The 71,828-nt window shown below is 41.1% G+C and overlaps 2 protein-coding genes across 4 annotated transcripts in view; both read left to right on the top strand.

Moving 5' to 3' along the window:
• LGALSL (galectin like) overlaps positions 1-8,641 on the top strand; it is a 9,758-nt gene extending 1,117 nt beyond the window's left edge. The window contains exons 4-5 of the mRNA XM_063152318.1: positions 62-239; positions 2,953-8,641. Of these exons, the coding sequence (XP_063008388.1) occupies positions 62-239; positions 2,953-3,096 (322 nt within the window). The 3' untranslated portion in view covers positions 3,097-8,641. The remainder of the gene's footprint in view (positions 1-61; positions 240-2,952) is intronic.
• Positions 8,642-28,802: 20,161 nt separating this feature from the next.
• AFTPH (aftiphilin) lies at positions 28,803-71,154 on the top strand. Of its 3 annotated transcripts, XM_063152316.1 has the most exons (10): positions 28,804-28,901; positions 37,740-39,519; positions 49,137-49,288; positions 49,793-49,919; positions 50,252-50,308; positions 51,861-51,983; positions 58,410-58,470; positions 60,093-60,176; positions 64,087-64,210; positions 69,940-71,154. In XM_063152316.1, the coding sequence occupies exons 2-10, from the start codon at positions 37,750-37,752 to the stop codon at positions 70,082-70,084; spliced, it is 2,643 nt and encodes an 880-aa protein (XP_063008386.1). In that variant the 5' UTR covers positions 28,804-28,901; positions 37,740-37,749; the 3' UTR covers positions 70,085-71,154. The 3 variants fall into 3 exon arrangements, 2 of the variants coding, with proteins under 2 accessions (XP_063008386.1, XP_063008387.1); XM_063152317.1 differs by lacking the exon at positions 60,093-60,176; XR_010027180.1 differs by lacking the exons at positions 58,410-58,470; positions 60,093-60,176 and having other exon boundaries at positions 28,803-28,901; positions 69,940-70,080.
• The last annotated feature ends 674 nt before the right edge of the window (positions 71,155-71,828 follow it).

Below are 71,828 nucleotides of genomic sequence, written 5' to 3'. Positions count from 1 at the left end.
GCATTGGGGGCTTATTTGCTTTTTTGCTGGCTGAATGAGAGCTGTTCTGTTTGTGTTGCAGCTTTGGCATCAGTCTGACTTGTGGGGAGTCAGAAGATCCTCCTGCGGATGTAGCCATAGAACTGAAAGCTGTGTTTACAGAGAGACAGTTTGTCAGAAACTCTTGTGTAGCCGGAGAATGGGGGGAAGAGCAGTCGTCTATTCCTTACTTTCCATTTATACCGGACCAGCCTTTTAGGGTGAGTACCAGGATGGCAGTGGCTTACACCATGTCTGATAAAGTGTCATTTGATACGAGTTGCAGCAGAACCTGACGTGCCTTTCGTGAAATCACAGTGCAGCCCGCACTGCTTGAGTTGAGACACCAGTTGCTGGTTTGTTTGTATCCATCGAGTTGCATGGAGATCCTGCTGCTACGTGCAGCTGCAGGCAGTTTGGATGGGGCTGTGGACGCCTCACCTGGGCGCTATGACAAGTCGGAGGTTGTAATACTGTGTCATGAAGCGCAACTTCCTGAGCTTAGTTTTATAACCATAAATTAAGAGGTACCTCTATGTTATTAGTGCATTACAAGTTATTACTGGAGAATGTTAATATTCAGTGGGGCTGCTGTATATATTGATGGTTTTTTTAATGGACATACTGTTCGCAATTTAGCGCAGCTAATAAGGATCACGTTCATCCTTTGTCCCCAGGGATGTTACGTTAAGGTTGACCGTAGCTCTTCGTAGCTCTTCGTGTTAGCAGATTAAACAGCTAAGCAATAGAGGTATTCTTTTCTGAACCCTGGGATTAAACCTTCTGACAAATTTAAATCTGTAGTCACTTGACAGCAGTGTACATGGAAGTGCTGTGGTGCTGTGGATGGACTGGGTTGACCTAGAAGCAGAGTCCCATCTGTAGTGTTTATGGTTATGTGAAGATGTCTTTGCAAATCAGGACTAACAAAGTATGTGGCTGCAGAGGGCTGCTTCCCTCTCACTACATTGAGGAAAAAAGGCTGCATGCCTTTTCCATGCAGCTGACCCAGAAACCCCTCCTCCTCCCCGTCCCTCTTACAAAACCTCACTGGCCCCTCTGCTAAATGCCAGTGCTATGACCAGCTGCCAAACTCTCTTAATCCTTCTTGCCCCCAAGATAATCTTCCCCAACCCCAAAAGCTCACCATCTCCCCAGATGCTTGCTGTTAAGAGGGTGTTTATATGACTGGTTTTGCTGCAAATTGGTTGCGCTCTACTTGTTTCTACAAACTCACCCTCCCATCAGAACTGGCAACACCCTTTGGTGGTGTGGGAAATGTACTTGAAAAGGCTTGGAGGCTGGGTCCTGCTCCATCTGAAAGGGTTCCACTGCCTAGACAAATTACCCAGAGCAAGTTTTGTGCATGTCCCACTAATGAGAGATGATGTTACAGGACAGCAAAATTGCACATCTAGCATGGGAGACTGTACAAGGAGAGTTATTTTGCCTTTTTTTTCCTCCTATTTTTCCCAAATGCCTAAACAGAATTGAGGCTCCCAATTGACTTTGTACCTTTGATGGTCTCCATCTCAGTGAATAAATTAAGACTATTAAGTGTTCTTGCCAATTACTTGTGATCCAGTCCAATTAGCACTGTGGCGTGGCCACAGGTGATGTGAAAAGCGGACCGTGAGCAGTGTTAACCATATCTTTTACATAACAAGGCCTCAGGCAGGCGCTGCTGCAGTGACACAGGAGCTCCATGGCGGCACAGCCTCTTCTTGGTACCTGGTGCACTACCAGAGATCCAGGGGTTCCAGCTCTCCTGGACTGCCTGCTGCCACTTCTCCTGGTGCAACGTGCTCTAAGCCACTTGGGCTTTGGCACAGTCAGTCTGTCATGGGCGCTGTTCCCATTTTTATACACTGGAATAGCAGCAGAGTCAAGTGTTTGGTAGCAGCACTTCACTCTGGATTTCCAGCTTCTGGAAATGACCCAGGATTTACATGTGGCTTCCCTGAAGATTTTCTTCTTAGTGTGTCCAGACCTGGAGGTCTCCAAGAGCCTGTAAAAGTGTACATTTTGTGCCCTCATTTCCCAGCATCCTGCTGGGGCAGTTCCAAGCAAAGCTTAACAACAGGGCACCCTCTCAAGCCACCCCAAACATCAGGAATCCCCCAACGTGTCCAAGCTTGTTCAGCTCCAGGTTTGTTGCTTTTCCAGAGCATTTCTGCAGGTCTCTCAGGAAGAGGGATGAGCTATGTCCCTCCCTGATCCTGTTTGTGCCTCCTGAGAACTGTCTAGCTGAATTCCCAGCAATCCTGCACTGCATTTCCTTCACTGCAGCCCCAGGATGGAGTCTAGTCTGACAGGGACTGTCTGCAGCCACAGGAGTGAAAGGGTTTTAGTTCTGCTGCAGCTGTGTATGTGTGGGAGGGGAGACCAAAGTTATATCCCCTTTCCTTGTTTACTCCCTTCCAGTAAATTAAAAGTAGTGTGGAAAGCATTGCAGAGGGAGCTGCCTCCTTATGCAGGAAAAAAAAAAAAAACCTCAACAAACCACCACCAAAACCAACAACTCTGTAGTCTTTTCTGCCCAGTTAGAGCTGAAACTGTCACACAAGGAATGCAAGGTTTGGGTTGGAGGCTAAATTTCCTCCTGCTGTGATTAGCAGTTTGAGTCTGTTTCTGGCATAATTCCAAGACACAAAACCTCCCAGTAGCCAGTGGACTGGGTTGCAGCATGCTTACTGCTAGGACAAGGTGAGATTTGAGATTGGATTAATGTCCTTGTGCAGCAAGAGCAGATCCATCATAGTGTAACTGGTGTCAAGGGGGCAAACTGGTCTCACCTTTGTCTCTTGCGTGGCACATAAATAGCACAATGTGCAGCTGCACAAAGGCTCTTTGAAGTGCCCCCCATTTGTGTGCTGTGAAACAACTTCCCAGTTACACTGTGAACAACATGCTTCAACATTTTGTCTTTTGCAGGTTGAGATACTTTGCGAGCATCCCCGTTTTAGAATATTTGTGGATGGACATCAGCTCTTTGATTTTTACCACCGTATTGAAACACTGTCAGCAATTGACACAATAAAGATAAATGGAGATCTTCAGCTTACAAAACTGGGCTGAGCTTGTTAGGACTGCAGATTCCAGACCAGCTCAGGTGCCATCGTCCGTTGGGAGCAGTGACAGCCGGCTCTGGACACAGCTATGGTAGGAAGGCTGCCCTCTTCCTTTTCCGCATGCAGTTCTTCACTCCTGTGCCGATGAACCGGGCTGTGTTTTATCCTAACGAAGAGCACTCTTGGTTTATAGACATTGAGCTGTTTTTCTTGGATCAAAACAGCCCACCTGTGCTGGATAATCAAATTGGAATGGATTCAGAAAGACTTGCAGTCTCATTTCAAATCTCACAGAAAAGGCAATCTCTGAAATGCAGCGCTAAAACCGGTTACTGAACAGTAGTGACGACAAAACCAAGTTTTTCTTTTGCAAATATTGTTTCTGCACTGAAGTGGAGTAGTGTAGCACAACATAGGGCCATGTGCTGACGTCCTTACCCAGGGCCTGAGCCTGGTTCCATGGAAATCAATGGCAAAACTCCCACTCACTTTAATGGGGTACAATCAAACTGTCTAGTCCTTAGTCAAGCACAATTCCCACTGATTTCTATGGCATTTTTGCACAAACCTTGGGGCCTGCCCTGCTGGTGTAAATCAGCATTACTTCCATAGCTTGTCATGGAATTTTGCTGATTGCCCTCAGCCACTGGTTTGGCCCATGGACTGTGCAAAAACTGACCGAGGGTGTGTGGACACAGCCTGTGTATTTTAGTCAGGGTATTTGCATAGAATGTAGATTGTTATGAGTTTTTGCACAATGTATTGTTAATACAATTTTTAAAACTTATCTGTAGTTTATTTATTTATACTCATTGTATGTATTATTAGTAAAAATGAACAATCTTAAGATTAAGAACAGCAAAGTGTAAACATTTTGAATGTACAAAATGTCTTAGGTTCTTCGGGTAAACTTTACATATCGTTCTTGAAAAACCATGTTTCCTGTCGCACATTTAGTTACATTTTAATGGAGCCCTCTAGGCCCTGGGAAAATGTGGGCATGGTAGTTGGTGGGGGGGAACTCTGCATATTCACTAGAATCTGTTTTTCAGGGCTTACTAACTTTGCTGCACAGGATAGGTTTGAGTTAAAGTTGATCCATTTTAAAAACTTAAACAGCAAATTTGTGGGTTTTACTGTGCTTTCATAACCTGAGAAAAAGTTAAATTTGGCAATCTCTTCATTCAGAAAGAGAACTAGCCTCTTTCCAAGGGAGATGGGAGATTCTTTCCACTTGTTTGAGAACATATTTGGCCTTTGATATGACAATTAAAACTTGTCTAGACAGCCAAGTTATTAATGCTTGAAAATCAGCTACGGCACATGAATAATAACTTTTCAAGTAGCTTTTTAAATAGTAGGTATAGCTGTATAAACACAGTCATTGTGCTACACTATAAATGAACACAGCCACTTTTCTTGACTTCTTTAGAACTAAATACACTTTTTTCCTTGGCTGCTCACAGTGGACTTTAGTGGGTCTTTCTGAGTAGTTGTAATCATGATATAAACATACATTTAGGCAATTTTGAAAACACATAATATAGGGACTAAAAAACAGACTATAAAAACATTCTCTGTAGCACAGTATTTAAGAAAAAACAAAAAAAGTATCTCACAAACAGAACTACGTTAAACCTGCAATAAAAGTGTGGTTTAAAGCAACCAGAACTGGAATATTCAAAGTTAAGGGTAGACTGCCAATGCAAAGCCTCATTTTGTGCTAATTTGGCCTGCAGTTAAGAAGCCTTAGACTTGCAAGCTGAAATTCCAACTGTGGCTCTAGTCCAAAGCCTGTTGAGGTCAATCAGAGTCCTCAAAGCATAGAAGCCTGATTCTTATTTCTTGCAAGTGCAAATCTGTTTGCAAAGTGGGGGGGAGTTGTTGCTTCTACTGCAGATGAATTAAGAATCAGGCTACCACCTGTAAAATACATGTTAAAATTTTAATTTTTAGCCTTAACATTTGACGTTCCCTGACTTTTCTTCCTACTTCCAAAATAAAAGAACCTGTTGTTTTCCAGATGAACTTTTTATCTGGTGTGTGGCTTTTTAGCTGTACATCAGATTCTATTTGTACTCCAGAATGAACTGAAATGTTCCTGTCTTGCTCTGTTTTTACTCTTTTACATGATACATGATGACTGTGTCATTTTCCATTGTATAAAGAATGCTGACAGTGTTTCGATACAAAATATATTCTTTAAAATTATTATAATAAAAATCCAAGGGAAAGGTGCTTCTACATGAGGTATTTTGGATTTTTCTCCAGCTTGGAAATTCCCCGTGGTTCCAAAGCTGATGCAGGCAGCAGAGGAATTCTGTTTGGAGAGAAATGTAGCACCCTTTGTGCCTAGTGCTTTCTCCAGCTGGCCATCCAAAGCCAGGTTTGCTGATGCAGGGCCGGTGCCCGGGCCAGTGGCAAGTGTGAGTGGCACCACGACCCTGCAGTAGCACAAACCCAAAGGGAATCTCCCTGACAGCCCACCAGCAGAGATTCCCCCTCCATGCCTTTACTGTATCCTGGAAAAAGCATTTTGGCTGCCTTGGATTTTCACAGCCCCCACGCATTCGCTCTCCCGCGGGGGCCTGGCGCAGCGCAGTGCCTACACCAGGGATGCCAAGGTGAGCTCAGTGCAGTGTCAGGGGCATCTCTGGTGAGAGCCAGGGCCTGGTGCTCCTGCCTTGCTCCTGTTCCCACCTGCTGTGCTGGACACTCCCATTTGTTCCTGCTCCAGGAGTTTGCTGTCTGGGGAAAATGCTCTTTTGACCCTAATTCTGATTTTGCCTTTGGATAACTGCACCACCTGATCCTGCCCTGTTGTGGTTTCTGAGCCAGGCTTCGAGGCAAGAATGACTGTGAATCCTCTTCTGATGGGTTATGGCTTGGCTGAGAGCTCAAGAAAGGGCAGAAAGTCACAGTTAAAGAAAGCTTACACATCTATCACCTGATTAGAAGTTTCTTTATTTTTTTTTTGCTTTTGGCACTACCAGACGATGGCAGGAGAAAAAAGGATGATATCTGTGTAACCAAGGGCTGTTCCACTCGTGCTTGACTTACACTGGCTGATCATGTTAAAATGCAACTGCAGAACACTTGCACATGCAGTGTAAGTCAGAGAAAACTGAGGCCTTAATTGTTTCTACTTAGTTGGACTTTGGGTCAAATCCAGACGTTTCAAATGGGAGACTGCACTGCAAAATTTATGCCTGAATTTTTCACTCTGCACAATTTAGGGATTATTCACATCTTGGTTTTGGATGTAAGCCCTAATAGACATGAAATAACTACTGTTTCCAAATTAGGCCAGGTTTATAAAATGCTTTTCAGTAGGGAGAAGTAGTCTGTGAGCCTCTTGGAAGCTGCAATTCTTCAGGACTTCAGGAGTGAATGAACCAGCCTTTGAAATCTTTTGCTGAAATTTATTAGCTGAATATTTCTGTGGTTTCCTCTGAATGAGGAAGTTGATTCTGCAATGAAAGAAGTCTTGAATGGGTAAAACCCATGTGAAGTGGAAACACTCAGCATAGCTTTATTTTTCCAAAGAGGAAAAAAAAAATACAACTAACCAAAAAAATCACAACCAAATTATTTAATTATGTTTGGGATTGGCTGTGATAAAGCTGATTTGATTTACAAAAAAACAAAACTAGGTTATTGCCTGCTCAGAAAGAGCCTTGAAATATTTCAGTGTCATGTGAGGTAGTCTGTCTAAACATATTTCACACAAACGCTTTTTCACAGGCAACTTGTTAAAACTGTTACAAAATACCTTCTTTTTTGTGTCACAATTAGAAATGTTTGCCCCACCTTGCAAGAACATTTTGTACTAAATATTAATATGTTGTCTATGAGAACCTGAACTAACATATTATACTGTCCCTCCCCTCCCTGGCTAGTTTGAGCAGAAACCTGCGTAATATTGCTAAACCTGTTTAATGTGACATGTGCTTGAGGCCTAGCATCTTTCTCAAGGGCTGCTTTGAGTAAACAGCCTGAAAACCAAAGGGAGAGCCTTAATCACCACTCTGCTGTGACAGCTTTCCACCCTTGTCACTCTCCTGCTGTGAGACTGAGACTGAAGCCCGGAGATTTTCCACACAGGGAACAGCACAGAGATTTTTATCTTCGGCTTTGAAACTGTGGCTGAGGAGGAAACAAGGCCAGAGTGGCCACAGCACCCTTCAGCTTGGTGGTGGTAGCATCATGTGCTCTAGTCCTAAGGGAGCAGGAGTTCAGGGGACATTAGTGAGCACTTCAGGGCCAGACAAGATCACAGGCTATGGAGATGCAGGGCAGCTTCCCTTGGGAAGCTTCCCTTGTGGGTTTTCCCCACATTTTTAGCTGCCACCTTCTGCAGCTCCCTACCAGGACTTGTGGCAAAAACCCCAGCATTGCTTACAAGCTTGGACAGCATGGATTGGTTCATGTTCCTACTCGCCTGATGTGAAAGAAGCTCCCAAATAAATAACAGGAGAATGTAGGAGTAGCCACACCACTAAGGTATTTTTCCCCACAGACATGCAAGTAGGATATCTGATGTGGGGCTTTTTTGGCCTCCTATCCACAGGAAATGCTCCCCATAGAGAACTCCAGCACTATTTTCTGCACTGAGGCTGCACAGAGACCTTTCCATGCAGAAAACTGCAGAACAACAATTCTGCTGAGCCACTTAGCAACCTCCCAGCAGCCCTGGAGTTGACCTGACAATGTAAGGGACAAGAGTCAGGGGCTGAAGGCAGCCTCAAATGTCTGCTGTGATAAGCACAGAAGTAAGGAAGAAAAGCATACTCCAGTGTAGGAACAGTAAGTGACCTGCTGAGGGTTTTTGTAACATGGTATTGTTCTGATTTTCTCACATGGATCAGGAAGCACACAGGTGAAAGTCACTTTGCAATGAATGGTGTGCAGTTTAGAACCACGGCCAACCCAAACAGGGAGAAAAAAAATGAGCTGCAGACGCCCTATCTGGCTTTGATACACCCTCCCAGCTCCTCCCAGCAATCAGTGCTGCAATGAACATAGACAATTACTACAACAAGGAGAATCAGCAGCATGTGCAAGATCAAAATAATAAACTCCTATTTGCCACAGGTCCTCCCTAGCTCCTGTTGCTAGGCCTCTAAATCTGTCTGTCAACAAACAGCTATGTCCTTCTGCCTTTAAAATCCATGTCAAAAATCCCTTTGACTTTCATGGAAATAGGTCCCTAAGAAAAGAGTTATTTCTAGCTCTCACTCTCCAGTTATTTTCAGCTGGGGCATACTCTAAAACTGAGTTTATTTTTAAGTGTGAATAGAGGACTATTTCTGACTGCATTATACATTGGCTAGAGTCAACAGGAAGCACAGCCTCTCTGCTGCAGGAGCGCTGGTTTCACAGTTTGCTGGTGAAATGTCTTGTATTCATTACCTTCTGATTTTAAAAAGTGAGAGTGTGCACAAAATGACTGGGCAATAACAGTAATATGTATCATTCACCACAGATCTATTTTTATGTGTTGTGCTGATTTCATAATGAACTTTTAATAATAATAAAACATGAAATCTTCACTAGTTTGTTCTGTCTTTTATCTGAACTATCAATGCTCATTACATACCCTCTTGACTTCTTTAACTTCTGGCTTTTTTATCTCCTGACTGTTTTTCAGACTCTTCTCGTTAGACTGTAGTGTGGAACTTTAGAATGAGATGTGCAGCTTTGGTAGCAGCTTGTGCAAAACTGCTTTACAGTTTAAATGCACCATGCAGAACAATCAAATAACTTCATTAGAGGGAAAAACAGCCTGCTGACTCTTGCAAGACTCCTGGTGACATCACTGGGCAGTGTAATCCTGAGGAGTTAACAGGCACAACTCAGAGCCAGAGGCACAGGTCACTGACACTTCTGCACAGGGTGAAACAGCAGTGAAACTCGCACATGTGTTCCATCTCACCCTGGTGGGGCTGGATTCATGGGTGAGGGATACAGGGTGAGTAAAACCACCAGATCAGCTCCAGAGGCACAGTATTTTTAGATCCAGTGTTTTGCTTTTTGACGTCACCTCAAGTAATGTTCACATTGGCCTGACTGAGTGCAAGAGGAAACTTTTAGGTTTCAGCTTCTCTCAGTTAAAGTTATTGGAAAATTCTGCATGACCCAAGTGGGTAAAGGGTAATGACCTACAGCCTTTTGTGGCTGTAAAACACAGGGGAGGTTTTCTGAGGGAAACCTCAAAATTCAAACAGTAGTAAAGCAGCAGATGAACAGGATTTGCATACAGCCAGTTCTGTGGTTATTCTGCCAATAAAACGACTGATTCAGATGCTGCACAGGAAGTTCATCCTAGCTCTAAGCCATAAGTATTTATCTGTGACCATCCCTGCTCACAGCCAGATAGAAACTCACCCTTTGCTTACTGCACACAACCCTAAGAAGGAATATGTTGACATCTGGACATTCTGAGATAAAGCATGGCATTTGGTAACCTCAATGCAAACCAGAAATGGCTGGGAATGGTGCAAAAGCATCATCTAGTCCCCACCAGACAGCAGAAGCACAGCACCTGCAGAGGTGCCTAGGGGGATATACTTAAATTTTACCACTTGCACGGGCTAACTCCTACAGAGGCCCTTAGAAGGCTCTGGTTTGACCAGTAATACTAAAGTGAACTACAGGAATGTTTTGGGGGAAGAGAAGGGGTGAGGAGGACACCTGATGTGGCAAGAGCCATGTGTACTTCTGTCCTGTTCAGATCAGTACCACAGACACCTCACAGCTGGGCCTTATTTTGGTGGAGTGTTGCTGATCTTCAAGTGAAGCCAATTCATGTTGAGGGACTTACTCACAGGAATACCCCAATGTGACTCTTTGCTAGCACTGCACTTGATTTTATTTTTAAATTATGACTTTCACCATTTTTTAAAGAATAGAAGCTGGCTCTGAAACATCATGTTGGCTCCAGCATGCTTCAGAAGTTACGCATTTCTTATCCCGTTGAAGTTTTGAGGCTTCAGTTTCCTCACTGGTGCCTTGCTAGACCAGGGCTGTGATGCCAGGAGGGGTCATTCTGTGAAAGACCCCAGGAAGGAGGTGTCTTTCAGCAGCTCTCTTCCCAGCAGAGAGAAGGCTGCTCTCTCTCTCTCTCTCAGGGGTAAGAAATGACAGCAAACCAGAGCTGTGCTGACTGCTGGTTGGCAGAGCAGGGCTTCCTTGTGACTCTGAAAGGCAGGAACAAAAGCCTGGTTAATCAGAAAAACTCCACTGAAGCTGAACAGTAGATCTAAGCCGCAGAGAAAAGCAGGATTTCAGGACTAAGCAATCTGACACTAACAGCAGAGCCATGGGCAGGAGCTGTTTCAATGAAGCAGAGAAGTAAAGCTCCATTCTTGTGGAGCAGCCTCTTGCCAAGCATGGATGGAGATGCTGGAGGTTTCTGACAGTGCCCAGTGGCTCTGCCTTTGCCTGGCTCCAAAAACCCCTTTGATGGGTGAAAAGCCAGTGCTGACAGTGCTGTAATGCATGACCAGCTCCAGTAGCAGCTCCAGCACTGCATGCTCCAAGAGGCAGAGATGATTCTTTCCTGGCTGCTCTCTAAGAAGTTTTCTGCTCAGTGGGAAAGATAATGGCTGTCTAAGAGAGATCTAGGAGAGACCAGAACTAAGGACAGAATGTGGCTCTAGGTAGGAAAAAAACACTCTTGGGAAAGTAACAGATTACAACCAGACTACAACCTCTAGGGGAAAACAAAGTATTTTAATTTAAAAGTAAAAAGCCTGTAGCAAGGATAGAGGGGTTCCTTTTACACCCAGTTTTTGGAAGAAAGATACAAGGAGCTACAGGGGTTATTAAACATACTCTGAAGGGCAAAACTGGGAGCAGCTTTGGATTGCTGTGTGAATGCAGAACACAGCTTCCACATGCATTGCCCTCTATTTCCATGGCCTTTTCTCAAGGATGGCCACTCCTCTCCCTGCAGGAGAACCATGGCTGGAAACCCCACTGCCAGAAGAACTCTCCTGTGGCTTCAGACCTTTATGTGCCTTCTAGCAGACACTGACCAAGGTGTACTTTATGTAGCACAGTTGTTCAGTGAGCTACACTTTATGTAGCTCACTGAAAAACTTCAAAGCACTGACAAAATCTAAAATTAGCATTAATTCATGAATGCCCCTTGCCATTTCTAACACTATTGCTCTTATTCTATGGGCAGGGAGAGGGAAAAACAGAGATGCAGCTGCCAGACACAGCAGTCAGTGCTGTAATTTGGAATACACTGATTTCCATACAATGTCTCATCACTCTGACTTTTGGCTACAACATTGAAGTTCAGGCTCGCAAACCCCCTCCTTTCCTCACCAGGCAGACATTATTTGGACAAAATATACAATGGTAAGGTTGAGTAAGGCTATACACTGAGTAGCTCCTCTGGAATCAGAGGCACTATTTGTAATGCAAAATCCTTCCAAAACACAGCTTTTTATAATAGTAAAATGAATGGCATTCCATCAATTTTTTTCACAGCCTCCACTGACTCACAGTGCTTTCAACTGCCATTTAAATAATGCAGAAGAGGAGATACAACAAGATCAGGGAGTTTTCTGCACCTTAAATTTAAAAGATGGTGTGCACATGTGTTTCTCTAGACAAAATACAGCAATCACAAGCTGAGTGATGCAAAATCTCTCCCAATTTTGGTGGAAGTACACTAATAGCAACAGACTACCTGCTGGAGTAGGAGCTGGTTTAAGGTTCCCATAATAAACCTTACCAGTTTGAGTTACTCCAAAGATGCTCTCAAGCAGAATAACAGGATTTTATCTAGCAAAGGGAAGCCCATTATTGTTTTAATGCACTGTAAAGCTGAAGCTGTGATAATGCAGGCTGGAAGATGATGTTTTTAAGTGAAAGGGAAATTAGTTCTAATTACAATTTTTGTAGTCTTTCTGTATTGCCAGCTCTATTGATTTCCTTCTTCCTGTGTGTGACTGGCAACTGGGGAACATGATCCATTACCTCATGCTTGTGTTGGAGAGCAGCAGAGATTGGTGTATTTTTAGAAACAAGATTCCCACAGTGTAATTGTAGCAACTGGGTGATCATACACATGCATATTAAAATACCAACAGATGAATTCCTGGACAGTACCAACAAACATTTAACTGCTTGGGGTAGGAGGAAAGGGCGAGAATGCACAGCTCAGAAATTCAACAACTGCAAGCACAGGGGTTTTACCTCTGAGAGTGTCCTCTGAGGGAAGCTGTGAAAAGGCTGAATCTTTTCCCTTTCCTGTCTAGGATGAAAGGATTTGAGGTCAGAGGGCCTATATGTCTCCTGTCTTATCTGATCCCATCATACATGAAATTATCTCTGTTCCAGTGGAGAGAACTGATGGCCATCCCTAGGCATCCTTCAAGAGCTCAGTCCTGGGTCTCAGCTGCCAATGGGCAGTGTTTGGGGTGCCCATGCTGCACAGCCAAGCACGGTGCAGAGCTCCCTGGCTCTCTAAGCCTCACCAGGACTGCAAAAGGCTTATTCCTGGGAAGAAAACTGTACAGATGTGGGCACACAGCTGGGAGGGCCAAGTTGACTGTAAGCAAAGCTGGTAGTGAGGCAAGCAGGAGCTGCCTGTGCAGGGCAAAAGTGTAGCAGCATCTGTCAGCGACTTCCAGGTCTCATAAACCATTTATATTTCTCATGTTAGAGAAGCTGTTTCAGACTCTCTGGGAATTATATCAGCCAGATTAACAGTCCTGCCATTGTGCTGGTTTAGACAGGACTTGTACAGGACCAGAAGAAGTCTGAAAGTTTCCACAAAGAGCCGACACAAGCATCTGTAAGTAGAGCAGAATATGAGTTCACTTGTGGAAGAAATAACTGAAGAACACTTAAAGCATTCAGCAGTCACTCAGGTAGTGCCAGAATCCCAGCAGATTGTTATTGTATCCAGTATAAACGAAGTGATGGTCACAGACCATCCCAGGAGCATGGTGACTGATACACTTGATAAAAGGGGCGGAGCAAATAGCTCCCAGGCTTCGGGTGTGTTAACTGGAACGTGTTTTGGAGATCAGGACATGGAATGCTGTGACAGACAGCTACAGCATAGCTGACCTCAGAAGCCCATTCAATAATCTTGAAATTGATATTTTTATCACTGCTATTGCAATTGGTGTTGGAGGCTATTTAATCCCTGACCTTTTGCAGGATCCTGTTACGTTTATGCATGTGGATATTGTTCAGGAATGGCAACACACCACATGCAAAGAAAATGGCTGTCTGCCTTCAATGTACCACTCTTCTGTCTCATTATATGCCCTTTCATCCTCTAATAGGTGAATGAATAAAGAGAAGACCATAACCTAACTTCTTAGTATCACTGAGCTTTCTTTACACTTTCATCATGTTTATTATCACCTTTTTAAAGGCACACAGACCTTTTCAACTTAATGACCAAATAACAAACTGGAAACTTTTCTAAAAGAAGTCTTCAATCCACACTGTAAGAATTAACAGTCACCAGAATCAAAGTAAATTGCAAGTGGTGGTGAATTGCCTAACATCCTGATGTAAAGGTAAGATAAAGGCCAAATCTGGGGGTGTAGCGCAACACGAAATCCAAATGTACAGACTTTGCATATCAAGTTTTATCTTCATGTCAGAAAAGCCTCTAATTATGCTGAAATGTGTGCTTTCAAGCTTTCCTACGCCTGGCCTTGAGAAAACTCCCTCCACCCCAAACTGACTGCAGCCAATGACTCCTACCATGTCTTTCTCTCCCCACAAGGGATTTTAGACAGTGAATCTACATAGCTGTGTCACCAGACCAAACAGACCTCCACCTTCTCAGCCTGTTCCCACCTGCCTCTGGCCAGCCTCCAGATCATTTTTGTGTCTTCCTTTATGTTAAAGCCATCTTCTTCTACCTGCAGTGCTGGAAGGGAGCAGCCAGACCTGGCCTTTCAGAGCATACTGCTCCACAGAGAACATCTTGTTCTGGAGAGGGCATGGCAGGAAGAACCATCCTTCACAACATCTGGGGTGATGTGAGCCAGGTTTCAAACAGGAGGTCACAGCTTTCACTGCCAGGGACTGCCATCCATCTCAGGCATGGAGCAGCTCCATTTGCCATCTTCTAGGGTGCTTAGATTAGACCTCAAAGAGATTCAGAGGGAGATCATGGTTGCCTTCACAGGTGAAATGCCATATAGGGCCATGAAGCCACCTGCTGTGCTGGTTGGCTTGCAGGTCTGGATCAGCATGCCAACACCTCCACAGCAACGTATAACCAAACAAATGCAATTACAGACGCATTTCTTGGGAGAAGGTGGTAGAGTGACTCCAACATGTGTCAACAGCTTCCTGGGGAGAGGATTTAAAAGTGCTGTTTGGTGCAATAAAGACTGGTGCTTAATACACAATTTTCTGCAAAGATGCACTTTTACAAAATTTTTTGCTTAGGTGAGCAGAGTGACTACATTAATGGGAAAACTGGAAGCCTTTCAAGCCTTTCAGTGGGTGAATAGTAGCTCACACTGCAGGGGTATTTATGCCACCTTCTACAGCATCTTATTTCAGCTGTGGTAATTCACTCTGGTCTCTGTGGGTTCCCTATACAGGCAGTGGAAAGAGAGATGCTTCTCCAGAGGATGATTTAGCAGGGATGATTTTGATGTCCTGAATGGTTTTCTAGAGGCCTTAGCTCCAGTGTTTATAAAAGAACCTGGAAGACACTCACTTCCAACCAAGCACCTAAATGTAGATGCCTTATCTCCTTTTCACACACATGCACACATCCTGTGTTTGAAGTTAAAAAAATAAATAAACCAGATATGGAAACAGTAGACCAGAGATAGGTGACTCCAGGTGTTTCTTTAAGTACCTATTAAGAAAGAAACCACAACCCTAAGAAAGTGAAAACCAGCAAAAGCTTTCAGTGCTGAAGGCAGAGGGAAGGTTATGCATAAATAACAAAATAAAGAAGACACTTCCAATTTTGCTTCCACAGAGGTTCACCTATCCTGCCAGGCTTGGAAAAAGATCTGAATAAAAGGTTCTTGAAGAAGCCAAGGCACTTAGGGAGTGCCTGCACAACATTCCACAGGCAGTGCAAGCATCTTCTACACATGGGAGTAAGAAACAATACACTCTTATCAACCAGAAATTCTAATGATGTGGGAAGGGCTCTGTAAGCATGTGGCCTTTATTTACTTTCAATTATTTTCCATATTGCTGAGAGCAGAGTTTCTTATTAGCAAGATCCAAAGGAATTATTGGTTATGGGAACTTTGGGTGGCTTACAAGCAGGGCCTGCATTGCCAGAAACAGGTGGCAATAGGAAAGCAGTGTGTCTCCCCTTCCACTGAAAATAAAGCCAGATAAAGCAGAACTGTGTTTCAAGAGATTTATCACTTTTCTTAGACTGAACAGGGTAACTTTTTTTCACTGTCCTTTTTGAACTGTTCAGCACTGGCACGTGTAAGAAGACACGGAACATTGCCTTCTTGGAATTCAAAACATGAAATAGCTCTTGGCTGAGGAGTTTATATACAAACAGCACCAGAAATGACAAATGTCTCAGTACTGAGCCTTCATTCCTTAATGGTCTCCTACACTTGAATGTAGAAGAAACAATGCTGGTGCTCCATAGATATTGAGGAGGTTACAGCAGCAAACAAATCTGAGCTGATCTGATCTGCTTTGGGTTGCCAGTTTTGTGTGTCGCTTACCATTTTTTCATAGAACCATAGAATCATAGAATCTGCTGAGTTGGAAGGGACACATCTGGATCATCAAGTCCAACTCCTGGCCCTGGAAAGGTCATCCCAAGAGTCACACCCTGTGCTTGAGAGCATTGTACAAATACTTCTTGAACTCTGTCAGGCTTGGTGCTATGACACCAGTGCCCTGGGGAGCCTGCTCAGTGCCCAAGCACTCTCTGGAACAAGAACCTTTTCCTGATATCCAACCTATACCACTTCAAACCCAGCTTCACACCTTTTCCTCAAGTCACTGGTCACGAGAGTGAAGAGATCAGTGCTTGTCCTTCCACTTCCCCTTGTGAGGATGTAGAAGACCCCAGTAGGGTCTCCCCTCAGTCTCCTCCAGGCTGAACAGACCAGATTACCTCAGCCATTCCTCATATGGCTTCCCCTCCAGGCCCTTCATCACCTTCACAGCCCTCCTCTGGACACACTGTAATAGATTAATGTCTTTTTTATATTGTGGTGCCCCAAACTGCACAGGGCTTGAGGTGAGGCCACACCAGTGCAGGGCAGAGCTGGACAATCCTTCCCTTGATTCCAAAAGAGCTGAATGCCAGGGATGGGTGAATGATCACTACCCCCACAAAGCCTGATTCAGCCTGATGGGTGTTTCAGAGTGCTTTGCCAGAATATACATATGTCAAAGATTAAGTGACCAGCTCTGGGGGAGTGGGACAGAAAGCACTTGTTGGGCTCAGTCTCAGGTCACACCAATGTTATGTGTGAGCGTGCTCACCCCCCTGTAAGGCTGGAGCCTTTACAAAGGACAGGGAATGGGCAGAGTGCCTGCAAACAGAAAGGGACAGGCCTGTGGCTCTGCAGAGACAACACCCCTCCAGCTGCTTGTTTAGCCATAGTCAGAATGCATCCTATTTTGTGAACCTGCCAGCACACAGAAAAAAAACATGGGTTTGAAACCCCTTGCTCAGCAGATGCAGGACGCAGCCTTTTTACTTTCTAAGACAATATTATTTTTATATGCACTCTTAGCTAGACTCAGGAGTCCTGATGTGTTCTAACCCACTCACTCTAAGTTCCTTGTCTACTTCATGCAGGTAAAGACTAAGAAAAGATTTGGGACTATGGACCCTCAACAGAGGCACAATGACAGTTCGATAAACCTGAAGACTTCAGACCTGTAACCTCCTCAATATCTGTGGAGCACCACCATTGTGTAGGAGACCATTAAGGAACATTTTGCCTCTTCAAATATTTTTTATTGCTAATGGAGCTCTGGATGGTGAGGTCTTTGGCACACAGAGAATCAGTGCTTGAATTTATTTTATTATTTTTTTAACCTATTTTATAGTCTCCATATCAGGATAATTTGTTATATATATATATATATATAAAATTATATATATATAACAAATATATATATATTTGTTATATATATATAACAAATTATATTATATAAATTATATTATATAAATTATATATAATTTGTTTTATAGTCTCCATATCAGGATAATCACTCCCAAGTGAAATGAGGAGAAAACCCTCAGGTTTCTAATCAGGTTAGGGCTGTAGTAAACCATGGGCAAGAGTGATCCTACTCTGACAGAGTGGCAGCACTAAAGATGTAATTTAAAGATAATGGAAGTCAAAGAATTGGAAGTCAAAGGACTTGGAGACACTGTCTTCTCAGTTTTAATTGCAGCTGGCTGCTCTGCAGTATCCTCTGGAAGAATCTTACATGGGAGCAGACCAGTAGCTGTAAAAGACCATGCATCAAAGCCTCAGAGTAAGCAATCTTCATGCAGACAAACAATATTACTCATAAAAAAACAAAAAAAAAAAACAAAAAAAAAAAAAAAAGAAAAAAAGCCAAAATAGGCATCTCTTTCCTTTTTGTCCTTTGCAAGAAAAGACAATCACACACATCATTATTCCTGATCTTCAAAATTGTTTTAACACCAAAGAGTCCAAAGCCTATATGTGTGTTAGGTAGATATCAACACAGCTTGTTGCTTTCTACCGATAGAGTAACTTACCACCTACAATCCCTTGGGAGACCCCTCTCATCTAGCAACCATTTTCTTGTTAAAAGCAGTGATTCTGGTTTTTCATAGCTGAGCAATACCAGTGCAATGGGAAGCACAATGACCATCTTTGTGCACCAGTGAAAGTCCTGTGGTGGTCATGCTTGCTCCTGGGACATGAGATGGTTGAATTCAACCTAGATCAGCCTAAGAGAATTCACAGGAATACTCAACAGCTCACACAATGCAGCATGTTTCCCATACGCTGCCTGCCACAACTGCAGAGATAATTTCCTGTTCTTCATGAAACTTACTCATTCAATATTATAATTTTTGACTTCCAAGAGAAACTTGGAGACTGCTGCAGAGGCTTACCCAGGCCCAGTGTTAGACTGGGGTCCAATACAGCTCTGACTTTGTCCCATCTGCTCCCTCCTCCAGGGTCTAGTGCAGAAAAAGGAATGGAGAGATGCAGCTTGGGGTGTAACAGCCCACTCCATCCCACAAGGGACCTGACACTTTTCACACATGAAGCTTTTCCACCGGCCTGAATGAGCTTTGAAAACTATAGAGATGAGTTTATAACGCAGTGATGACTCCTTCCATACAACCAAGAGAGCAAAACACACACAGACACTTCACTGCACCAGGCCCTGGGGCACGCTTGCAGCTGTGAGATGCAACCAGAACACTTTAGAAAGCAAAGACATAACCAGGTAATAATTGTGAAAGGGGAAGAAACCTTCTTAAAATGAATTAAAGGCACTACAATAGTGTGCATATAACAGGATCTGACTCAGAAGAAACTGGTCTGGCTCTGTAAAAGCAAACCAGCTCCAAGGCAAACCCGAGCATGCAGTGACTCTGTCATGTTTTGTAGGGGTCATCACCCTGGTTTTCTTCTATATAGTGCAGGGTTGTAGCTCTGTCTGCCTGCATCTCTGTCAGATCAAGAAACAGGGACTCTCCAGAGAAGTGGCCTAGCTAAGGAGGGTGTATAAATTGTCAGTCAAACCCAGAGATGTGTAACTAACCCAGGCCTCTCTGAAGACATGGCCTCTAGGATAATTTAAGCATGTCTTGATAGTGTAGAACTGCAGAGTGGAAAAATCTTCTGAGTGCAACCTGCTGACAAATTGCATCTGAAGACATTTATACAGAAAAAAGATCAAAGACTCGTGGCTCAGCAGCCACAAAGTGGATAATACACCAACCATCCCTGACTGGCTGGCCACAAGCATGAGAAGAATAGGCCAGTTTGTGACAGCTACCCCAGCACGTTCAGTCCACATCTCCCTCACCTCTGAAGCAACTCTGCAAAGGGCCATCTGATGGCAACTGGGTTCCATCAGCACAATTCAGACAAAATGATCCCAGAAGGTACAAGAGGACATGTTGGGGGCTGTCATGTGCTAAAATGCTGATGTTGTTTTTGAACAAAAGCTGGCTCATATTCAAAGAGGTGGTGACCTCTTTGAGTAAGAGGAACAAGCATTTGACTGGTGGGAGATCTCTGCAGTGCTCCTGAAACTCTTTCCTGCTTCACATGAGGATATGCACAGGAGCCTTTGCTCCTTGAAAACCTCAATACAGGTTTTGTACCAAGATTTAATTGCTGCTCAAAGGTCTGTGAGTGATCCCATAAAGAGCAGCATCAGAGACAGGCTGCCAAAGGAGCCTGATTCTGGGACACAGCTGCATGCCCAGCAAGGGTCGTGAGTCTTGGCCTCTCCACAGAGGAGAACTTGTTGGAAACTCCACCCAGCATGGAACATGGTATATACCCAGTATAAGAACAGTGAGTCACTAAGGATATGTTCTCTGCCCACGGGATATCTTGCCAAAGAAGACAAGGCCATTTGCAGCAAAATACGGATAAATATGGATATAATATGGATTGTGGCCAAATTTGGAAATAATTATGTCTCCTTTGCTCCTACAATATTCCACAACTGGGCAATTGGCCCAATGCCATTTCCATGGAAACCAACTGGAGGTTGCTATCAGTCATTTATTTGAATCCATTGAACTGCTGACCTACATCAGACCAAACAGACAGAAAAGACCCTGTGGCCTACATTGTAAACAATTCGATAAATGCAGGGAAATTGAGACAAAAGAGTCTCCTTCAGAACATCAGCTTGGGGATCAGCCTGTGCTGGGAATCAAGGCTCCTTGCAAGAAGCACCCAACCCTATAAATTAAAAGATTTATTATGTGTATTGCACTTTTTTCCAGCTCAGTAGTGAAAAACTGAAAACTGTGAGCCAAACTCCCTTGAGCTCAGTAACTTTAGAGATGGCGGTGACTGCAGCTTACTGCTCCCTTGTAGTGCCACAGGCTGCCCTCAGATTGCATGTTTGGTGCAGAGATGCAGAGAATGGTGAGGAAACAAGGCAAGGGCTCCTGCAGACCACAGCAGTGACTCCAAGTAAGCTTGATAAGATTACATTTGCTTCCCAGAACCAAGAAGCTGACTCAGAGACAGCATCCTTTTCCCACTGCGGAAACCCACTTAGCCATGATTTAGAAAGAGGAGCCTAATGACCTTAAACAGATTGCTGAGGTGCTTGGATTTACCTAATCTCATCTTTGCTAGCTCTTTTCATGGACACAGAGCTGGTTCAGCTGTTCTCCAGAGATCTCTGACTGGTCCTGGATATAGAAGGGGTGGAGGTTGGACTTTTCATCTCCTTGTCTGCCCACTGTCTGTGCTTCTCTTTGCCACCCTGCTGTTTCCCTCCCTGTTCTCCACACCCCTCTCTGCCTGCTCCTTCTCCCACTCAGCCTGTTCTTGATACAAATGTCAGGTGTTCACTCTCTCTTCTTTCTGCTTGTGAGACAACAATGGGATGACACAGAGACCAACAGATCCCTCCATCTGAAGGTCTCATCCTGACTGCTGGTGCAGCCAAAGGTTGTTGCATGCAGGACTCTGGCAGCTGGGGCTGACATTCTGTTAGCATTCAAACACATCTTATCTACTTGGAGCATGGCATTTCCTCTCCTGATTCTGTCTTCTTGTTCATGACAACAGCCTTGTCAGGTAGTTTAGGGTCAGGTACAGCCAATCTCACACATTTCTTGTGTAAGAGCTTTCAAGGAAGAAATGCTCTTTTTTCTGAGATTTAGCCTTCTCCTGTGCCTACATCCCAGATGCTTTGCATCTCAATGAATGTAGATCAAGAAAGCAAACCTATTACAGAAAAATATGACAGAGGATAAAATTGGAACATATGGCTCTGAAACAAGGCATCAAATATGAGCCTGAAAGAAAACAAGAAGGATTTTGACAAATAAACAAGGCAACAGATATGAGTCTGAAAGACAATGAGAAGGATTTTGACAAACACCTATGAAAGAAAGCACTTTCCTTGCATAGCAGTTGCATGTGAGACATAAGTTGTATTAACCCAGAAAAACCTGGAACTGAATGCTACTATGTGTTTAATGGCCATTTTGTCATTCACTGTAGAAAACGACATGACCTTTGCAAAAAAACATCTCAAATTATTTTTATTGATAAGAATCACTGCCAGGCACACAACATTAGTTTATTAGGAAAACTTAATCAAAACATCTGAACCTGACACCTGAATTTCAGTGACTGTGTTGACATACAGAAGTGAGATGAACTTGTGTGATTAAAATAGGATATTGCAGGTCTTCTTTAATATATGGGGGGGAAAAACAGTGGTAGAGGTAAGTTTCAGTGATCCTAAACCTCTAAAAGACCCAACCATACAAAATATCCCCAAACTCCAAAATGCCTTAGAAATGAAAATGTCTTCAAATAGACATAAATGGAGAATACAGGAATGTATACTACTACCCTGCACAGGCTGGTATGCAAGGGACTGCTGTCATTGTGCCTATTACACACATATTTATTACACACGTAGAGTGAATAGTTTGTACCTTGGAATTTCCTATCAGCTGATCTTCAAGGGTGTTGGAGGCTCTTGACTCCTCCCTCACACAAAGGAACTGATGCAGCAGGGAGGAGGATGACTCTGAAAATCAGCTCACCTTTGCCCAATAAATCAATGAGACCATTAAAACAGAATAATGGTCTTAACCTCTTTTAAACAGTTTTCATCTTAAATGTAAAAAGCTCACAAGCCATACCTCTTAAAGCCAAGGCACTGTCATGAAATGAATTGTTTTGATTTCTTTCCTTATGGGCTTTCTGCATTTAGAGCCTGCACTAAAAAAACCCCAAAACTAAAACCAACAAGAACCAAACCAAAACAATTAGTTACTGGAATGTTTTGCTGCTGTGGGCATGAGAAATCTTGCTTTCCTGCTGACAGCTGAGGTACTCAATATCATCTTCTAGGAGAAGGAAGTATTGTCAGACCTGGGTTTGGTTACAGACTCTGCTGACAAGCCTCATCACCATTAATATGTACATACACTAAAGTACACTTTGCACACCTTGCTGATGAGTTATGTATGCAAATATGTTGAGGCCAGGTGCACACGTAGCATTGCCACACTGAAGTCATTAACTTGTGCCACTTGGAGGATGTGGTCTAGGCCACAGCAGGTAAAGTGCGGCTCTTTAGACATTCATGATCTGGTTAATCCACTGGGTAAGCCCTCATATGGCAAGAATGTGACTCTTCATCTTCATTAGATGCTCCAAGTCAGGTGCAAACATGGTCAAGACTCAGAAAGAACCTCTTTAAAAGAAACATACCACCAAACCAAGCCAAACCAAAGAGCCAACCCAAACCAAAACACACACACAGACACACAGACACACAGACACACACACAAAGCACCACATCACAAACCCCCCCACCACAAAACCCTCAACCCTCCTAACAAACACTGTTGAGTGTCAACAATTGTGTTCTTGCCCAAATAAGCCTGAGCTAAACCCCAAAGAACCTACATTCAGATGTAAGAGACTTCTAAAATAACTGTTATTTCTGTTCTCTGTAACTACACTGGGTTCTTTGTAGTTAATACATTCAGGCCTGGTTAGGGACAATTCTGAAAATTGTAATGTTTTGTTAATCACAAGAGAATGAGCTGCTGACATAGTAATGCATTCTCACTTTTGTATTAGGACTCCAGCAAAGATATCCAGGGAGACTTGTGAAAAGTTGTAACAAACTTACACTGCACCAAACAGAATACTTACATGTTGCATCTGTAACATATGGAACAATGTTTTATATTTTATGCCATTGCAACTGGAACAAAATGGAAACAGTCCCTTGCCTGGGGAGCTGGGAAAAGCTAAAGCACCTTTGCTGGATCCCCAAAACCAGAGAAACCAGTGCCTGGTCATTCTGCATGCCCAGAGGTCAGTGCCAAAGGGAGTAGCAGTGATGCAGAAGATGTGGGGAAGTTTGCACACCCGGATGGGCTCTTCACAAGGGTCTCTGATGCTTCTGGGTGGTGCCCTGCAGCCAAGAGAGGCACTCTTGGCTCCCCCAACTCTGACACAGGTGAGAGCCCAGCGCTGCCCTGGGGAGGAGCCAGGCAGTGTGCACTGATTCGGGGTGGAGCTCAAAGCCCCAGCCACTCCCCAAAGAAACACTGCTCATAAATCTGTCTTATCACCTTGCCATGCCAAAGGACAGTGGGGTTCAGCAACAGGCTGCTTTAGCAACAGTTCATTCTCTGCTCAGCTGCAGCTTTGTTTAACTCAGCTAGCAGCGACTGCAGAGTTTTTCTTTTATTGACTGATGCCCATTTAGAAGCTAGCAGAAAGCACATATTATTCATTCAACTAGCTTTCATAATGCCCACCTCATGAAACCACAGCCACAAAAAACCTTCATATAAAGCTTTTGATTCTGATTGGTGAATTCAGTCAGGAAAGACCTTTCTGCTTGATAATGCAGTTGTAGGTTTATTTCAGCTATAAGGGTCTAAAATAAATGCAGTTTTACTGAATTTAAAACATTTCAGAGAAATGTGCCAATTCAGTTTCATGTCGGAATGAGAAAAAGTCAAAACACTCTGGGAAGATGAATTGCAATGATTTCACAGAATATTAGAATCATAGAATATACTGAGTTGGAAGGGACACATCAGGATGGTTGAGTTCCAGCTCCTGGCCCTGCACATGACATCCCAATAATCACACAATGTGCCTGAGAGTCTTGTTCAAATCTTTCTTGAACTCTTCCAGGCTTGGTGCTGTGACCACTTTCCTGGGGAGCTGTTCCAGTGCCAGCCATCCTCTGGGTGAAGAACCTTTTCCTAATATCCAACCTAAATCTCCCCCAGTTCAGCCTTAGGCTGCTTCCTCAACTCCTATCACTGGTCACCGGTAGAGATTTGTGCTGCCCCTCTGCTGCCCCCACTGAGGATGTCAAAACCCCCACTGAGGTCTCCCCTCAGTCTCCTCCAGGCTGGACAGACCAAGTGATCTCAGCCACTCCTCACAGCTTCCCCTCCAGACCCTTCACCATCCCTGTGCCCTCCCTTGGACACTCTCTAACACCTTAATGTCTTTTTTATACTATGGCACCCAAAGCTGCCCCCGGCACGCGAGGTGAGGCTGCCCCAGTGCAGAGCAGAGTGGGACAATCCCCTCCCTTGCCTGGCTAGGGATGCTGTCCCCGATGTCCCCCAGGACACAGGTCACCCTCCTGGCTGCCAGGGCACTGCTGGCTCATGTTCACCTTGCCATGGACCAGGATCCCCAGGTCCCTTTCCATGGCACTGCTCTCCAGCCTCTCATTCCCCAGGCTGTACATCCAGGGCTGCTCCATCCCAGGTGCAGAATCCATCACTTGCCCTTGTTAAACTTCACATGGTTGGTGATTGCCCAGCTTTCTAATTCCTCAAGGTCTCTCTGCAGGGCCTCTCTGGCCTTAAGGGAGTCAACAGCTCATCCCAATTTAGTGAAAGCAGCAAACTTAGTATTCCTTTGAGCCCTGCACCTAAGGTTTTAAAATAGATGGTGAAGAGCACTTGGCCGAGGACGGAGCCAATAGCAGAAATGTATGCATAAGGCATTAATGAAATTAAACTATTTGGTATCTTAAAAGACTATTTAAAATTCATTCTATGGATAATATAAAATCTTTAAATGTCTGATTGGATTGTGAATTAAAAAAATAATAATCAGGAAAACCAAGGATGATAATTTCTCAGGACACTGGCTACCTAGTTTCTGATGAGCAGCATTGCCAGACACAGCAGAGAGGGAAGCACACTGCCTGAATTTTGGAGACTTATCTAGCCTTTGATTACAGCAAATTTCTTCCTCACTCAGTGGGGAAGCCAAAAATGTTTGCAGTGGCATGAGCCATGTCGCACTGTATGCAATTTTGAAATTAAAGAGAAAAAAAGAACCGCACTATCCACTACCAGCAGTATAAGATCTTTTAGAAGATTTTCTGCATCACACTACACAATATATGGTACAGCTTATGTAAAACTAAAATTTACTAAACTAAAATTCAAGAGCCATGTTGTAGTCTTCAAAATGAGAAATAAACCCTAAATTTCTTCTCTGTAAATACTACATACTCCATTTTTTTGAGAATTTTGAATGACTAAGCTTTATGAAGGACATGCACGCAGATCATAGCAAGTTCTTTCCGCCGTCCTCAATTCCCAAACCAGGAGGAGTGTCTGTGTCTCCCAGACCACGCAGGGTTTTGGGAGAACCTTTCTGAATCATACTGACACACCAGAGCACCTTTTTCCATCTGACACTTCTGGGAAGGCTGCGCCCTCTCCTGACAGCTAAGGACTCGGTAGCAGTGACTGATAAAGCCACTTTGCTGCAGTCAACAAGTCAAGGCTCAGCCTCAGACCTACCAAGACCAGACCAGCTCGACTTAAAACCTCTATTGCAGAAGGGATTCACGTTGAGATGGATATATCAAAATTATAAATTTTATTACCATGCTTTAGGAAAACAAATTGCTTGAAAGCATTTGCTTTAAAAACACCTCACCATATATTTGAAAATGGATAGAACACTGTGCTAGAATCATCTCCAAACAAGATACAGTGTTTACAATCCATGCAATTGTGTAAAGGACACTTTCATATGTTAAAAATACAACCTTGAAATTACTGTTGTAACGCATGAATTCCATTTCACAGAGCTAATACATGATATGGCTAATGCTATTATAAAGAGTCAGTCTGCCTTCACAAGCAAATGTAATCTCCTTCAACAGCAAAGCTTATGCAGGAACGACTGAAGAAATCCCACACATCTTGTCAATCATTCACACTATGCCTAAGTGAATATTAACTTCATTTTTTTGTGTGACATGCTTACCTCCCATCTGATCTTGCATTCAAGTTAAGTGAATTTTATGAACTCACAACTGCATACTGATTAACGCTTCTGGTCCTGGAAACTTCTGAATGCCACCAAGAAAGAGAAGGAAATTTTCACCACACCAGACTGGCAGGGACTATTTAGAGGAATTTTTTATCTTTATAGCTTAGGACATGAGTCACTTCTTCAAACCATCTGAAATTTTATTTAACAAATTTCCTTCTAATTGAGAACCTGATTACTGACACCATTTATCTTCCTGGATTTTCTTCTGAGATACATGATTGTTCTGCAAGTGTGGGCTTTTGCACAAGAAGGGCTTTACTATTTTGTTTTTCTTTAGGGTGCCGGTGTTGCAAAGTGTGTAATATGTAAAATTTTCTAAAGAAAGGATGTTCTTTAATGTTTGGTCTTTATATACTTTCGAGCCAAATCAACAAGAAGGGAGATTTAAACAGAGAGCAGCTAACAAGCTCTGACATACAGGTGTCGAAAAGCAAATTATTTGTGGGTGGAATTGCCTTCTTGAGGTTTAGGGCTGGACTTGCTTCAATGATCTCAGACCTAGGGGGAGGTTCACCAGGCTTGGGAAGAAGGATGTACCACTGATAGTGGACACAAAGAATGCAGAATTTATGGGCCTCAAGGACATTTAGCAGAGCTCCCAAGATAAGGAAGAAACCAATAAAGACAACTCAGTGACCATGCCGAATCAGCTCTGCCTGGGTAAAAGGTAATTCCAGCAGGGGCAGATCACAACCAGCAGAAGAGAGCCCACCTCAGAGCAAGAGAAAGCCTGGGCATGCAGACTAATCAGCATGAGAAGTGAGAGAGTCATTAAACAATAGAGGAGAGAGTACCAATTAGTGAGAGAACTCTGTAACTTGTAGCTAATGAACACTAATTCCTTTGTTTGCTAAAATGTATAAATAGTAAAAAGTTTTTATAGTTGGTGTACTTGATTTGTGGAATACCACAGAGGATCCAAGCTTGTGCAACTCTGAGATAAATAACCAATGTCTCTCTTGAGCGTGTAATTATTGGCTTGTTGCACTGGGTAAAAAATCTGATTCTTTTGGACAACACTGGGACTTATGTTGCTGTCTGTGGAGTTTACAGGCAGCATGTTTATTTCATGCATCATTGAAATTATTGGTAAGGCAGATGTAAAAGAGAAGGTAATTATTATTTTACCTTCTCCAATTGTATTATTCACAACAGGAAGATTAACACTCATAGCCAATGACCACCAATTAAACACAGCTGGAATGGAAAATGAATCCTCACGAAGTAGCACCCCACAGTAAGAGATGCTGGAACTTCATGGCTACTGCCAGATATTAGGGGAAGGGGGCGGGGAAGACCTCGTTTCTCTGTTGCTTCACAGCAAAGTATTTCACTGTTTTTACACGATGCCCTCACGATTTGTAAATCGCATTGTTGTAAACGGGGTGAAGGTCGCTGAACGCTAAATTATCCTATTTCCTGTTCCCTCAGGCTTCTCCTCCTATCCTGCCGGGTCAGCACAAGCTTCACTCTGGCTTCTGACACTAAGCTGTGAAAAGAGAGCAGCCACCAGGAGGCGAAGTAATAGAGCTTCATTAATAGTCACACAGACTCGTTAATAGTCATCCATGATTATCTTCAGCTATTTTAACAGGATTCAGAACGTCACAGAAACGTTGCATTAACAATATAATTCCCCCCTGCTTCACTGAAGCCTTCTCTTGCTGATTAAATTAGCAGATTAATTATAATTACCCTTAAATGCATTTGAGGTATTTTTATTCCACTAGCCTATGTTAAACATGAAATGTTCTGTTTTAAGCCTTTCTCATCCAAACTACTGCATGTTTCAACATGGCGTGTACGGATCTAGAGTCTCTGGAGGAGCACAGGCTCTGAGGTGACCTTACTGCTCCTACAGGTGGGGTCGGCCTCTCCTCCAGGCCACCAGCGACAGGACAGAGGCCATAGTTGTAAGCAAGAGAAGGTTTAGGTTGGACACTGGGAGGAATTTCTGCACAGAAAAGGTGATTAAGCCTCGGAAAGGGCTGCCCGGGAGGCGGTGGAGTCACGGTCCCTGGAAGTGTTTCAGGGACGACACTGGGTTCCGCGGCTCTCGGTGCCGTGTCCGGCTGGCTCCGCGGTGCCGGGTCACAGCCTGGGCCCGGTGACCTCAGAGCTCTTTCCCAACCGAATTCATTCCGTGATTCCGTAACAAAGCCGTAATGTTACACTTCGCTTGCTATTTTATTAACGCAATTCGTGCCGCGTCGTGACCGCTGCGCAGAGCCCTGTTAACCACGGCCCCAGGACGAATGGCAGGCTTTGCACGCCACTCAAACGCTACACTTTTAAACGTTATTCTTTACAATGTTAACACACGCTCGCTGGGGCATGGAACCAGCTGACGTTTCGGGTCCCTTCCAGCCCCAGGCTGCTCTAGGGCCCTGAGTCCCGCCAGCACACCACAGCACAGGACGCGCTGAGCGCAGCGCCCGCTCCCTCAGCCCTTTATCCGCAGCGCGGTGCGCGGCGGGGCGCGGGCCGGGCCGGACGTGACGCGGGCGGGGGCGGCGGCGCGGTGCGTGCCGGGAGCGCGGTGGGCGGTGGCGGGCGGGAGGCGGCGGCCGGAGGGGGCCGGGCCGCAGCGACGCGGTTCCTGTCGCCCACAGGGGCTCCCCTCCATGGCGGTTGCCGCGGGAGGCCGCAGATAACCGGCCGCGGCCCCTCTCCCCTTCCTCCCTCCTTCCCTCCCCCTCCCCGCCCGCCGCCATGCCCGCCCGGGCCCCGCCGCCCCCCGCGCAGCCCGCAGGTAAGAGACGGCGGGGGACGGCTCGTTCCCGCCGGGCCCGGCCGCCGAAGGGCGCCGGGGACCCCTGGGCGCTGCCCCCGGGGCGCGGCGGCGGCGGCCGGGGCCTGTCGGGGCAGCGCCGTCCTTGCCGTGGGCCCGCGGGGGAGGGCGGCGGGCCCGGGCGGGGCAGGGCAGGGCAGGGGGAGCCCCGCCGCTCCCCGGGCTCGTCCCGCCGCGGCCGGAGCGGGGCTCGGCTTTGTCCTGCGGCGCGGCCCGCGCTTTCCTGGGGTTCAGCTGGGAGAGGGCGCAGGGATGTGGTGCAAGAAGTTCAGCTGTCCTGTGTGTTTGGCTTTTCCTGACAAGCTTTCTCTTTCGAGGGGCGTAGAGTGTGTCTGTTGCTAAATGCATCTGGACATGACAGGCTGAACAGAGTTACGATAATTTAAGTACGGCGTTTTTCTTTTTGAGGAAGAGGTAATGTCGTTCTGAAATGAGGCGGAATTGCTTAAATGCTGTTAGGTCCTGACGCTTCGGTTTGCTATGAGAAGTGTGTACTTGGTGAACCAAAATATAATTTTTTCTTTAGAGAAGACAGTGCCTTAAAAACAACGATTAAACCTTGGGATTCCTTCACAGTGTCAGTAAACTGGCCTCTTAATAGTGACAGCCCTTCCTTCCATCTTCAGCACAGAAATGGAAACCGGCAGTTTAATGCTCCTTAAGCAAACATCTGTTCATAAATGACTGGAGTGAGTAGAGAAACATTGCTGACAGGAGCTGCGCTGGGTTGGCTTTACAAGTTTTGTTTCCATGCATGGTTTAGAGCCCAACATGCTTCATTAGAACTCATTTTTCAGCTGTTGAGCCCATGGTAAAGTGAGTTTGATGGATGCTGCTTTTTAGCTGGATTGGTCCTCGGAGATTGAACAAAATGAAAAGTATTTCCTCCTTGTTTTATTCTCTGGACATATATGAACTAGACTTGGAAAGGCAATTAGCCTACTTTAAAAATAAAAATGGTCTGTTGTGTTGTCAGCACAGGCAGAGGGTTGCTCATGCAATGCACAGGTAGCAGTTTCTCCTCCTGAAGCTGGAGCTGTACCTGGAGGAATGTGGCATTAATTGTGGGAGCCTGGGGAAGAGTTGGAGTACCTGTGGCTACTGAGGGCTTGTTTTGTTTATTTTAAACAGTCATGTCCGTAAGAATAAATAGCATGAATGTGAGAATGAGACTTAAAAATACGTAGAAAAGCTAATGGAGCTCTGGTGTTTTCATTTTGCACTGATAGTTGCATAAAGTACACATTGTATGACCTTTTAAGGTCATGTGAAAGTATGACCTCTTGTTTTTATTTCCTTAATTTGTTTATAAGTAAGCAGTTGAAGGATCTCAGCCTCATTTGTTTTTTTAATGTACTTTGTTTTTGCTCAGATTGTGTTTTTGTTTAGCAAAGGATTTAATAGGCTATAAAATCTGGAGTTCACACAGTGAATCATACTTGTGTCACATATTGCTGGTGATGAGGGCTCTATGTGATCTCTACATTTCTGCTTAAAAACTCCACCAGTAGCTTACTGAGCTAACACAAGCCTTTTAACACCTTAATTACCCAGAGTAATATTCTGAAACTTTCAGTGCTTAGAAAAGACTTGTCTTTCACAGTGGAAATAATAGAGCACCTTAGATGGACCTCAGTCAGCTCTGCCTTTTCCTCTTGAAATATTCATTGAGCTGTCCTTGCAGGGCTGTGGTGGTATCAGTTGGAAATCCAGTGGTAAAGAAACTGATGCTCGATCGAGTTGTTTTCACTACACTCTGCAGCATAATTTTCTTGCAGATACCATTATCTCTCTCGACAGAACGTTCATTCCTCTCTGTGCTATTGTGTTGTTTGACAACTTAAACTGCTTCTTTGTGAACATTTCAGCGCAATGACATGCTCACCCTTTCATGGGGATTCAAAATACTTATAATTTTTCTGGATAGTTAAGAGAAGTGCCTTAGATCCTACTCATTCCTAGGTGTTAGAAATTTTGTCTGTTAGATTTTCTCCTTTGTGCAAAAAACCACACTGAGTAAGCTGCTGCTATGCACACACACAGAGAAATAAAGCCTTGAAATGCCTTGTTTGGAAACTGACAGTCTCATTTTCTGTAGACTTTCTTTCATGCTAATGTCTTTGGCAATTAAAGTTCTCAATTGCAAGGAATATTTCTGTATTGGTGCCACTTGCAAGGTGATCTAAGAAATCTGCTGTAAAGCAAGTAATTTGGGTTTTTCAAATCCAAGAGCCCTGTGTTGGGAGAGCCACAGGGAAGGGCAAATCCTCTCTTCACTTGACTGTGTTTGGAAGTAGGGTGAAGGAAACGTGACACCTCAAGTTCATATGTCTGTTGATAAGCGATGGAAAATAGATTTTATTCTTTGGAGTATTAGGTGTCCCTCCTGTATTGTGTTTTTAATATGAGGTAATGTCTGTAGGTGGGATAAATGGTGAATAAGTAAGTCTGCTCCCTGGAAAACAAGCAGTGAGTACATTTGCAGTAATGGGAGCAGACCCATGGCTGTTTTCCTTGTGCCAGGCTGTGGGAGAAGCTGTCACAGCAGAGTGCAGCCCTGGGCAGCTCTGATCCACTCTGTGCTGCAGCCTCTGTGAAGTTTGAAGGGTTTAGAAGTGATGGAGATCACACTGCTCTGTGGGCAAGTCTCTGAGAACACTTGACCCTAGGTAATCTAGTTCTAATACTTTCTAATCTAGCATCTTTTTATCCTAGTTTAGAACACATTCCCAGCTAGTATGTTTGAGGGTAACATCCAGAAATAGATTTCTCACTGAGTTAAGCACTGTTTTAAAATGAATTTAAGAAACCATAAGAATGAAAACATCTGAGTTATGTGTTACTTGTAGCATCTGTCTTTACACATTGTGTGGCTGTGTGCTGTGTGTTGGACACAAATGCTGCATTCCACAGAGCCAGACTGTAACCTGATTGACTGTCCCAGCCACCTGTGTTTGCCCATATGAATTTAAGATGTGCTTGTTCTTACAACATTTTCCCCACTTTCTGTTTTCAGATTCATGTACAGCTGCAGCTGTTAAAGCATATCAGTAGACTTTGAGTCGAAGCATTTTTTTGCTTATAGTAACTTTGTGGACAACCTGGTCTTTTAGGTTTGGCGAGTAATGCTATTCTTGGTTAAAAAAGGAGTTTAATGAAACAACAGAACATTCAGATTCATATTTTCCAACAGCTCTTCTGATTCTGCAGCTAAGCCAAAATGAAACAGGAAGAAGTGGAGCAGCACAACTACTGATAATACATGTTTACTTCTTTATATAGTTTAACAACATTTAAAATGGAAGTGCTTATATCCAGGATCTGTTTAAATTTCTCATATGTGCCACCTAACTTGGTCCTCCTGCATTGTCAGTGATGAGAGGAAGAGCAGCACTGTCAAAGAGGTTTGAATATGGAATAGGCTGGATTGTCTAGGGGTGCCTGGTGTTTAATGCTAGCCTGGGGAGCACAGGAGAACAGGAAGAATGAGCTGCCTGAGATTAGTGCCAGATTCTTGGTGAAGCTGTCCTGAGTTCTGTTACTTTAATGTTCAGTATACATACAACACTTTGTAATAGAAAGTGTCCAGCAAATTTAGTGTTTGAAACCACAGTAATGTATGGTGGAATTGATTAATTCCAAATGGTTGGTAGTGAGAAATAAGGCTTAGATATATTTGCCTACTGGAACTGGAGAATATTGTTTTCCTCAACTCATCCATGTCCAAGAAAAGGTGCTCTGAAACTCCTGCTTTGGGTAATGGGCCTTCTGGCTGTAGCAGCATTAAGTTCAAAATCGAAAACATTGATTTCTTGGAGGCTTTATGAAGTAAACATTTTCTTGCTCTATTTTGTTTGCTGGTAACTATTTCCAAAAATAAAAGTAAGCTTATTAAACCATTTTAAGAACATATTGACTTCAGCCTGGACAGACTCTCTCTAGAGTGGATTTGGATTGCAGAAATGCTGTACTAACAGACAGGCTCTCCTCATTTACAACTACCATTCTAGAAATAAGTTCTCAGGTGCAGAAAGACTGGGAATCTGGTTTCCATTGTTCTTAAGCCAAAGAAAAGGCAAAGAGATAATGGAAAAGGATAGCTTTTCCTACTGGAAGCCAACACTGTGCTGTAATAAGAAGTCTAAATCTGGTCCTTACTGTGATATTTTTGGCATTTGCTAGAGGAATTCCCTTGCAGTAAGAGTTAAATGTTCTTGGAAAGATCAGATGCTAGCAGCTAATGACTTGAATCCATCTCCTTGCCATTGCAGGGCTTTTGCTGTAAGGTGTTTCAGTAACATTGTAATTTCTGTCATGGAGATCTTGATTGTGCCATTTCTGATTATTGTGTTTCCTGTATGCTTTAAGGAGGTGGTTTGCTTAACTCAGCTTTTCTTCAGAATAATCCACAGCTGAGAGGTTATTCATTGCTTTGCTTCCTCTCAAGTTAAAGGAAACATTCTGCCTTACAAGGGGTTTCTTTTGAATTTCCATGCCTCAAGTGTTTCTTTAGAGATACTCTTTGAGACCTCCTGATTTTTTAGGTGTTATGTAAGAGCCAAACATGCTGTTTCAAGTCTTGCCTTAGAAGATACACAGAGAAGGAACTATTTATACCTGCTTTTGTGTAGTGTAATTGCATTGTTCTCTATGCTGCCTAGTCTTTGTTAGGCTGTTGCTATTACTCTACAAAAAGGTAGTGAACAAGGATGTGATCTGTTTGTGAGGAAAGCACATATTGTTCCCTATTTACTGCAAACAAATAAGCAGATAGCCTGGTTTTGTTGTAAATGTTTTGAAAACCTAGTTAGTGATCAGAAAAGGAGGATTTGCATTTTCTCTTTCCAGTTCCTTGCCTATCAATTTTTTTTTAGCATTACTGATTTGTTTTCTTTTAATGTTTCAAATTAACTTGAATTGCCTTCTTAAATGCATGTGACTTGAGAAAAAAGGTTTGAACCTTGAATCTTAATTAATTAAGCAGCTTTTTTTTCCTTTAGAGTACAATGTCAATATGTTTTGTGATTGTATTGGTGAATTGCATTTATAGTATGTGAGGGCATTGGTGAATGGCATTTATAGTATGACTTACACAGTGGTCTCCTGTTTGTGGTACTGAAATTTTTTGAGAAATCCCTTGATGGTGAGCTTTAGTATTTGAATATAAAGAAGCACATGGAAGAAAGAACTAGCATTTCCAGTTTATAAAAACCCAACAAGCAAACAGGTAAAAGAAAGAAATACAGAAAATGGCATCTGAAATTAATCTGAAATTCTTTATTTTTCCTAGAAAACCTTGCTACAACCACGTGCCATGAGCAATTGATAGAAATCTGTCTTCAGTCTAATCTTAAACTGTTGAGATCTGCAGAAGTTACTGGCATTTGTCAGCATAAATCTGTGTTTGTGACTAAAGCAATCCACTAAACATGAACACTTTAGCTGTGTCAGATTCCTCACCTCGGGGTGTAACGTCTGATGCCAGAAACCTGGGTTGTTACTTATTACAAATCACAGAAGTTAGGCAAGTTATGCTCTGTTACACAAGTAAAGGCTGTTATAATTGCCTTCAAATCACAATCCTTATGATATAGTGTACTGAAAAATTGGTGGTTTCTTTTAAGAAGTACATATTTATAGAATCTATAAGTGAACAGAGTTAACTTTATACTAGACTTTTAAATTTGGTCACCAATTGGCTCAAAAACAAGATGATGAATAATCCATATCATTGGTCATAGAACTTGTTCAAATTCTACTTTGGGTTAAATCACATTGTAAACATCACTTGAAATACCAGGTTTACAGGATAATGTAGCAGAATGTCTTGACCAAGGATATGTCTGAGTTGGGTAAAAGGACTACAAAAGATGAAGCCACAGTGCCAGCTGTATTTGAAATGCCAGACAAAGCAGGGATTAACTAAATGAAATAAGGAACAAAGTATTTGTTCTGTCAGACCTGTGGGTTTTCACCAAAGGTTTCAATGGACAATAACTGATTTGGTTTCTAGCTGGCAGATAGAAAACTTTTGGAAGTCATGAAAGAGGACCATAATGAAATTCTTTCTGAAGAAAACTACATTAAGACTATAAAATACCCATGCTGTTTTATATTGTGAGGAGAATTGGGATTATGCCCAGTTTAAGAATTTATCACTGATTAGTCAAGAGGAGGGGGAATACTATTATGATTTTTTTCCTTTTCTTACAGTTTGAGTTCTGTCAACAACAATTAAATTGTGTCAGTTGTAACCTTACACTCATTTATAATGCAGATTCATACATTTTGGAGCTCTCTGTTTTTGGCTTTTAAAATACAGCAGTAGCATAACTGGAAATACCTGACATTTAAAAAATAATTATACAGAAGTGCATATAGTTGGTTAGGCAGTGGGTTCTTGTGGATTAAACACATAGTAGACTATCAAACTTGTGATCAAATGTTTAAAAGTACAGTTAATGTTCCTTGCAGATCCTGTTTTGGCAACTGTTACTGAAATGTAGCTGGAGCATTGTGCTGCTGGACTGCTGCTTTGTAAATGGTCCCTGTGTTGTTTTAAAAGTTCTTTGAAATGAAAAATTGAAGGAAGTTTCTTCTGCTCTATGTCAGAAGTTGCAGGAGAGAAAGTTTTTAAATGATCAGACATCTTCCTACACATTCAATTGGGTTTTGGCTGTTTGCTTCAGCTCCCATGCAGTTGTCTTTGTCCTGTGCTTATCCTTATTATTCTTGTCTCCCCTTTTTCATGTTAACTGGAAAGAAAAGGAGTCTTGTGGGTAAATTCCCTGTGGTTGTGATGCTTGTTCCTCTCACATTATTCAGTTTGTTTTCTGAAACTGCATATTTGGGTTATTTTAGATCATCCTTGCCTCCAAGGATGTTCTCAACTCTGTTGGGATTTATTTTTGGCTGAGGTTAAAATAGTCATACAGTAAATGGTCAACCAAAAAAGGGGTAGAGTTGTTATGATGGATAGTATATGAATTTTTCTTGGGATATCTTACGAAAATGAGATCCACTAAGGTAAGGTGGTGTAGTTAGTAACACAGACCTGAATGTGATATTTCAAATTACTCCAGTGAAAACCAACCTCTAAATCTGAAAAGACTTAAAACACATGGTTTTTGATCAACTATACCGACAAGTTTTTCTTTTAATGGGAAAGTTCAGAAGTTTAGAGTGAGTGAAGCTCTTCTCTCAAATAAATACCTTGTTAAGCAGCTGGTGCTGAGTAAGCCTATGTGGGAGCTTGTTGACAACTTAGGCTTTATTCTAAACAAAATTCCTTTGCAGTTCTCTTCTGTTTGCATGTTATGTTACAAATTACTTCATGCTTTCATCTGATAAGCATGGTGTACTTTTGTAACTGCAAACTACCCTTTCAAAAAGAAATTTTATGTTAGTCACCTCAAGGATGCCAGTTTCCTGGCAAATATCAAGTGCTTGGTATGTTGTGCTTGAGAAGAACTGCAGAGCTCCATTTGTTGCTTTTTTACCCTTTGTGTGCTGCTCTTGAGGTGCTTTTACAAACTTGTTTGCTAAAGGCACTGGATATAAGGATCATGTTTTATCTGTGTTGCAGAACTAGTGTTGTAAAGTCTGCACTTATTCTGGTGGTTAGAAGTTCAAATATTTGCCAGTATGTCTAGGTTGTTTCCACTCTTTTTCTGTAGGTGAGGCTTAGTGTTCTTGTGGTTCATTCATGTCAAGTGTCATTTGAAATGGAGAGAGATTGGTGTGAGCTCTTCTTTGAAGGGTTTGAAGTTATGGACCAGTTCAGTGATGTGTACAACTGTGAATTTATACATACTAGTAGTTATTGTTTCATTAATTGCACACAGCATTGAAAAAGTCAAGCTCATTCTTTAGGAAAGAAAATTTTCCATCCATACCTGGCTTGTTCCTGCAATGGTTTGCAATGTTAAGACAGAGAAAGTCCTTAATCTGTTTCTATCTAGGCCATGGGAATACTTTCTTCTTTCTTCTTTTCCCCCTGTGGTTTAGTGATTTGTGGTTAAATATTTTATGAATAATCGTGCTCAGCTCTCTTTTTGAGAATAAGTTTTGATGAAGTGTGTTTGGCTCTAGGCTTTACTGGTGGCATCATGATGGCATTTCTCAGCTGGTTCCTGAGACAGAAGCAGGCTGGTGGCAGCAGAGATGGAGGCAGTGTGTTGGCTTGTGGGTGGGAAATCCAGAGAACAGGGCAACCAAACTGAAACCCATGGATTGGTAGAAAGAGAGTAGGGCAGCAGGTCATAGCTAGTGGTTCTGACAGCAGTTCCTTCCTCCACTCCTTCACCATTTCAGAGCTTATGGAAGCACTTTTTGAAGTCTTTGACAGTGATGAAGGTCCCTTGTGTGTATGGCTGTTGTGACATTGTCCATGGAGTGGCTTAATGCCTGTCACACACCTGAGCACCCAAGGAGGGTGGCAAATCATGGACCAGGGTCACTGGCACTTTTGTGAACTGCTGGGAGGTAGAGAACTGATGAGTTAAAACTGAATTTAGTTGTGCCAGTGTGTTGCACCTTGAAATTATCAAGGTGATAATTTCAGCACTGTCTGCTGACAATTTGATCATGTAATAGTTTAGAAGAGACTTGAACTGTCCCAATAGATTCTTTGTGACCTGTAAAACACATGGGTTTGGGGAGTGTTTCTTTCTGATACCTAATACAGATATTGACCTATATACACACTTTAAAAATGAGGCATGAAACTGTAAAAATGAAATATGTAAGAAGATGAAAGCTAGCCCAGTCCTAACATAGCTCTGTTTTCCCCTCATACAGAAATACATTAATGTTGAAGCAGAACCAAACAATGGAACCAGACATTATTCGAATGTACTCCTCATCCCCTCCACCACTTGACAATGGAGCTGATGATGATGATGAAGATGAGTTTGGAGGATTTTCTGGTGTGAGCACTGCTGGTGTAGCTTTTGCTGATTTTGATACAGCGGACTACAGTCATCCAAAGGAAGAGTTTATACCCACAAATCATTTCATCCCACTCCATGATTATTCTGACAATGTAGCTAGCATTGCAACTTTCACATCTGTTAAAAATGGTAAAGATAAAGACTGCATTGCAGAGCTTCCTACTCATCCTAAGGAGCTTTCTGATATGTCAGCTACTAGTACTATCAAAGAAAAATCTAAGTTTAGAACTTCAGGTACCGCTTTAGAAGATGTAAACAGAAGGGGGGAACAAAGAGACAACACTGGAAAATCAGAGGGTTTTTCTTCTCATGTGGTTAGAACTGGTGTAACAGTTGAGAGGCAGGATGAGCAAATAGATGCTTGTAATGGTGAGAAACTTCCGTGTCTAGAGATTCTAACAAATGGATTTGCAGCATCAGACTCTGTAAATCCTCAGGGAACAGAAGATCTAGACAGTATTGGTGACTCAAAGGGACTGAAAACTCTTAGCACCCATAGTACTGAGCAAAATTTGAACTCAATGCCTAGCTCAGGTGAAGATGTTGCAGATTTTGCTACCTTCTCAAACAAAACCCCAATCCATTTAGAGGGAGCAGAGCCTACAATATGCAGTGTTCTTAATGAAAGAGACTCAGTGAGCATTCAGGAGAACAACAGAATAAACAGAGTAACTCATAGTGAAGAAGAGCTTTGCATTTCAGAAATTAGTTGTGAACAGGGTCCCTCAGCACTGGAATTTGCAATTTCTAGTACGTCTCAAACAACTGGAAGTTCAATATGCACTACAGAGAATGGAGAGCACAGTGGGAGGAGAAGACAACATCACATAGAGAATGGCAAAGATTTTAGTAGGTCTGAGGATTCTTCAAAAGCAGCAGACATCAAGACTGATAAGATCCAAAGCCTCAGCTGTGATCCTGCAGGAGACAAACTGGGTGGTGATGAAGATCTCAAGAATGGTGGAAGTAGCACTGAAGCTGTAGTTTGCAGTGACAAACATGATGATGTGTTTGGTGACTTTGGTTCAGTCAGCAGTGCATCTCCCACCTTCAGGAATGCTGAAGGCTCAGTAAATGCTCTCGATTCAGAGAGAACTCCTGAGCAGCCCGCACACGTCAGCGAACCGAACGAGGAGTTTGGTGAATTCAGGGACACGAGTACTGTGTGTCAGCAGCCAGCAGGTTTGGACCAAGCTGAACTAAATCAGGCTGCTGGCACTTTAGAATGTGATACTACCAGTAAAACTTCTGGGGTAGACTTCCAGCATACTACTGAGGTAGAAAATGGTGACGATACTGAATTTGGAGACTTCGATTCGGTGCCAAAACCTCAAGATGAGAGTGTTGCTTTCCAGGACTCGGATGACTTTGCGGACTTCAGTTCAGCAGGTTGTGACCAGGCCACAGACTGGAATGCTTTTGAAGATGAACAAAAAGACAGCTGTTCTTGGGCTGCCTTTGGAGACGAGCAGGCTGGTGAATCTCATCACAGAAAGGAGACGTGGCAGTCACATAGGACAGATGTGTCTGCCAGGAGCGATGGCCCAGCGTTCCACAAGACTGACAGTGCTGCTCTAGCATCTTTCCAAGGGACTATCAGTAAGCAAGAGCTATCACCTTCAGTTCAGGTAAGAGTTTGCTTTGATTTTCTTCAGTCTTGTTCTGCTCTTGTGCATACAGTTCTTCCTGGTTCCTGCTTCTGCGTACAACAAATATTTGAATAGTCCTTGTTTGCCTTTCAGGAGAGATTTAATGTGCTCTGTGAGGTGGGCTGGCATGAAACATTATGCTGTGTTTGGATCTTGCAGATCTTTGCAGCACTGTTACTTCCCACAGACAAATGAGCAAGGTGTGCTGGAACTTGTAGGAATGTGTTTTGATGATTACATGTGATCATTTACATAAATTGATCAAAGGAATAAGCCAACATGAACATTTCAGGGCCTGTGATAGTTTTTCCTTTTGCTTCATTGTTTACTGCCTTTTGGGGAGGCGCTCTGTTGCCTTTTTGTAAAATAGTGGTGTGACCAGAAGCTGGGATTACTGGTTCCCAAAATTTTCCATCACCATTCTCTATCTGGGTTTTCAAAACCTGATTAAAAATGATGATTTGATTTGTAAGTAGTTGTACTAATTCACTTAGAGCAGACAGCATGATAAAACACAAGCTGTGGAATTCTGTCTTGGGTATTCAAACTCCTGGGAAGTTAACTCTTTAGAAGTTCTGTTAGGTATTAATTGTGGGGAGCTGCACATTCTAACAACATCACAGAGGACTGGTGATTCGTTAAAGCTGCTGCTATTTCTAATTAGAAGTTTCCAGGAGAGGGAAGTAAATAGGTTTATTTCTTACCACTTCTCCTATGTTTTCTGCTTTCATTGCTAAATATTCATTAATTCCTAATTAGTTACTTCCTAAACCAGTCATTTTGAGATCTGTGGCTATTCATTCAAAGACTTTTTTTTGTTAAGCATTTAATAATACTTTTACAAAATCCAGAACAAGAATTTCAGTTTAGAATTTTCTTCAAAGCTTCTTTTTGTTCAAGTCATTCCATGTGAGTAGTTTGGAGTATGCCCTGTCTTTTTGAGGCGTGCAGCAGCACCAGCAGTAAAGGGTGTTAGTGCTAATATGTGTCTGAAAGGTTTGGATCTTCTCTGGCAATAAAAGGAAATGAGGTAAGTCCTTTCTTTCAGGACCTTGCTCAGTGACAGCCCTGCCTCTTCCCATTTCCTACCAGTGACAGGTGAAATGGCTTTTCAGGAGGTTGTGCCAGCTGGAGCTCTGCCAGCATCAGCAAATGGAATGGAGCATTTGGGACTTAGCACTGATTTCTCGTCACGTTAAAAGCTGTGAGCCTCAGGTCCTTGCTCTTCCTGCCTGCTGTTCCGTGCAGTGACTAACACTCCAAACCTCAAAGAGATTTCACAAGCCAAAAAGAAAAAGGCTCCTGAGTAAACCTGCAGGCAGAGTTTTGTGTCTGTGTCAGACCTTGCTTTATCACCTGAATGTGTTGGTCCATTTCTTAAGCTGAAAGCACAAATCCATTGTTACCTATTCACCCATAAAATTAGAGAATACTAAGATTATTGCAATTAATCTCAATTGTTTCTCTTGCCACTTGAAAGACTGTCCAGAATCTGAGAAAGAAATGGGGTGGGGAGATGATTCTAGTAAATCATCCCTTTTTTCTTGTAATTAATTAATATTAAGGGCTAGCCTGAAGGTTTCAAATATTTATTTTCACCTAAAGTTTTCTGTGATTTTATGATAGATTTTCAATAGAAAACACTTCTGAATGTAGATATTTATAAAAACAGAACCCTCAGAGGCTCTGTAATTGTTTTCCCTCCCCAAGCCTGCCTTAACAAAAGATAAAAGTCAAGTAAACTGGAAGTTCCTTACTTAAAGTCTGCCATGAAGTCTAATTGTAAAGCAAATTTTAAGACTTCAAGTTTTTTCATTCCTTCTCTTTATGCTACAGTCAGTTGTGACTGTTTGGATCTGAAGTGATGTTCTTCTTCCTCTGCCAATGAGGAAGTACAGCTGAGAGAATGTTTTACACAAATAAACTGGAGAGGAAGTTGAGCTGGACATGTTTTCTCTGTTGCAATAGTTTCCTTAGCCTTGCAGTATCAATTGCTACATTTTTTTTCAGTTAACTCTTAAAGCAGTAGTTATTTTGTAAGTGCTTGAAGTTTCAGAGGGATCTACTAAAACTTTTTTTATATTAAAAAATCCTTGTTTTAAAATTAAATAGTAATTCTGTTTATAATCCAATGAGCCACAGTTTGCTAAATTGCTGTTAGGAACAGAGGTTAACTAATGAGCCAGCAGACAGCCTGGTACTCTGAGTGCAGAAGCTTAGTAAAATTAAACTCAGATTTTGATCAGCTTCCTTGCTGTCATTTAAGAGGTTGTCACTGAGGTCAAAACACAAAATATGGCATTTTAAAGTAGTTGCCAATCTTCTGTTTGGCAGGTATTAAACTTGGTTCTGCAGCTGTTTGATGCAAGAGCAGAAATACTGGCAGGCAAGATAAATCTGGTGAGAGGGAAGAGAACAAAGTTTGTTATTACCCAGCCTAAAGAAGGGTAGGGAGGAGGAGATTACCTGCATCAATGTGTTGCTGGCAGATCTAAAAAGCATTTGCTGTAGCAACCCAAAGGGAGCAGGCTGTGTACAAACAGTGCATGTGTTAGACACTTGAGATAGATGGGAAAATTGAGATCTCAGCTTAGGCTAAAGGTGAGCTGGGATCGTTTACAAGGTACTGAATACACTTGATCAGTGATGGTGAGGCTGGGAGAGTCACTGTAATGTGGTGATGAAAGAATCCTGAATGGTTTATAAACAGAATGATCCTAATGGAATTCTTTGCAAAAGCAGAAAATTGAAAAGGCTACTTAGCCAGCAGCAATGCTGTTTAAATGTGGAAATAATGTATACAGCAATTTTCATCCATCAGAATGCAGCATGAAAGCAAAGTTATTTATCAGTAGCTCAAGTTTCCATTGAAAAGGTCTCTATGTATTTTCCTTTGTTTCTTAGTTTGTAGATTCTGAATGCGGAGATGGCAGTAAAATATTGTGCTTTCTGAATGCAGTCTTGATTGCACAATGTATGTATGATGGGCAAACTGTTTAAAGACTGTGGATTTGGTATAATCTTTAATTAAAAATAGGCTTTGCTTCAATTCAACTACTTAATACAGTTTTTATTAGAAAATATACAATATAAAGGATGAAACTAAGAGGTGGGAAGTTCACAAAAATTCCCTTATATAGTCACATGTAGTGGCAAAAAGATCATGGTCTTTTCTTCCTTGCCTTTAGTCTCAGGCTCTCTGAATTCTGCTCACAATTTGCAGTGCGGAGTGCAGGATTTGTAACATGCTGACCTGTTCTGTTCAGTGGTTCTGTGTGGAGGGGAGAGGAGGAAGGGCATGGTGTGCCCACAAACTACCATCTGAACCCATATTAATGCTGCATATACCTTAATCCATTTAGTTTCTGTCTGCAGCAGAAAAGATCTAATGCCTGCTTTCAGTATGGCTGCACTCTGCATTGGAGATGTGCCTTTGTGTTCAGTAACAGATTCAGGATGTAGTTGTGGGTGAAATGGTTGATCCGACAAGTCTTGAGCAAATCTGCACAAGCATTAGTCCTTTCCATGAAATCTCATTGCACGCTACCAGGTTTTGTTTATGATGAATATAAGGCTTGTAGGGCAGCTTTTTCCATGAGATAATGCTGAGCATTAGTCAGCTGAGGGGGTTACTCTGCTGCATTAAGAATATATGTGTGTATATATATATATATAGGATTCAGCAGTGAGGCACAAGAGCAGTAATAATCCATGGTAATGGTGTGGGTGGGGAATATGGCTGTGCCTGCCTTTGTGCAAGGAGCATGGGCATCTCCAGAGCAATAGGAGCTGAAGAAGGGCTTGGTTGGAAGGCCAGATCTTACCTGAGACTTAACAAATCCTGGCAAGGGGTGAAGGAAAAGGTGAACAGTCCTCCAAGTGGGTTTTAAGGTTTTCCACTTATTAGAGAGCCTGTGCAGGCTCTGCCTCTTTGGATTAATCAGTGTGGGCGAGGCACAGTTACTGAGCCATGAATAGGCACCCAGACAAAGAAAGCCCTGGATCACTGTCATTTGGAGTGTACTCTGTCGTGGGCAATGAGCATCCTTTTGGAGAAAAGTAATTATGACCATAAAGACTTCAGCCCCTCAGTTCAGTAAGGTAAATTAAAATAGAACTGGCTGCTTATGTAAACATACCCTTTTGGAAAGGTTTGGGGGTTTTAAGTCCACAGCACAGTTCTGAAGTATTTGCAGTAAATATCAGTAAAAATCACACTATTAAAAGTAGCCAGTAATTGCTGGTTTTCAGAACAGACTGGCTAAGGGGAATCTTGCAAAAGAAAATAGTTTGAGAGAGGGTTGTTTTAGCATTACTATTTATGGACAAAATTATTTTCCATTTTGTACACGTAAGTGTCATCTGCTGTACTTCCTCTCGGAGTCTGACTGAAAAGTTAGTACAACACCAGTAGGTAACAACAACGTGACAAACTGGAATGGTCAGTGAGTTTTATGTATTCACAATAAATAACTGTTAAACTGGACTTTGCTTGCATGGAAGATGCAATATTTGGTGCATTCTTCAGCTGAGGGAGAATAAATGGTGAAGGTTCCAGCAGGAAGGAGAGAGACAGCTTCATATTTCTAGCCTGAACTTCCCTGCAGTTTCTAACACTCAGATCAAGCAGTAAGAAGAGCAGAGAAATCTTAACTTTTTTCCCCCCTTAAGCCACTACATTTGCTTTGCAGCTGAGCTCAAAACTTTTATAGTTATGCTTTTAAAATGGGTTTGGGATATTTAGGACTAACATTGTCTTCTTAAATTCTTTAAATTACTGTTTAAAAAAAATCTTGATTCTTCATTTTATGTTGATGAAGGGTTTTTTAGCTCTTGTGGCATCCTCTTTCTGATTTGCAAATCTCAGTTTAGGATCAGTGTTTCCATTATAAATTTCCCGTGTAAATAAAAACGCATATTTCAATTCAGTTTTTTTACATCTAAGAAATTTATGGCACTACCTTATACTAACCAGCTTTTAAAGTGGGGATGAAGACATGCCATCACATTTGAAACATGAGAAGTTAAACCAGTTTTCTTTGTAAGCTTTGCTTCTCTTTACTCAGGAGTTTTTCTGCCTGCATCTGTTCTCCTATTGCTTCTGAGGAGGTGTTGCCTCCTCAAAGAAACAAATTGTTGCTATGTGAAAAGGAAATGGATTCATAGTTTATACAGTCCATAAACTGTTTCAAAGAAAAAACCATCCTCATTCCATTGAGAACGTAGGGATTTGTTCATTTGCTTGTGGGGTTTTAGTTAACCATTTAGCTTTGTTTAATGCTTGAGTCCAGAAAGTTTTGAGGAAGTTGATTGGTGTGCTCCCCATGGGGACTTACATCCATTGAAATTGGTTCTTCAGCTCCCTTGTGTCCTATATGGTCATGAAGTTTAGCTCTTAATAAATCCCCAAACCCACCCCCCCAGAATACTCCAAGAACATCAATAAAACTGTCCAAACAAAAACCCCAAATACACCCAGCCCATGCACACACATGGTGAAGGTAGAAGAGTAAATGGCTACTTAGCTCTTCACAGGCAAATGTGTTGCTGGAAAATGTGGTTTGGTTGTTAAAAAAACCCAGCAAAGAGAACTTCTTATTTAACCTTTATTGTACTAAAATAGTCATAAAAAGCTGTGCTAGGCACTCTGAAGAACAGTGAGTTCATGATTTAAGTTAAATAAAATCTCAGTGGTTAATAATTTTCTTTTCTTGGCCCCTGAGCTTTGTTCTGTCATTTTTTGAGAACATTCATTCAGCTTTTGAGTTCCAACCAGAAGCCAGTCATGTTCATATGGACTTTATTCCTTTCCTACTTTATATGTTTAGCATTTTGGATCTTTCATAGGCTCATTTCCATCTCCTTTAATATGTTTTTTCTTTTATTACTTTTCACAAAAGCTTGAATATCTAAACATGCTCAACAATTTATCTATTGCACTGGTTTTATTTATTCTTAGATCTTCCAGTGTTGTGTTTGGTAGAGGCAAAGAGCCCAGAGTTTGTGTTGCTTCCTCTGTGGCCTCTTTTCTTGGCAGCAGGATGAGGAGGGTTGAAGGAATGCCTCTGGTTTTGACTCTCCCCTTCTTAAAGCACCTCTGGAGGCTGCCAGAGCAGAGATGCTGTGGGATATAAGAGATTTCCTCAGGGAAAATAAGGGCTTGTGTTAAAAATGGGGCTGTGCCCTCCAGTGGAAAGGGGAGAGGGTGGAAGGACAAAGTGCCACTCCACTCTTTGAAAGGGAGTTCACCTGGGTGAGTTCTTGTGTCTGCTCCACAGCTTAGATGGGACCAGAACTGTGGAAAGAAAGAAGCAAGACTGGCTTTTTTCCACTCTTGCACACAGAGTTCCCCTAAACTTTACCCACAGAAGCCTTACAGCAGTTACATGGTGAAAACTGCCATTTGTGTCCACTGTTTCTGTAGTGGGGCTCAAGTGTGTTGTTTTTATGGCAAATTTTATTATCTCCTCTTTTGGTAGCTCTGAAGAAAGGCAGTGCCCTGTCACTGTTGGGTTCATGTGGGGGCACCTGGAGAGGATTTGGTGTGCTGGGTGGTCAGTGAAGAATTGCTGTGTTGAAGGAGTTTTTGGATTCTGTGACCTTGTGGTGGAGAAGAAGAAAAAACAAATTGTGTAAACCAAGTACTTTGGGCTTTCAGCTCTGAGGGATGGATCTTGACCCCTGTTTAATTACCACAGAGATAAATTCTAATCTTGTGGTTATGCTTATTTTTAAAAAGCATGTCTGATACTTTCTTTGGTTCTGGTGGTGATTACCACGTCTTAAGTGTCTGCCAGAATGCATTTACAAAAACTATGAGTCTTTAAATTTATTAATAAATAAATTTACTCATCTATTTATCAGCTGTTTGGAGAATCACAGCTAATGTTTAATGGCAGCTGTAGCCTTTTCACATCTTCTGTAAGTGCCTTCAAGAATTATTCTTCTTGAATGGCCATGCAGAACAATCATGTATCAGATACTTTTAGTGACATGAGAAGTGGACAAAAATTATTGGTTTCTGCCTTTTTTTTTTCCAGAAAGACAGACATGACATTACTTCTGGTCATGTACAGTATTTTGTTGCAGTCTGATTTATGCAACAATAGATTAGAGTTTGTAGGAGGTGGACATTTACACCAGCTTTAAAATCTTGGTAATGCCCTTAATACCTGGAAGCTGTGACTGCAGGATTTCATCACCGAAACAAGTTCAGTTGCTTTGTAATTTCATTACAAAACCAAGTCCAGCTGCTTCCATTGCCACTGTGTGGAGATGTGTGTTTGTGCACTCATCCCTTTGTCCATTTGCACATACAGAATTAATTATTCTGCTTTGCTATGGAAACCATTCTTTGTCATATAGAAATAAGGGCTGAGCATCGCTGGGAATTTAGGAAAGATGACAGGAAGTGTAAAGAATGCTATAGTTAAACTGTTCCTGAAATTTTGGCACAATTCTTAAACTCAAATTTGAAATGTGACACTGACTGAGATTCTGCTTGGTTCTTAGAGATGTTCTGTTAGTTCTTTCATTACCTAAGCAAGCATATTTTTAGTCACTAGCATGTTCTCAAACATTGATCCTTTTCAAGAAATGTGATGCCTTGCTGTCTCTGTGATCCAATGCCATTCATCTGCCTCTTGCTTTTCCCTGGGGATTTGTTCTCTTGCTGTATTACAGAAATGAAGTAGGCATCACCTGGTAATGTAAGATAAGGGGAAGTGATATATTGTAGGCAAAGTTAAGATTTAAAATTGAAGCAGAATATGCTTTAGTGTGTTAAAGCATTAGGCTAGAATCTGGAATAGTGTTTAGTTTTACTTCCTAAAAATGTAAGGTGGTGTCTTAGTTCTGGTTAACAAACAGGAAACAGCCTACAAGTATTGCAACTTAGTGTATGGCCAGAATGACTGAGCATTGAGAGATGATTAAAAGAAGAATTGCTTACTGTAGAACATGGCTCATTATGGTCAGAATTTACCAGAGAGGTAATGAAGAAGAAAAGAAAAAAAAAAGGGGGGAGGGTGAGTCAGGTATGCTCTGAATTCAGATCTTTGCACATTTATACATTATGGTTTACAAGTGGCTGTACCTGGTGGCTGTCCCTCTCAGCCATTTCTTTCCCAGGCAGTAAAACTGAAGAGCTGATGCTCTAAGCCAATTCATTTTCCTGTTTTTTGCAGTTAGAGGCTGAACAGACAGAATAGTCTGGACAGACTCCATCCCAGTTCCTGACTCATCATCCCAACTCCAACACAGAATCCAGATATTCTGATAACATGTTTACTTCTGTTATGTTTGGTGATGTACATGGTCAGTGAGTTGCTTAGCTGAGATGAGAGACAAGACAAATTTTCAGCTAGAAGTTCAAATAAGAAATGTTGCAGATAATGATTGGAATTGTCAAGCAGATATTTTGCTGCATGAAGGTTTGTCCCAGTTGTATCGATTGGCCTAACTAAAATAGGTAACTTCCTCCTACAGCCTTGCTTTTTTGAACTTTAAATCATCTCAGTTGTAACAAAACCCCTCTGTTTGGAGGCCTATGTGTGTAAATTGAACATTGTTGCTGGAATATGCTGCATCTCCACAGGAGGGCTCTGCTGGCACAGCTAAAGCAGCACATGCTGTGGGATGCTCCTGGGATTTCCGCCTACTCTGTTTCTTTTCCATTTCCCCAGTAGAAAAGCAGGTGCTGGAGCTGCTGGATGCTGCCCTGTGTGTGTTGCAGCAGAGCACTGGGAAAGTGGTTGTTGAGGAACACTAAACTAGAAAGATGGAAACACTCCACTGAATGCCAGGCTTGTGTCTCCTTTCCTTAGCAAGAAAAGAGATTCATGTGTTTCTGGCAAAAATGAGTACATTAAAAAAGGCTTTAATTTAATTTTTACATATTTACATCAAGGTATTTTTACCTTTCAAAAATACCATTGAAATTGATATTTTAATAAATAATAAAAGCTTGATGTTTACCTGTTTTTAATGGGTTGAAAAAAAATTCCATATCATTAGTACATCTGATGTCCCAAGACCGGTTAACAGAGGTACAAGAAGCTGAAATCCTGTCTATATGGAAATACTAAAGAGAAAAGAGAAATGTAAGGGAAGAACTTGAAAAGAATAAAGCATACTATGCTTGTCAGAAAAAACAGAGGGATTTTTTTGGTTTTGTGAGGGCAGGAGGTTGTTTGACTTTTGTTTTGTTTTTCATGTTAGATCCATCTGCCAAGGCCCAGTGCATGATTTGGAATTAAAATGTCCGGAAACCATTATTTCCAATATATGCTGTTTATATTGCTGAGACATTATCCTTATATAGCCTAAATCTTGTTGTGTGCACTTTCTGGTAATTTCTACCAGAGTGACTTTGGACACTTCTGTTAGAACTCACTTTGCAGAGGGCAAACAGTCAATGTACAGGATCCTAGCCTGTATTTGGTGTTTAAAGAGTCTTGTGGTCCTCTGGCAGTTAATATTTTGTAGTAAGTGGAATCTTGTGTTAGCTAGAAGTTGTTTTCCATCTTGCTGTAATATTGGACTTACCTTTGTAGCAGTTAGCAAAACTTGACATAAATATTTTCTCTTTGGTATAGACAACATTGCTAAGTCGTCTGGAACGAATATTTGAAGTCTGTTTTCCTTCCATTCCTGTTGCTGAAATTGAAGAAGAAATAAGTTCCTTGAATCATTTGCTGGAAACAGGTGAAAAACAGATAACAACTGAGGAGACCTTAGGAACTACTGGGTAAGAAACCACAGTGCAACAAATATAAGATGAACTTGAAACACATATGACAGTAATTTAAAATGAGGTGTTTGCTTCAAGTATTTTGAGAAGCCATCGAGTGAAAATCAGCTATCTCTCAGAATTCTTGTTTTCAGTGACTACATACACCAGGAGTACTTCACTTAGCAACTCAGCAGCCTATCATCTTCTTTTCAATTATGTCTCTGAATTAACCAAATATGTCTTATTAGTTACACTTGCTATAAATTACTGTATTTATTCATGTAATGATGAAGTCTTAGCTGGCTTTGTCCTGCCTGCCATGGACATCATTTTCCAGTAAGAAGTCTGAACTATAATTGCTCTGAGAACACTGCAGTTTTAGTTCCCCTGGGTATTGTGCTTGGGCATAAATTCAATTGGAATGTATAATAAGTCACTTGCATTAAAAAACAGAATAAGTATTGGAGGCTGCTAAGCTGTATTTCTGAATGATAACTTGATTTATGATGGGTTGTGCAGGGAACTGATGGATGTGTGGACAGAGCTGCAGGACATCCACGATGCGTACGGACTGAGATACCAGTGGGGTGGCTCCCACAGCAACAAAAAGCTTCTGTGCTCCCTGGGAATTGACACAAGAAATATTGTGAGTCTGCCAGTAAAACTGCCTTTTTAAATAAGGAAGCTGCTTTATATGTAGAATCAGGTGGAGGTGTTCTGTGTGAGTGCCTTCTCCTAATTGCATCATTGCACAGGACATGTTCATGACTGTTCATTGTTCATGACTGACCACCTGGCAACCTTTTACAACCCCTATTAATGTCAAAAGTTGCAAAAATGAGTTTTTAACCATTGTGTTATAAGTAACATAGCATTTATTCTGTGATACTAACCTTATTCAAGTTACGTAGCATTGAAAAACATTTCCATCACTAACATAGAAGAAACTCTTAAGTAAATTCTTTGTTGTTTTATCAGCTCTTTACAGGCAACAAGAAGCAGCCTGTTATAGTACCCATGTATGCAGCAGGACTGGTAAGCTTTTTTTAGTATTATTTTTTGTTACAATTCCAGCAACATCATATAATGAAATATATTCAATGACATTAAATACCAAGTGTGCTGAAAGATATTTTTGTGAGTACAGTTATGGCTTAGGCATCAGTAGAAATGCTAGAAAAGAATTGCCAAATAAATAATTTTCATTATGTGTGCAAGCAGATACTTGATTTTAAGTGAAAGAAGTATTTGGTAAAAACAAGGAGAAGATAAGGGTTGTGATTTTTGCTGGTCTGAGCAGAATAAATGCTCTTTTTTTCTAAAAAAACAGAGCATGTATATATATATACACAGAGAAACACACCTATGTTTTCATATGACCATCCACAAATGGAACAGTAACAAAATACTTTTCTTTGGTTTATATTAGGTTGATTTAATTACGTAGGGTAATTTTATAGAGTGAATTCTACAGTTTTCTGGTGCATCAAGGTCAGCTTGTGTGCTTCTTTGGATGTTGACATGGTATTCTGATACAGGTAGTTAAAACAACTCTGAGATATTGCTTTTTTCTTCCTGTTTGTGAGCAGGACTATGTTTGCAACACATGCAGTTATTTTTTGCAGCAGATTGTTGTTGCTGATAATTGTCTCCTAAATTTTTTTATATTTTTGCACACCATAAGCTGGATAGCAGCAGGAGTAGGAGTAAAGTGGCTTGTTGCTTTCTGTTTCCACATTGCTTTCTGTGTTTCTCTGCTGTCCAAAAGAAATTATTGAACTGGTGGGTAAATTCAAAGCTCCCCTAATAAAGTGTAGGAACATTTGTGGGACAGTGGATCTTGGCAAGTGACTTTCTGAAAATTGTTTAAAATGCTGTAGTTGCAAATCCCATGCTTTTATTTGGGGGTTTCTCATTTTTCTCAGGTGGTTGGCATGTCTCAGTGCAAACTTTGGGCTTTCTGTAGATCTTCTCTCCCTACATTTTTTTCAAGCTCAGATTTCAGACATTTTTCATAATACTATCTATATTTTAAATGTTTGCTTAAAATTAAAATATGAGTTTATTTTCTTAATGCCTCTTAATGCATTTATTGCATCTCAGTAATTATCATTCTGAAAATTGATAATTTGCTTTGTTTCTTTTGGATTACTTAATTGTTGAAATGGAATGAATGCAGTTGTACTTTTGTGATGGGTCATTTGATATTTCTGGAATAGTCTACACACAATTGGGAGGAGAAGACATCACCTTATCAAGTAACTGTTTTCTCCAGCTTAAATTACCTCACTGAAAGTTGAAAGCAAGCTCCAGCTCAACACTTGGGTTTTTGTTACTAGCTCTAAAATGTTTCTTAGGCCTAAGGACCCACGATGATTTTCCCCTGCTCCATCTCAACACAGTGAAAGTGTCCCAGAGATACATGGTTACCCCCAAGCCCTTAGTTGAGGGTAGTACTACCTAGTAGTGTGTTCTAGTTTTTGGCATCTGCAGTTCTTGAAATGTCTGTAAATGTGTGTGTCTGTGTGTGCAAGTCATTTTTAAAAATCAGATTATTTATTTAGTTGTTTGTTGTTTGTTTATTCAGGGTATGTTAGAACCTACCAAGGAACCTTTGAAACCAATATCTGCAGCAGAAAAAATAGCTTCAATAGGACAGACACCTCCTGTATCACCAGAGATGAACACATGTGCATCTGATCAGTTCCAGGTAAAAAAACAGGGAGAGAAGGGAGAGCAGAGGCAAAGAAAGAATGAGGGAAATAATGGGGTGCATTGTCTCTTTATGTTTAAAATATCTGGATGGTGTATTCAAAGACACCTGTATGTAAAAGGCAGCTATTGGTTGTGCCAGATCGAAGTCCTGCTCTTGGATCTGCTTTTCATGTGTGACTGGGAGTCCCTGTGATGAGGCTGTAGCAGTTGGTGGCCACCATTTCAGAGTCCTGATGATCCTTACTGTTACACAGCAGTTTGCTCTCAAAGGCACTGGGCAGGTAGACAGATTTATATGTAATGTGAGACTCATCTGACCTCTGGCTAGGGTTCTTCATCTTTGCTTATTCTGGAGCTCATTTTTGGAGGTTGTTCTACGTGTTGGTTAGCACTCAGTTTTCTGAATGATGCTATTTACATTTATACTGTTCAGGTTCATTTCCTTTTGCCCTTTCTTACTTCTTCAGAGTATCATGCAAAGCAGCCCAGCTGCCCCAAGAGAGATTTTTGGTGTGGTCATTACAAGCATACATGTCTGACTTTTTGATTGTATGAATTCTCTTGGCCCTTTGTGCCAGATTTATTGAATTATCTGTTACACACAGTTGCTTTGCTGGCTTCTCTATCTTTAAAGTCTGATACAAAATTAATTCAGAGGAGTTTGGGAGTGAGCTTTTGAATTTCATGAGTTCTTTGTTGCTGTTGTTTTGATGTAAGGATATTAGAAGAGCACTTGAATGCCATGCATGCTTCAATATGTGTGGTTGTCAACAAGCTAATGGGATATGCAGAGATACTTCATTTTCAGTGTCATTACAGTGATGCTCAGTACATATTCAGACTCAGCTGTGTCCCTCCTTAGTGCAGGTCTTGTTTAATCCACCCAACATCTTCAGGTACCTGCTATGCTCGTGACTTCTGATTGAAGGCATTCCAGAAAGGATTATTCTTGGGCTACACTTAACCTTAACACTAGGTACTTGTGTAGTGATGTTCTTGCAGTCCTTGTTCTGCCACACTGCAGAGCTCTAAGTGTGACATGCTTCTAGCAGAGGAGAATTCTTTTTCATTATTGAGCAGCAGTTTGTCAGTGGGCTCAGAGCTCCCATTGTTTTATACAGCAATACACATTTGGTGCTTCCTGTGCTGCTCCTCCTATGCAGTGGAACTGAGCAGCTGAAGTGGATATAGGAAAAGGTAACATCAGTGCAAGCAGTCTGACCTGAAGAAATCTCCTGTGTGGTAAGAAAGTAGGAACATTTCACTGTCTTTTTGCAGCATTCAAAGTACCCTTTTTTACAGAGGAGGAAACATAAATGAAGCCATATACTAAACAGTGTGGATAGCTGAGAGAGCCTGAAGTAACAGCATCTCTGACAAGTGCCATTTTCTCAGTTGCTTGACAGTCATAGTGCTGAAAATAAGAACCTCTACTTACCAAAGTCTCTCTTTTTCTGTAATTATGAATTCCTGCTACAGAATTTCCCATTACTTGTCACAGTGGGATAATCTTGACCTACAGCTTGTTCTGATAAGGCCATCTCTGTTCAATAGTTGTGGTCCATGAATACATCTGAGAAGTTTGTGTGCTGTCTGTCTGCACTGGTGGCATTAGGTTAGCTTTTTCAAAAAGACAAACACTAAAATAAGCTTTTGGGGAAGAAATGGGTTAGGGATTGTAACCATTCAGAATTCTAGGAGGCTACAGTTAGATGACATTCTGAAAGTTTCAGGGCATGAACAATCAATTCTCCACCTCAGAGACCTCCTTTCTTTCTTGGTCTCATCTTCTGTCAATGATTGATGGCTTCTGTTTGCTTTGGGGAAAATCCAGTTTCACATCACATTGTACAAATGGCTCTTTCAGAATATTCCAGATTGTTGTGGTAATAAGATGATGTGCCCAAGCATTTCATTAGGAGCTCTGCTAGAAACATTGTTAAACTATTCAGTAGAAATACAGGCAGTTTTAGTGGACTCTGAAACTTCTTATTCTAAAATTATTCTTAGTCTGAAACTTCTTATTCTAAGTGCAAGTTTTTTAGGTGCAGCAATTCAAATATCTCTTTAGTGTACCTGGTTAATGTGTAATTATTTAGTTAAACTTCTAAATTCCTCCATTTTCAGAATGAAGATTTATCTATATTTTCACAAACTTCAGAATATTGACATTCTCTTTGGAAGGAGAGGCTCTGGTTGATAGATTCATGTTCTTTGCTCAGGGAAAAGTTCTCCTCTGAGGGCTGGCATTTATGGCACTTGTATACAGATCAGTGTCTGTGCATCTGTGTGTATGACTTCCTGCTAAGAGAATAAGACTTTGGAAGACTGATGAGGCAAAAGGAATACTGGAAAGAACACTTGTAGAAACACAGAAATGCCTCCTAAATGGTTTTGTTGTAGGCAAACAGACAAAACCATGCAGAGATTTAAATTGGAGAACTTCAGAACTAATAGAATGAGGTAAAAGACAGCAAATGAGCTGCAATGTTTCTTCCTAGTTATGACATAAACTCTGAATGTTTTGCCTTCATTCCCTCCAGTGTGTCTGACTGAGTTAGGCTGGGGAAATAGAGTGGACAAATTTCCATCTGAGCCATTTAAGCTATAGGGACAAGGGTTTTGAAATTGAGTTCTCAAGCAAGTCACTGGATTGTCACATTAGTTTGTTGTATAAAGATGATTTTTGTAGAGTCATTCTCTTTTATATTTGAAGGTAGAATCTAAATTCTTCTTTGATCTGTTGTTTATCTTGACAATTGAGGGGTTTATTTCTCTGTTCCTCTGTGCTCATAACTGTAAGGCAGTAAACAGAATATAAAATAATCCCCTGATTACTGTTGCCTTGATCTAAGCATGGTGTCTCAAAGACTTCACAGGGCTGAGGTAAAAGGCTTTGTCAAGGCACATCAGGTGTAAGGAGTGGCTGGTGAAATAGGCACCCTTTGATTGTGAGACCCAAGACAGGTGCCTTTCTCTTCTTTTTAGTGCAGCTCTAGTGGGCTTCTAAATCACAGCCAAGTCTTCAGGCAGTGCATGCAAATTACATTCCAGTGTTTGTCTAAAGGGTTGCTGTCTGGACTTAGTGATGACTGCTTTCTCTTGGTTTGATACTGTTTTCTGGTTAATGTTGTTTTAAAGTTTATTTATCTGCTTCTCTTTGGATATTTTGAAGAAAGTTGTCCAGATATTTCTGCTCTTCTGCTATTGCTTCAAAGCATTCTCTTCTCTCTGTTTGGGACTATGTTTCTTTTGAGGGTTACCTGCCAAATTTTACTTAGTAAGTTTTTATTGGAATAAAAATCTGCAGTGACCCAGACCTTTGTAGAAGAAAATTACCAGTGCTTCTTTTCTGCAGGTGCCCATTACAGCACATCTGCTTGCATGTAAGCCACTGAATTAGGGATCAGGTTATAATAGAAATATACATCTTACACTTGGTGGCTATTAGGGACTGAACCTTAATTAAACCCCATGGGGTGACAGTCTCTAAAAACACTTTTAATTACATAAGAGGCCATCAGGACTTCTAACAATGACAGATGCAAACTACCATATTATTGGCCACCAGCCAAAGGCTCCATCAGGAACTGCTCTCCAGTTATACGTGTGAGAAAGATCCAAGAGTGTGAGAGTGTGTGTGGCTTTGTTGACAGAGTAAGGAAGAAGGATTTGCAGGTAAGAGATGCTGCAGAACTTGCTGTTCTCTCAGATGTGACAGCTGTGTAAAGGGCTGTCTGAAAAGAGCAGTTTTCAGAACTGATAAAATTTTGCCAATGAATACACACAAGGAAATGTATGAATTACTTGCATGTAAAGCTTTTTCTGGAGTGTGTATGATGCTCATTTTTGGGATCCATCTGAATATTGACATTATATTTGTATTACAAGTCCTTTTATTCTTTTTGCCCAGCTTTAAGACAGCAAAATGCTTCTTTTTATTTATTTTGTTTAATTTTCCTTGTGTAATTATTGGCACATACACAAACGTTTACATTTTACTCTTTTGGATTATGAGAGCTCTTACATAATACATTCTAAAATTACTGTGTGAGAACATCTCTCACTTGCATCAAAGTGAAATATGATGCAGTAAAACAGGCAGGCATTTTAATTTCCTCTTTCTTACTTCTTTTTAACATTCAGAGTAGTACTCTGACAGCTGAGTGTACTTTTTCATTTCTGTACTGTGTCCTGTAATCTAAGATGGAGGCCTTGAGGAGTGAAAGCAATGTGCTTCATTTCTCAATATTCTCTTAGATTGGGCACTTTTCCTTAAAGCATGTCACTAAAATAATAATTGCAGTAACCTAACAACCTCACAGTTTCAGAAAGACTGAACATTGTATTCCCATTTGCTGGGTATGTTCCCACTGGCTGAGGTTTCAGTGCCTGTGTTCAGGTGTTTCTTAGGGCTGAAGTAGCAAGAAACAGAAAACTTTCAGTTTAATTTTGCTTTTTCCTCTGCCTTTTCCTTTCACTTGGTTTGCTACTGTATAGACTGGGACTTGCCAGCATCTGTGTAGCTGAGGGCTGCTTTGCTTACCCTCTCTTTTGCAAAGTACTTGAAGTCAGCAGGGTGGCCTCACCCCACAGAGCAGGCTAATATATTTGGTGTATTCTTACTGATTTGGAGTCAGACTCGTTTTTTCCCATTTTAGGAAGAATTCATCACATCCTTTGTCCTTTCCTTGTCAAATCTGAGAGTCAGGCCATCATTAAAGGCAAACACTTTGCAAACCATTGCTGCCACTTTTTCCATGCAGCTCTGTCAGTCATCAGTCCTGACTCAGGCCTTTGACACAAAATCAACTGGGTGTTTTCCTCAGTAAGAGCTGGTAGGAAGCCACTTTATTTCAATTTGAGTTCATTTTGCTCAGAGCAGAAAGCTGCTAAATTGTTATACTCACTACCCTTCTCTTTTCCTACGAACTCCTTTTAATGTTAATATATTTTACATGTGACAAAGTTTAAACAAGCTACTGATAATGGTGATCATTACTTCATCAGGTGGAGCTTCCACACTGCTGGCATTATATCTACATGCAAATCATTTCATAAGACCATTCCCAAAGCAAAGTAAAAAGTGAAGAATCAGTTTATTAACCTCCATGGAGAGAATACTGTTCAAGCTGTGCTCAGTGCTGAAAGTATTTTTAAGGCATTAGATAGTAAATGTCTTGCTTAGAAAAATCTTTCCTATAAATAAATACAGAAATCTCCAGCTCCCTTTGTTTTGCTTCCTGCAAAGATCTCACACTGAGGAAATTTACAGTGAGCTTAATTGTGCTACAAAGCTACCTCAGGTTGCTGCAGCCTCAATTAGTGAATCTGCATTTTTCTTCAGTGTCAGATGGTTGGAATCTTTAAAATTAAAAATGAAGGCTGATTTTCTACAAAAGCAAAGAGAAAGTATGGCTCAGCCACTGGAAGCTTAACAAGTACTGATGTGTTTTAAAGAACATTGCTGAGAAAATCCATTGTTTTTCTTCCATACTGTGATTGTTTCTTTAGAAGTTGAGGGCACATCCTTTCCCAGTGCCTCATGACAGTTGGCTTCACTGGGGAGAGAGCAGAGTGTAATGCAGAAAGAAGTAGAAAGGTTCAGCTTCTTTCAGATATTTCTGCTACTGTCCCATCAGTTTGTGTCCTGAGAGTACAGGAAGACAGTGCTTGCAACTCACACTGCCCCTGTAGAGCATGGTCCCTGCTGCTTGCTTGTGTCCAAAAGGCTTAACAAGAGGAAATCAAAAGGCAAGGATGGGCTCCCAGGAGGAGTCAGTGTTTCCAATCTCCTCTTGTTCAAGCATTGCTGCCCATGGTTTGTATATAGATCAGGATTAATTAACTGTGAAAGGATAATAACTCACAGGACTTTTATTTTTAAAGGGGGTGGAGTGGAGAGGGTGTTGATACTTTGTCCCTCATGTGTGGAGATTGTGTTTCTTAAGAGCAAAACAAGCCAAAAGAATGATTGGTTGTTTGATGATAAATGATATATATGATCAAGACAAAGGTTGGATGCACAGACAGCTTTCACTGTTCTGAATTTGCCCTGTAATTGTGTATACATAACTATTTATGCTAAGTGCCTCATCTTCCATGAAAGTAATAGTTTAATTTTCAATGTTGCCTTAAGGTTTGTTATTCAATTCATGTTTTAGTTAATTTGCAAATCCTGCTTGAGTTAGAAGTTACTTAATCTGTGCTGATCAGAATTTAATGGAATTCCTGTGGTAGAAGAAATCTACTTTGAATCTGTAGTGCATATTATGGAAAGACACACCTCCCAAAAGTTGGGGCTTGATCATTTAGTTGTCTTTTTTAGTGTTAGACGCTAAAGAATCTGTTGTTTGAACTGCTTTGCATTGTTGTAACCTGAACTGACTATAAAATCTGATTTCTGACTTTTCAACTCTAGGAATCTCTACCACCTGTCCAGTTTGACTGGAGTAGCAGTGGCCTTACTAACCCTTTAGATGGTACGTCTCTCCGTAGAGCCTCTAGCACCAGAGCTAGAGATAAGAAAGCTACAAAGTTCAGACAAACATCTATCTGCTGATTATTTTTTTAAGATATATACACACACACATATATAAAAATATATATATTACTTATTTCTTACTCCTAACTTTGGAAATTCAGGCTTTCTTTCTGATTTACAGTTCCCCTGTGTGAAGTATTACATAGTTTGAAAAATACAAGTATTATTTTAGATTCCTGCCATATGCTAGTGACACAGTGGCAATATTAACACTTCATTACGTATAACTGCAGATTATAATGAAACTCTGAACAAATGAGCATTTTAGGTTGATGAGTTTTACTTCCTAAAAGTATTTTTCACCAGTCAGCTATCTCTTTAGACATCCTCTAAATGACAAACTTCTGTAAAGTGGCTACTTCAAAGCACAATATTTTAACCACAAACTGTTTGCAAAATGTACACTTCCTGAGCTGAAAGTTTTCAGATTTAAAGATAATTTTATATTTCAAAAATGTGACTTCATTCATTATCACTTTTGCTTACACTAAAGAGCTAATTATAGCTATTATATTAAAGAGGTAGCTACGAACTTATTTATATCTGTAAATGTATATAGTTATCACCTAAAAGACCCTTCACCTATGTCTATTTTAATAGCAAAGTGAGTTGTGCCACTGCCTCTAGTGTCAGAAATGTAAGTGCATGCAGAGGAAATAAAACAAGTTCTGGAAACTTGTTTGACTGACAGACTAGAAACCTATTAAGAAACTCCTTTACAAGGAGCCTTCTGACAGCAACTGATTGATGACACAAGTTCAAAGGCAGGCTCAGATAAAGTGCATCTCTTACTGCACTGGTGTTGCCACACTGTGTTGTTGCAGAATGTGTGGGGTGTAAGAGTTTGGATAGCAATATCATGGTGCTGAAGGAAAGCCTGGATGGACCCTTTTGCTGTTGTCTGGTGTCTTACTACTTCAGTCAATCATCATGCTTTCTTTTAACAAACAACTTTAAAATGTATCTTGGTTTGATTTCTGTTTTAGTGCTAAAGGGGAACAGTATAATTTGCCAGTGAGGAGCTGGACATAAGAGTGGCCTTTGTTACCCAGTGGTCACACTGCTTTAAGATAATGATAATTTATAGCTTAAAGCCGCTAAATAAAATTTTGAATTTTTTTTTCTTTTTGTTCTTTGCTAAGTTTTCCTGATGAAAGAATGGCTTTCAATTTCAGTAAGGGGAGAAAAAGCCCATTATATTTTAACTGTCAATTGACTTATATATTGTTTCCCTTTAAGTGATCACATCTCTCTCTCTGGGTCGTGCTGGTTCTCTTTCATTTTTAGATCGAAATAAATATTTATATTTTAAAGTTACTAGTGTTGATTTCCTTGCTGCATTGTACATGAGGAAATGTGCATTGAATTAAGTTGTTAACATTTTAGAAGGTACAAACTAATACTGTAAGCATTGTTTTCATGTCGATTTTTAAATTGCGTACTGAGTACTAATTATAACTTGCATGTTCAAGTGTGTGTCTTACCCCTTTTTACACATAAACCCCTCCCTTGGCTTACCTTCTATATGGCTGCCTACCAACACGGTCACTGAATTTCAAGCTAGTGGAGGTTCCACTCTTCTGAACCTTGATTTCTTTGGGCCCGTGGATGACAGTAGCTCTAGCAGCACCACCACAATCCCAGGTCAGCAGAGTGTTCAAACCACAACTGTTACGAATATAACGACTTACTAAAAGCATGAGCACATCACTTGACTTTCCTACAAACAAGGAGAAATTTTACATTGCATTTCTCTAAAATGTCTCTCTACTGCGTTTTTCCTTTAATCTGTGTTCTGTTTTCTGATGTTTTGTATCGAGTACGAAGTATTTAAAAGGTACTGTCAGCTCTGTATTTGTCACCTGCTGAAGGAATGAATGGCTTTTATGCTCTTGCAAATAAGATGTTAAAACACTTGTTTCAAATGAGAAATTCCAGAAGTTAACTCTTCTAAGCACTTAAGGAAATTTGAAAAATGGTGTAGATGTGGCAATTCCTAAAACATGAGGCTTGCTCTCTTCTCTAAGTGCCTCCAAATTACAGGATTATGACGATGTTTGGAAGCCATGTGTGAATATAAATTTATCAACCTTGATACGTGATAGCTCAGGAGGTCATGGGCTACTACCAATAATACAGTGAAAAAGGTGTTTTAACAGCCTTTATAATAGAAAAGAAGGATAGTTGCATGTTTGTGGGGTATTAGAAGTTCATGAATGTTAATTTTGAACCCAAAGCATTTTATCTGCAACACTTACTCCCTTAAAAAGGAGATGAAAACACCACTCTCTCCCAGAATAATGTGTGAAAGTAATTTAATTCATTTTTCACGTGGTTTTTACATGCTCTGAGTATTTTGCACGAGCTTGTGAAAACCTACACTTTGAATAAATTCCTGCAGGAATTTCAGGGAACACTGGGGATTTGTTCTAGTGCATAGGTTAAATTGATAATGCAAGTACTCCTTCAATACAATGCCTGAAGCCATGATAATCAATTTAGTCACAGGAAAGATATTTTTCCTCTTAGTGATTTTAATTTTTAAAACCTGTTCATAAGATGTTTGGGGTCCTCCCATATTTCAAACAAATGATTATAATTATTATGGTATTTTTTCTTTTTAGAAACCAGCTTTTTTAGTTTTAAAATCTAATCACTGAAAGCAATTTTATGGCATGGCAATCTAAATGACTTTTTATTCCACCCTTGAGAAATACCATTATCAGATGAAAGAGGGCAGATTTGTCATGGAAGTGACAGCTAACAAAAAGTGCTTGAGTCCTACAGGTTTTTTTGTAAGTGTGTGCCAAGTCCACTGACACAAGTCACCAGTGCCCATTACACCTATTATTGCTTGTGTAGTTGGGTACATGCATTATTGCTTGTGCAGAAGGAGTGCACACTGGAAGGTGTTACTGGAGGAATACTCTGTTAGTCTTTTATTGCATTTTATTTTTTATGTTGTTGTTTCATCAAGTTACAGGTATCACCTTCTATGGTATGCCCTATAGTGCCTTTTTTTTTTTTTCCCATTAATTTCTTTTGGTTTGGCTTTGGGTTTTTTTTTCTTACTGACTTGTTTCTGGGAAAGTCATTTGTTTCATGGCTTGCAGCTCGTGTGTTTGTGTGTGTGTTTAGGAGCTTTGTGTGGGGTTTGGTTGGCTAACTTTCCTTCAATATCTCATTAAGGTTTTGCAGTGGTTTACTTAAATACTCTCTCATCATCTGAATAAAGTGGAGAATATGCAACTCTTAAAAAATACATAAAATAAATGAAAGACAAATTGCTAGATTTTTTTTTTTGCTTAAGGAAGATACTTTTTTCAGTAGAAGTTTATTCTTTCTTTGGATATTTGGTTTTACTTGCTATAGATTGACATGGAATTCTTCTCAGTCTGACTTCATCAGTACTCAAAATAACTTTTTAATAAAAAATTTCATTCCACATTATGAATAGGGAGTTACTCATTTCTTATATTTTCCCACAGATTTAGTGTATTGTTCTATTTTTCATGTTAATAGTTTAATATAAATGCGGCTGAGTAAGAGGTGCCTAAAGAGCAGTAAATTGAGCAGTGACATCCCAAGACAGGACTGTAAATGGCAATATCTAAATGATGTAACTTCCAAGGTTGCATTTAATGTTTGCTGCAGAGTTGCATGTCAAAGGGCTCCTTCCTTCAATTAGCTTTCCAGTTTGTACCTTAATGGGATCTCGCAGGCTTCTGCAAGTCAAAGTGTATTTCTTCAAGGCTTCCTCTCCCTGATTGAAAGTGGATATTTTATGGAATATTCAGGCTTTTTCCTATTTCTAAGTTCTGTAAACATCTGACATTTCTAGAAGTCTTGGTATACCGGTCTCAGGACAGTACATATTTTGATATTTTGCATGGAACTGGATCAAATCAATTGTGAAAATCCAGATATAAAAAACCATGTGTGTTAAAAGGACAGCTGATTAATTTCTAATCAACTCATACTATGTGAAACAAATCTTCCACATCCTGCAACTTAACCAGATGATTTTCTTTATTTCACATTTTGGTCAGCTAAGTTTCCTCACAATAAAAGAAGAATTAACTTGTCCCAAAAGGATAAATGGTCAAGACACTGCTTGTAGAGAGCTCATGCAAAGCAGGTTTGGGGATGATTAACATCATCTCTTAGCACTCACGGTGCTGCAGTTACTGGTGGTAAAGGCAGGACAATAGGCACTGGCATTTATTTCTGGTAATCTTTTGGTGTTTCAGGAATACTTCTAAAAGCATCTTGATCCTGAGAATTAAACTGGATGCAATCATCAGCAAACATTAATAAATGCTGGTTTTGTATCTGGGAGCTGCACAGGAGCACCAGGTCCCAGTATTTGCAGTGTTTGTTCTGCAGTAGAGTGAAATGCTTTTGTGTTGTCCACACCAACAGGCACAAGTGTGACACCTGTTTAGCTCAGAGGTGTCTCTGAATAAACACAGTGCTTATGAACAGAAATTCTGTGCTGTCTTTGAAAAACACCTTGTGAATGGCACATATGCGCGCTTCATGAAACCTCTGAAGCATAAAGTATCTGAAACTGTAACTAGGGAAGTATCAGCAATTTCAAATGCAACAGAACTTGCTGTAACAGTCTTTCCTCTTGATTTATTTTGGTAATTCTAATTCCTAGAAGTTTTTTTAAGAGATAGTATGTAATATTTAAAAATCCTAGAGCTGCTTCCCACTGAGATGTGATGCTTGATACTAAACAGATAGAATTTAGCTCATACATACATATTTTTTGCATATAGCTTTCCATTGTTTGCAGTGTTTTCAGAATGACCTCTGCTGCTAAAATTTGAAATCCATTTTCAGCAAAAGTGATGTCAAAATTCAGCATCTGACCTCAGATAACTGAAGCTAGAAATTCAAGGCTGAAACATTCGGATTCTTAATGCCATTAGAAATACTTAGGAATAGTTGAAAGTTGAAAAGGGAGCACAGACTAAAATTTTGGTGGTCCTGTGCATATTAGTATGTAACTTTTTTTTAATGCCATTCCACTACTGTGTTTCATAAAAGCTTCTTTTCCTCACTTAAAATTTTAACACAACCCCTAGGGAAAAGCCAGATGCTAAATGCACTCTATTGCATGCCAGTGTTGTTTATAATCTCTAGGTGAAGAGTTGGTCCCTGTTAACATGCAGTGTTCTTTTAATACAGGCAGTTGAGTTGAAATAATTGAAACAATCTATTTTTGACACAGCTGACATTTTTATAGAGGTTTCACTCTGAAAAGTCAGACTGTTGTTTTTTTTTTACTCACAGACTGAGACCTCGTATGCCAGACTTGATCCAAGGCATGTATTTTCTACTACAGCTGAAAAAGCTGCTGAAAAAGGATGGAGAGAGAGGATGATGCTTCAGAAACACAAACATGTTCTGTCATGTTCTTTTCATGTATCTTCAAATTATAAATGATTCAGATGTTTACAGAAAGCAGTCTCTAGCAAGTTGGTCTCTGACTAATTATGACTTAACTTGCCTCCAACCATCACTGATTGTTGTTTTATACTATAAGGTGTGGATCCTGAGCTGTATGAATTGACAACCTCAAAACTGGAAACTTCCAATGCAAGCAGCAGAGTGACTGATGCTTTTGCAAGGCTCATGTCCACAGTGGAGAAGGCAAGCACGTCCACAAGGTAAATGCTCTTCATTGCACATTATTCTTCTGTTTCTAAGGGGGGTGTGAAATGTGAGGTGTGAATGTGTGTGCAGTTTTAGGGCAGAAGCTCCTGAATGATCAAAAGGCTTTAGATTTTAAATCTGAAGTTCATTGTACTGTAGTTCCTATTTCAAATTATCTCAGAAGTCTAAAATGAGATGGGTAAGAGTTTATGAGCTGAAGGAAAAAGATCACCAGGACCTATGCTGAAAAGGTAGAGCCAAAGACTGAACTGGAGGAAGCAACTTTCTGAACATCAGAGCTCAGAGTGGCTCCTGAGAGTGGCAGGGTAAACTGAATCGGTTCAGTGACCTAGGGCTGACCCAGGAGACTCTCCTTGGTCTCTGTGTAATTTATAAATACAGAATGTTGCACAAGTTAAATGATAACAGACTAACAATTATGACTATATTTGTCCCTTCACAAATATTCCTAACACCTGTCAAAACTTCAGTGAGCAAACATCAGTTTAATTTTGCTGTTGCACCTTGAGAATTGAATGTGTAGTTGGTTTAGGATGTCACTTCTGCCTCAGTGGAGCACACATGAAGTAGTTTTGTGCTTTTTTTATAGGTAGCATCTGTAGAAAGGCTTTAGACATCAAATGGCTTGCTTGAAGTCTGGGCTTTGATTTGGTCCAGAATCATCTCTCCATTTACAAGCTTGTATTCTTTGGGTTTATTTCTTTATGTGTGTCTTAGCAGTAGGGTCCTAGACTGTCTTAACATATAACTAATGCCTGTGCCCTTTAAAAGAAATGCTGAGGAGTCTTTACCAGGTAAAACATTGGCTTTTTGGAAATGTATGCCTCAACATGCAACAAGTGCATGATAACATATCTTCACTCCCCAGTGAGCCTTAGGGTTTATTCAGCACTCTTGAAGTGGATGTGTTTTCATGCAGCAGCCCTTAGGAGGAGGCACAGTCATGGTGGGGTGGAGCTGGCTTGTTTAAAATGACTAATTTGTAATTTTCAAGAGTTCTTGTCAAACATGCTCTTTTACTAAGAAAACGATCTTCCCAGTTTTCCTGCAGTGATAATTCTGAAAGTGAGCATGAAATCAACCAGCCATGAAATTTCAAGGGAGAACCAGTAGAGGGAACTCCCCACTTCCATGCTGATTTTTGGGTCTTCTGGATTGCTTCTTTTTCTACCCATGGAGTGCACATGCTCTTCCTAGAGATACTGTAGTGGAAGTTTGGCTTTCAGGAATTAGAAAACATAGTTACAGTTGAAATACTTTTGTATTATATTCTAAGCTTAATTTAAAAGTAACCACAGCAGGACATGCAAACTCTAAATGTATCTTTGTTGTATCTGCACTCTTAGATTTGTACCTTGCTTTAAGATGTCTTAGCTTTTTGTTTACAAAGGAACTTTGCTTAAGTAAGTGTTGACCCTCATTTTTCTGTACTGTTTTTTTGATATGAGGGGTTTGGTTTTTTCCTGAGTGCTTCCACAATGCACTTGAAATCTCTTACTTTTGCTCTTAAAGCTCTGTATCCAAATGTCAGAGCTCTTCCCCTGTTCTGGAGAGCATTGCTTGCCAGCAGGAACTGGTTCTAGATCTGTGATGTAGCATTGTACCAGGCTGACACCTCAGACTTGGAGGCTAAGTTCAGACACACACAAGGATTTGCTGTTTTCATGGTTGAATACATTTTGTATGTTCTTATCAACTCCTAATTAAAAAAAAAAAAAAAAACATGTGCTTTTACTTCTTGATTTCATGCTCCCCAAAAGAAAAGCAGTCTGTTTTTTCAGGCCAGAAGCCTTCTGTAAAATAAGAAGGTACAGCCTCAGCAGTATGCCAACTAGTGTGGCACAATGTTAGCTTTTTGTAATAAATTTGTTTTTCTTTTCAGTTTTATAAATTCTTTTGTAATGAACTGGAGACTTTAAAATAGGAGTGGCTGGGTACAGCCAGGTCAGTGAGAATGAGGTTCATGCACCAGCCTGGAAATGTTAACTATTAGACATCAATGATAACTGACTGAGGAAGACAAAATCAGTGGGTTGGGATCACTTTGATGGCAACTTCAGTACTGCTGAGGCTATCCCATGTCTGTTGGCTGAACTCAGGATCTTTAGGGTAAAGTTTAGAGTGGAAATACCACTGTTCAGCTGTGGGATGCCATGTGGAGAGTTGTCTTTGTCTAAAGTAGCCCTGTCTTTGGTTGCAAAGCCATCTCTTGAACCAGAAAGTCTGTTTCTCAGCAGGAAAGTATTGGGAGAGGAGGGAAACTTCCTCCTCAGCTTGAGCCTGAAACTTTGACAGCAGCAATAAGTGTTGAAGGTCAGGGATCCAGAGCAGCATTCCACAGAGTCTCCAGCCTTGCCTAGTTCCATAGAATTGGCAGAGATCAAAAGTTTATCTGCTGTCTTTTTGAAGGAAAGCAGAGCACTGATACCTTTCCAAGAAATGGCCAAAACCCTCACTTAAACTGGAAATACTCCTTGGGGATGGTGTTGGATGGAGCAGGCTAACTCTTAATTACAGAGTGTTTTTAAAGTGTATTTCTCTAATCAGCTCATTGTTGCTGATAAAGCCTGGCCTTGCTGGTGCTATCCTAAAAACCCTTTGCAAACATGAGAGGTGACTGAAGCCCTGAAAGACTTGAATGCTGCAGGAAGGGGTTGGAATGCAAAACAGAACAGTGACATGCAAGTGATGGATGGACAAAGCATTCCCTCTTTCTTGCCTGATTTTCTTCCAGCAACTTTCCTGCCTGTAAGTCTGGTTCATTTCTTGTGGCTTGGTGTTAACATGCCTTTGAAAAGGAAATTTAGTGCCTACAGACAGAGAGGCTGGTACAAATGCTTGGGTAGGGGTATATCCCTCCTGTCCTTCTTGAGAGGGAATGTAACCTAGTGTAAGAAAAGAGATGGATGGGGCAAAGTGTGCTGTAGAGGATTATTTTGAAACCTCAGTGAGGCAGAGAGTTTGTTTTGATCCAGGGATGGGTCCTTACATGGTTTTGTAATCAAAAGTTCTGATCCCAAAGCAGATGGAAACAGGACAGCTGGCACTGACAGTCCACTCACTCAGGTGTCTGTTCTTTGAGCCATGGCACCTAGAAATGAGGAGTGCTTGAGCAGGAGAAGCTCTGCAAGACTTCTCTCCACTGATCAGGGCTCAGCAAAAGATTCTCTTGGCAATGGGAAATCTTCAGCAAAAGTGGTGCCTGAAGTTAATGCACAGTCACTTCTCTTGCCTCTATTAATGGACATCACAGTTAGTGGGCAATTTGCTATCTTTAATAGGTAAAACCTGTCTGCAGTGATGATGCTACTTTGTCTTTTAAAATTAGAGTTAGTGAGTAACTCTTTAGGGTTGTCCTGGTGATATTTGCTGCCAGAAGTGTTGGTTGTTACCCAGAAAGGGTACTTGTAGTGTCCAGTTTTGTTGTATTGCAGGGGAACCTGCCTCTCTCCACTGAGGAATGGAGAATTTTGGCCATCTCATCCCTTTCTGCACTGAGGTGATTTTAGAAAAGGGTTTGAGTCTCATTACCAAGTGATTGTATCTGTAGTTCTGTCTTGGTCACAGTTAAGCAGTGGTTGTAGTTACTCAGTGTATTAGTGCAGTTAGTGTTAGTTAGTGTGTGTTAGTGCATTAGCTTCTCCTGCTTTAGAGATACTTTTTACACTGCATTGGAGTGGATAAGTTATTGCAAAGGGGAGTGTTCCAGCCAGAAGGGGAGCAGTGGGTAACTGGGTGGGATTGAGCCCTCACTGGTGTGCCTGTTCTGCAGAGAGCAGCTGCACAGCAGCAGTGGTGGCACTGTGCTGTGACAAAGGTGCTGCATGTGACCACAGAGGGAAAAGCAGCGCTGCCTCTGGGCCCAGCAGTGCCATTGCTTAGCATGCTGCAGAGGAGGAAGAGGAATATAAATAGCAAGGAGTGTGTGAGCTCCATCTAGCCTGATGAACAATTACAGGAACATCTCCAAGGCAGCCCTCTTCCCTTGGCTTCCTCTGCCAAACACTCCTTTGTTAGCTCTGAGTCCTTGATCATCAGGAGTTGGTACCTTTAAGGGGCTTGTGGTAAGTCATTATTAATAGTGGCACAGGCTACTGATAACACAGTGGTGGGTGAGAACCACATTTCAACAGCTCAGAGATAGTCCTTTGAGTGCAAACAGAGCTGACTGTGAAGTTGTTAGAGGAGGCACATATTGGCTCTCTGCTTCTTCCTTCAGTAAAACCAGCACACAGCTTTGTTTATCCTCCAGAATTTGGTAATCTGCCTAGTCAGTAGCTCGTGAAATTCCGCTGTAGCAGAGAAAAAAAAATATTGCTGTTCTGTGAAGGTAAGTCAGATTTAGTGTTCAGGCTGCCTCATCTAGAGGACTTTCATTGAGTGGGGATTTCAGTGGCAAACAGAAGGGATAGTTCAGTGTCAGCACTGTGATCAGTGGTGATGGTCACCACAACCATCAGATGTCAAGGATGCATTTGACTCCAGCTCTTTTTTTCTTCTAGCTAAGGAATTCTGAGCTTCTGTGGAAGCAAACATGTGGCCCCTTGCTTTCCACTGGTCTCTGCTCAGCTGAGGAAACAATCCTTGTGGGGGCTGACAAAAAGTACATGCTGCTTCATGATTGGAGAGGACATTGCCCTCTCATGGGCTTGGTTTAAAGCTTATAAATAAGACCAGATACAGAAAGGAGATTTCTGAAGTGCTCTAGGGAAAGCAGTTTCTTTGGTTCAAGCATTTTGTCTCAGCTTTTATCCCCACAAAGATGAGGGAGCTTATTCAGTTGCAATTTCTTACATCATTACGGGATTTAGCAGGTGCCTTTTTGAAACTGGAATCATGTTTAATGGAAAACTGAGTATTTCTGGTAGTAGTCAGTGTTCTTCAAAGATAAGCCAGATATGTGTAAAGTATGGATATTTGGGCAAAGGAGGGGGGTCTGTAGCAGTCTGAGCCAGGCCTCATTTTACTTGGGAAGTGTGAATTTTTTGCATAATAGTGAGAACCAAGTGACATGGGATTCAGACTTCTTTATTCATTTGTGCTCAGTAATTCTTGTGAATAATGCAAAAGGCAAAGTAAACCCTAGTGATTCCCAGACTGCTCTGTGCATCATGGCTGCTCGTACTCCTGCACTTCAAAGCAAGTGGATACACTTATTTGTGAGGCACCTTCTGCTGCTGCTGAATCCTGAGGGGAAAAAGGTTTTGGGATCACAGTGTGGAGTGGCATGATGGGCAGTGTGAGAACACTCATGAAAACACAGCATAAGTGCTTTTTTATTTTAAAATTACTGAGAAGTAACTTAGACATTTCTTAATGTCCTTTTAAGATCTTTTCCATTGTATTTTTGAAGAATCATACCAGATTTAGGTAGTTTAGAACCAATGCTCCAGCTGTTTTATCTGTAGAATATGGGCATTCAAGTGAGTCTCTTGACTCTTGAAGCTGCTAACAAAAAAATCTGTAAAAATTATCATTTGAATAGGACATTTTTTTCCTTATTGCAACAATATACACAGGAACATTTTGCTGACTCTCTCTGTTAACACATTATTGGTAGGCAGGTAGGTATTATAACATTAGACTACCTTCAAGGAGCTTGCAGAAGTGCCTGTCAGTGGGAGACAAGCTGACAGAACATTGCTTCAATCAGTGATTGTTTCAGTGATCCCAGGGTTATTAGGTACTGGATTAATGCACTTTGTTCTCTTCTTCCCAACAGGAAGCCTAAAAAGGAAGAACATCTTAGTGAAGAGGCTGCCAAGGTGATTTCTAGCCTTCCTGACTTAACTTTCATGCATGCCAAGGTGTTGATGTTCCCAGCCACATTAACACCTTCAACAAGCTGCCAAGAAAAGGTAGACTAAAGTGATGTGAATTGGACGTTTTCTATTGATTTTTTTTCTTCCCTCTGCGGGTCGCAAAAAGCAATCTTGCTTTAATTAAAAAAATATCAAGTTCAGATGATTTGTTGGTAAGCAGCACTAGAAAGGTATACATAGTAATGTATATTTATTTACATACTGGAGTCCTAAATTTATATTAGAGAAAAATGTAAATAATTGGGGGTAAATCTTTTTGAAGATCTATTCTTTTTGTTGTGCTGGGCTGTATACATTTATGTCTTTGTGAAATACACTGGTGGTGTCCTTCTTAAAAAACTTTTAAAAGTTTAAAAAAAATCCTATAAACACATAATGAAAACTTCAATCTTCACGATCTGTGAAGTTGCCCCTTAAGACTTTCAGATTGCATTGAGCAACTTTTTCTTTCCTGCATATATTAAAATACTTCTTGCTGGAAAAAAAATCAAAAGGTAATGTTGTCCCTTTTGTGGGTTTTTCAGTTCTTGTTTCTTTAAAACCCAGTAATTTCTTTTGTGTTTTAACAAGCTTAAGATGTGTTCTTCCTTTTCTTTTCCCCCATCCCCTCCCCCTGTTTGATTGGTTGGCTGATCAGTTTTTATGTTCTTGAACTTCAGTGGTATGGCTCTGTCACTATATAGCCTTTTCAAAGGTATGCTGTCAGTAATTTCTTGTTCCAGTTATGGATTACTGTCTAAACACTTGATTTAATTTTTGTTTGGTCATTAGAAGGTTGTCTGCTCTTAATCAGTTTGATTTGGAAAAGAAGGACCAAAACAATATGAATGTCTTACAATGAAATTTACCTGTTAAAAATTTTTATGTTCTATTGTACCACTATTCCTGTTTGATTTTGCACAGTGTAAAATGACATAATCATAGATTGCTATGGTTTTAGGCTGTATATACAGTAAAAAACTATGGGTTGTAAATGTCTGGGGAAATTCCTATGGAAAAAAGAGAGCTATGTCGAAGAACCTCTAAAAAGGTCAATATGCATGCCCAAGGTCTTTTGAGATTTAAGTGTGTAAATTTCCTTTTAGCTTACACAAAATAAAATAATTTAAAAGATATATATGTATACAGCTTGCTGTCTTTTTTTTTTACAGAATGTGTGCATTGCTCACTTTTCTGGTAGTGGTAAAATTGATGTGCTGTAGGACCTTCTGATTTGTGCTGCTCAGTCCCACAAACCACAAACCTGGCAGGGTCCTGCAGGTTTTCCTTCAATTCTCCTATCTCTTTATCATGTTGGGAGTCAGTCTTTTACTTCTGTCTCCAATTTCCCTTCTGGCTTGTAGGGCAGTGTGGCTCATGATATTTAGGGTTAGAGACTTCTTCAAAGCAATTGACAAGATTCAGCTGTAAGAAACACCAGCTATGGTGAGGTGAGAAAGGACAGCTGGGTTTGCTGATTTCTTAGCTGCAGAAAACCAGAAACACAGCAGTCACAGAATTCTCCTCTCAGGTTAGCTCTGTAAACATCTCATCAGAGGGTCTCAGTGGAGGTAAGGCTTGGAGCTCTCAGGGTCTCTACTGCTGCAGGTAAGCCATGTTCTGGGTGCTGCTGTTTCTTGATGGTGCATGGAGATGGACTCTTCCACGTCTTTGTTATGTGCACAGCTCTTTAAGTGCTCAGTAGTCACCACCAGTTCATCACCTAACATCTTGTTCTGAGAAATCTCTAGTGTGGTTTTTTTTATCTGTTATTTGAATTCTTTATTGCCTGACAGCACTTGGGTCAGAG

Source organism: Melospiza melodia, chromosome 3 (assembly GCF_035770615.1).
Source record: "Melospiza melodia melodia isolate bMelMel2 chromosome 3, bMelMel2.pri, whole genome shotgun sequence".
NCBI classification, from domain to species: domain Eukaryota; kingdom Metazoa; phylum Chordata; class Aves; order Passeriformes; family Passerellidae; genus Melospiza; species Melospiza melodia.
The sequence above is the reverse complement of the archived record's forward strand: the minus strand, read 5'-3'. Positions and strand labels throughout refer to the sequence as shown.

Coding starts and splice junctions, on each gene's coding strand:
- AFTPH (XM_063152316.1), top strand. CDS start 37,750: ATGTTGAAGCAGAACCAAACAATGGAACCAGACATTATTCGAATGTAC. Junction 51,984..58,409: donor GTGCATCTGATCAGTTCCAG/GTAAAAAAACAG, acceptor TTTCAACTCTAG/GAATCTCTACCACCTGTCCA. Junction 60,177..64,086: donor CAGCACCACCACAATCCCAG/GTCAGCAGAGTG, acceptor TTATACTATAAG/GTGTGGATCCTGAGCTGTAT.